Source organism: Gossypium arboreum, chromosome 3 (genome assembly GCF_025698485.1).
Source record: "Gossypium arboreum isolate Shixiya-1 chromosome 3, ASM2569848v2, whole genome shotgun sequence".
NCBI classification, from domain to species: Eukaryota; Viridiplantae; Streptophyta; class Magnoliopsida; order Malvales; family Malvaceae; genus Gossypium; species Gossypium arboreum.
In genome coordinates this window covers 49,833,321-49,905,409 of record NC_069072.1, presented here as the reverse complement: position 1 = coordinate 49,905,409, position 72,089 = coordinate 49,833,321, and the positions used below count along the sequence as shown (strand labels likewise).

At 33.2% G+C, this 72,089-nt stretch overlaps 3 protein-coding genes across 3 annotated transcripts; 1 reads left to right on the top strand and 2 right to left on the bottom strand.

The window, feature by feature from the left end:
• The first annotated feature begins 15,494 nt into the window (after window positions 1-15,494).
• LOC108485839 (transcription factor PRE6-like) lies at window positions 15,495-16,675 on the top strand. The gene is made up of 2 exons (XM_017789687.2): window positions 15,495-15,977; window positions 16,290-16,675. The coding sequence occupies exons 1-2, from the start codon at window positions 15,852-15,854 to the stop codon at window positions 16,443-16,445; spliced, it is 282 nt and encodes a 93-aa protein (XP_017645176.1). The 5' UTR covers window positions 15,495-15,851; the 3' UTR covers window positions 16,446-16,675.
• Window positions 16,676-30,550: 13,875 nt separating this feature from the next.
• LOC128290561 (uncharacterized) lies at window positions 30,551-34,287 on the bottom strand. The gene is made up of 7 exons (XM_053026264.1): window positions 34,131-34,287; window positions 32,259-32,503; window positions 31,948-32,166; window positions 31,754-31,789; window positions 31,489-31,596; window positions 30,902-31,388; window positions 30,551-30,609 (listed from the first exon to the last, which is right to left on the bottom strand). Exons 1-7 carry the CDS (start codon window positions 34,285-34,287, stop codon window positions 30,551-30,553), a joined length of 1,311 nt encoding a protein of 436 aa, XP_052882224.1.
• Window positions 34,288-35,552: 1,265 nt separating this feature from the next.
• Window positions 35,553-42,582, bottom strand: LOC128290119 (uncharacterized). Its single transcript, XM_053025311.1, has 7 exons — window positions 42,439-42,582; window positions 40,197-40,275; window positions 39,669-39,768; window positions 36,958-39,365; window positions 36,567-36,860; window positions 36,336-36,441; window positions 35,553-36,226 (listed from the first exon to the last, which is right to left on the bottom strand). Exons 4-7 carry the CDS (start codon window positions 39,363-39,365, stop codon window positions 35,717-35,719), a joined length of 3,318 nt encoding a protein of 1,105 aa, XP_052881271.1. The 5' UTR covers window positions 39,669-39,768; window positions 40,197-40,275; window positions 42,439-42,582; the 3' UTR covers window positions 35,553-35,716.
• Between the last annotated feature and the right edge of the window lie 29,507 nt (window positions 42,583-72,089).

Sequence of the window (72,089 nt, the reverse complement as noted above, 5' to 3'; positions counted from 1 at the left end):
ATGAGAGCTTGATTTAGCTAGCCTATGTATCAATTTGATTAAATATTTTGTTTTTAGCAAGTTCATTGTAGATAAATTGATGAATTAGGCTTGAATTTGATAGTTAATAAGCTTAGATCATGATAATGACTAAATTGTAAAGTTAATTAAACTTGTTAGATAACTGTGTAACATTAGGGACTAAATTGAATAAATAGAAAACTTGTGATGAAATTATGTTAGGTTGGAAGTATAAGGTCCCTAATGAAAGAATGTGAAATAAAATTTTAATCAAATGCTAGATATGGAAAAATATGCATATCTTGAGTATTGGGATTAGATGAATAAAATGAAATATATGTTTGGCTTGGTATTTAAATGCTAGTCAGATTTGAACTAATGTTGTTTCTATTATTGAATTATAGAACGTAGCTAAAGACGATGTCGGGCCATCGCAAGAGTAAGGAAAAAAGAGTCATTAACGAGTGACGAGAGAAATTCGATTTGTATATCTATGATACAAGATCATTGAAAATATATATAGCTTATATGTTTATTGTATGATTACTATTGAGGTAAGATGATTTGATTTGTGATTGGTGATACTGGATTTAAAAAATTGGATTGAATTGAATATAATAGAAATATGCATGATATAACTGATAATGATTTATGTGATGAATTGAGTAGATATGAAATGGTGATATATGATCTATGATATAGTTGATGATGGAAATTAGTATAGAATTACGTTTTTGAATATGAATCGATATGTAATTGGACATTCACTACTATTAATTGTTGGGATAGAGTCAGATATAGTTGCCATGCCATAGGATACATTGTGTATGGGTTACTTCGGTTAAAACGATGAGCATTGGGTGCATATGACTTCAGACGTTTTAAAGAGTGTTGAGCACACCTTTTACTTTGGTTATACCGATGAGTGCTAAGCGTAATTTATATATTTCAGATGTTTCGATAAGGCATTGAGTGCCAGATTGGTGTGTTGGTTGGAATCCATGTATTCATCCAGAGCTTGAATTAGTGGGAATGAAATTTATATATTAACTAAATGACACGATATGTGTAATTAATTATTATTGATGATAGTCAAATTAATTGGTTCATATGTTATGAATTGGTGGGAATGAAATTTTTGAAACTTAGCATGCTTGTTGTATATAACATGTTCTTATCTTGTGTATATGACCTGAATTATGAAAGTACCACTGAGCTATACCACTCAACGTATGGTTTGTTTATTCTGTGCATAGGTATAGGTGGATCTCGAAGTCTTAAGAAGTAACTCAACATCCAATCTGTAATCCTTGACTCAGCAATGTTTGTATAATCCTTTTTACATTTTGATAAATGGCACGTACTTAAGGTTCAGAGCCGATTTTAATCAAAACAGTAATTTTGAATTTCGAATGGGTAATGTGTTTTGAGTTGGTGTTTATAACTTGTCAATTGTACATAATTGAAAATGACACAAATAGTTGAAATCTAAGAAATTGTCAAATGTATTGAAGTTGAAATGATGATTTGTGTAATGTATATATATAAATGTGATGCTAAACGTTAGAAATGAGCATATGGGAATGGTATATTTGCTAAAATGGTTGAATTGAGATATTGGATTTGTTTGTTCAGGTGTTACAAAATGGTACCATTTGGACCCTTTGAAAATAGACGGTGACGTCACCACATCAAGTTCTCAACATCATGACGAGGACAAGTTAGTGAGTTGCATCTTGACTTGGAACATTAAAGTCGCAACGTCAACCCGATGGTTTGAAAATTTTATAGTTTTGTCCTTTTTTGACCTTAAGTTATCTTAAAAGCTTTCGTAAGCTCGTATAAGATCCGTTAATGATTATATAACATGTTGCAACCATGTTTTGAACTTAATAATATGTCTTATCGATTAAAAGGAATTGTATTTGATCGTAGTTTCTTTGACAACGAATGTGGCATCTCGTAGCTTGGACTCGAAGATCGGGTCAAGTATGTTGGAAAAAATCAAGTTTGAAAATCATTTTCTTGCACAATGGAAAATTAAAATTTTAAAAATTGACCCAGTTTGTGATATCTATAGCAATAAACCCTAGATCGAAATTGTACATGTGCTTTCAAATTGATGAATTCTTGTTGTTCCCTACTTTCAACCAAACGATCTTCTCTACTATTCTCGTACCATGAGTTGCTTCGAGTGTGGACTCAAACAAAACAAATAAAAAATTAGAAAGAGTTTTCTTTTCTTTTTGGGTGAAAACAAAAATTTCTCTTACCAAATAGAAACCAACAAACGTGTTATTCTGAAAATTTTAGTTAATTCTTAGAGAATAAAAGTCTCTCTATTTTTAGGCAGAATAATGATATCCTAAAGTTATGTAAATAGCCGTACTGATGTCATCTATTTATAGGGAGATAAGGTAGAACCCTTGTTCAATTAGAGAAGTTTATTTCTAATAGAAAAATACACCTTACTTAGAGTAGGATTAGGGTGGGCGACACATCCCTATTATTCCTGCTAAGGATGCCACCCTTCATATACCATGAGGGGATTTTGGGCCTCTTTCACATTGAGTCCAATTACGAGTACTTCCTAGACTTCTTGACCTAATACTTTGTAATCTGATCCAACCCAATTATGTTTTTCTATTCACCAAAATAAACTTCAATATTTATATTAAATAATTTTCTCATCCCAATTTTACCCCGATAAAATTATGACAATTACCCCAGTAAAATTATGACAATTTTACCCCTGATAAAATTTTTAGGAAAATATATTTAGTATTTCACCATTCAACTTGTTCATTATGATCATATAGTTTAATTTCATCTTCGGGCTTTAAAATAGCTTAAATACATAAACTCAATCTTTCGATCAACTTTTAGAACTCCTTGTTCATTTCTAAATGAATTCATTTCTCGTTTTCATTTTCAGTTCCATTTTGAGAAAATCATATTCATTTTCTATTGATTTCATTTTCTCTATTTTCATTTTCATTTTGGAGAAACACATAATCATTTCTTGAATGTTTTCCATTTCTCTTTTTTTATTCATTTTGTTTAATGTAATTCAACATGCAATTCACTCCTGGTTTCAACAAGCTAGCAGAAGGACCGATTGGACATATGCAACTGTGACTCAAATGAATTATAATTAATTTTTCAGCTTTTTTCCTATTAATTATAAACTCATTTAGTCAGAAAGTCATTCCACTATCGTATCATGACTAAGCTCTCCCCAATGGCATACCACTATGAAAGTAACATGATTAGTGCTCATCCAATGACCTTGCCATAAATGTGTTACCCTCAGAGGATATCCTTAATCTCTTTAAGATAATATTTGTTCTCCCAACATGATCCTATTTTATCTCATGGTAACCATTACATCTTCCTTCATGAAAAGTCAATTACTATCAAATAGTAATCAAGTTATCCATCGCAAAAATGAAAAACTCCTGGCCATGTTTACTTTTCATTAACCATGTAATTCTAATAAGATGATATCATTTACCCATGTCTTAGGCTATGAATTTCACTATTGTGAATGACGCTACATACTACAGAAGTTATACATCCAACACACTAGCTTTCGGTTCCTTATCTATTCGACTTCAAGTGTTTACTTATATTAATGTGTACGAGTCAAACACACATAGTTCATCATCTACTCAGGATTTAGGTATTCCAGACTATGAACGCCACAAGTGAATAAATCCATAAACTAGTTCGTGATCTATTCTTCTTGGGTCCAGTCTAATGTACTGTCAGTCCAGTCAATCACATTTATGTCTCTATCTTTTAGGAGTCATCCACTATGATACCTAAGACAAAGCATCTCCAGAATTGGACTTGATAGATGACATATTAGTCTTCCAATCGATTTGATCATTTTTTATTAGACTAAGGACATGTTTAGATTCGTCTACTAATATAAGTTGTCTTTTTGTATTACGATCTGATCACGTAATACCACTTAGTATTAGGTAAACAATAGACAACCAATTAGCAACATTTGCTTCCATTTTGCTTTACATGCAAAAACCATATAAGAAAAATCATACAAAATATATTAATGTAATGTATGAATAGTTTTATTAACCAATCTATTCAAAAAAATTATAAGTGTACATTGACAAAAATACTAAACTTAGGGCACCATATCCAATAAGGTATGGGGTGTTACAATTAGGCTTTGGTAAACTAATATTTTTTTAATTATTTATATTATTAGTTGTAAAGGATCTATGCCTAAGTGTAGAGGAACCAAGCTCCTTATCCAGCACCTCAAGCTCAACATTGTTAATAACCAAATTGGACTCTAAGTTTTCCTTATCCCTAGCCTAAACCAACCTAATATTTTTAGTTTTAACAACAAAACTAGAGTCAAAATCCTTCACAATTCTTTTACCTTCAACCTTCTTGATAGCCTCCCCCATCAGCATGAAATTTTTCTCAATTAAAGCCTCATTGTCCTTATCCCCTAAGAACTTAAATCTTGATCTTGATGAATTACCAATATCTCTAACGATTTCCTTTCCTTTAATGGACTCTTTACCAACTTTACCTTGTCTTCTTCTCCGATTGGACACCTGCATCCATGGACCAAACAACAATTGCACAAATTGATTCCCCAAGTCTTGTTCGCCTGTAATCATATCCCCAGAGTTGTTCTTTATAGATTTTTCCTCAACGAATGCTTTCTAGGACACCCAACCTTCTTTAGAATGTCCACAGCAACCACATTAATAACAAATAACTAGGAGTCTTTTATAAAGGATATGCAAGGCTTACTAAGATCAACTACAACTCTTAATCAAGCATAGAAACCTCATTTCCTCATTGTAAAATTATAACTGATTTTAACAACCCATCATGAAACGTAAAAAATAGAAGACATAAAACTCTTAATGTAATTCCTATAAAGTAAACCAGTCAATCTCATACACACAACAACCTTTGAATAATGGTTCTCCTTTATTGAAAAGTTCAAACTCTAGGGTTGAACAGCCAAATAGTTTCCATAGATAACCCAAAGACCCTCTATAAAGACATTATCAAAGTCAGTCTTGTTTCTAAACTTGACAAGAAAGTGATCACTATCCAAACTGGCTAATTGAAAATCTCATGAAGGCTTCCACGGTAATTGAATTCTATTCATCAAATCCTTGTAGTGAATGTTTCTCCCTAAGAGTCGAGTAACCATCGATTTTTGCATACTCTGATCAATTAGTTGGTGCATATGATTAGAAAAAGAAATCTTTAGATACTATAACACCCTTCACTCGGCTTGATTACTGGATCCGAGTTACGGGATGCTACTTCTATTGTCGAAATGATTTATATTCAAAATGCAATAGAAATTTATCCATTCATCAATCCTTAATATAAATGCATGCACCACATATTAAACAAGTAAAATCGAACCTCAATCGAGTTTACAAAAGATCCAAATTTGACCCGAGCATGAATAAGGACCAAGCTGAAAATTTTTCGACCTTTGTGCATAGGTATCGATACCCAAATCAAGTACGGATACCATTTTTAGGTTTGATGCTTCAAAAATCAAGTTAAAATCCACAAGTATTGATACCAAGTTAGGTATCGATACCGATTTTTGGCATTTTTTCATTTTGAAATTTTTTACACAAGTCAATTTGTACCGATACCTTTATAGAGCATCGATGTTTAAAGATAAGTATCTGTAACACCCCCTACCCGTATCCGACGTCAGAACAGGGTACGAGGCGTTACCGAACTTAAACGTAAACAAGCATACAAAATCGAGCCATAAAATTTTGGTCAAATTTAAAACTTTTCAATTGTATGCAATTTGTCCCTTATAAGGGCCTCCGAGGGCCAAAACGTACATCGGAAGCGGTTCGGGACTAAACCGGGAACCTTTGGAATCTTTTTGACACTTAGAAAATTTTCTTGTTTTGGAGAGTCACACACTCGTGTGGGTAGGCCATGTGGTCACAAACGCCCGTGTGACTTGGGACACGCATGTGTCCTTAACCCGTGTAACTCTCTAACTATTAAGTCATCATACAATTAGAGCCACACGACCAAGTCACACGCCTGTGTGCTTAGGCTGTGTGGCAAATTAAGTGCAGACTTCACATGGCTTTGGCACACCCCCATGCTCTAAGGCCGTGTCCTTCACATGGCAGAGACACACGATCGTGTCTCTACCCGTGTGTTTACTACTAGGCATTCTATATATCATTAATTAGGGTGCAGCGACACACGGCCAGCTCACACGCCTTTGGGGCAAGTCGTGTGTCACACACGGTCTAGACACATGCCCATGTGTCTACCCGTGTGGACAAATTTGAGGCTATTTTCAAGCCAATTGCCCCCTTATTTGCACAACACATTCATGGTTCCAAAAGTACTTAAACATTCATGAACCTAGCTCATGCATGACAACTTCTCATCACATTATACTAAATTAAGACACCATATCATGTCAAGCCCCATTTTACCAACACACACATAGTAGCCATAATCATTCAACCATCAATAACCAATAGCCATATCATAATGGAATTGGCACATACATGCATAGATGAATAGGTTTACAACCCAATAATCATTGTGAGCCATATCTCATGGCATTATACAAAATGAATTATAACACCATCAAAAGCCAACACATTAGCTAAGCAAATATGACATATAACAAAATAACGAAGTTCCTATACATGTCATACTAAAAATAATGAAACTAGCTATACCCAAAAGATTCCTATTGATAGTGTGACCGGGCCTCCGACATCCTTTGATCCCCAAGCTAACTTGACGACACTATAAGAAAATGGAAAAGAGAGGGAGTAAGCATAGAGTTTAGTATGCTTGCATGTAAATAATAAGCATTAAAAATATGCATTTTCATACACATACATAAGATAATTTAATTCATCTTATTCTCAACAATCATTGTAATCATATACTATCTCATTCAATTTATATAATGTTTAATAGACCTCAAGATCATAATTCCTTCATTCTCATCTTACCAAGGTTTAACCATTTCGTAATCTCAATAACTACGAGCTTGGCGTACATACCTGTACTCTTTCAATATGATCATACCTTGTTATTCCTTTGAAAAATCCTTGAACTACCCATTGAACCACTTGGAATACTAAGGGATACATAGGAATTCAAATTCACATAGTAGGATGCCAATGCCATATCCTGGATATGGTCTTATATGGGACCACTTATCGATGCCAATGCCATATCCCAGACATGGTCTTACATGGGACCACACATATCGAAGTCGATAGCCCAACTATGGTCTTACACGATGTTCTCATATCGATGCCAATGCCATGTCCCAAACATGGTCTTACATAGGATCACATAACGATGCCAATGCCATGTCCCAGACATGGTCTTACATGGGATCACATATCGATGTCGATGCCATTCCCAGATGTGGTCTTACACGGGATCTCATCAACCTAAAGGTCATGATATTTATACCCTAAGTATTCTTAAGATTCAACCGGCTTTCTTCGCTTCAAATATTTGTTGGACAACATCAATAATACTCACAAAAGAAAATATGCATTTCATGCAACATTAAGTGTTAAATGTATAATAAAATGCTATATCAACTACACACAAACTTACCTCGGTACAAAAATGTAGCTAACTATTCGATTTAGTCCACAACCTTGTTCTTCCCTCAGTTTAGGTCCGGACTTCATTTTTCTTGATCTATAATAGCAAATTTTACTCATTTAATTATCACATTATTCAAATCAGTCCATAATTCATACTTTGGTAAAATTAAAATTTTACCCCTAAACTTTCACATATTTACACCTTGGTCCCTAAGCTCGTGAAATGAAATGTGTCCAATTTCTTTGTTACCCAAGCCTAGCCAATTCGTATTCCCTCTTATAATAGCCCATATTTTCATCAAATCATATTTTAAACACATATTTTTACATGTTTTAAAAACAAGTCATTTTAGGTGTTTTCATGAAAAGCACTAAGAAAAAGATGTTCACTTAACACCAAACTTCTTTATTCCTCCATTAATCATCAAAATACATGCATGACATACATGGGTAAATTTTTGAATATAAACCCTAGTTCAAATAAAGGGTAGAAATAGCTAAATCATGCTTCAAGGGTCTTAAAAATTAAAAATGGGGTTAGGATTGACTTACTATTAACCTTGAAAAGTTGAAAAACCCTAACTATGGTGCTCCTCCATGTTTCGGCTATTGCATGAGAAAGATGATAAAATTTTTCTTGATTTTCCCTTTTTATTCTTTTATTTACCAAATGATAAAAATGCCCTTTTAACCTTTCTTTCTAATTTTTCCTATTCATGCCCATTTTTGTCCAAAATTATAGAAATTGGTCAAATTACTATTGAAGACCTTCTAATTTATAGTCCAATGCAATTTCATGCTTAAAGCTTCTAGAACACATATTTTGCTACTTATTCAATTTAGCCCCTAACTTCAAATTGGACACTTTAAGCATAGAATTTCTTCTTAAAAATTTCACACAAACATGCAATCATATCATGAACCATCAAATAATCATAAAATAATTATTTCTATTTTGAATTTGTGGTCTCAAAACACTTGTTCTGACTAGACCTTAATTAAAGATGTTACAGTATCGATATTGTATACTGGAATCAATACTAAATTGGCATTCTGTCGTATTAAAATATTGTTCATTTGGTAAAGTATCAATACCTTAATCCCTGATATAAATACTTTTACCCAGATGGTTAAAATTTTTTACACTTTGGTACTTTTACCTGCTCAAACCAAAATCAAACACAAATGGTGCCCTAAGCAAACTTCCAACCTGCATAAAACCAATCCCAAGCCATACTAATATGCCCCAATTCATCCATTTTCAATCCACTAACCAACAATTCACAATTAACATTCAACATGACACCTATTCATGTATAACTTAAAACAAAAAAGCTTCCATTGAATCAAATATCAATTACCATATCAACTTATCTCATTTAGCCTTCAATCATGGAAATTTGCACATATATCCTATAACAAGTCAACTACGCACATATATAAATTTATACCAAAATCATATTATGCCTCATTTGATCTAAAAACACCATTCATCGTATACAAAAATTAACCATTAACCATGCCAACCTTATCACAATAGCTTAAGCATTCACATACAAATTTGGCCATTAAGAAGCTTCAACTATGGCTTATCACAATGCCATCATACACACTTTTAAATATAACATGTAAGTATCCAAAAATCAAACATAATTTATGGTTCAAACTCCTTAACATTCATAATAAGCTGATTTTCCAAAATTCGGTGTAGTAGATTAAACTAGTTTTCACACTTAAGGAGCCTAAAAACGAGCATTTTCATTACATTTTAGTTAGGTTTCTTTAGTTTTACTTACATTCAATAAAATGTGCAAATTGAATCTTTTATTAACCTTAAGGGCCAAATGAGGCCTAAAGGAGAGTTAATGTGCTTTGTAAGTGTGCAAAAGACCATTAGAAGGCATTTTAGGATGATACTAGACGCTATGTCACAACATGGAAGGACTGATGTCGCAACATAGGGAACAGAATGAAGAAAACTCAAGTCTACCTTCAATGTCATAACACAGATTGAAGGTATCGCGACATACCCCTAAAGATTGCTATAGAGAAGCATACTGGTTACTATGTCGCGACACAGGTCCTAGTGTGTAGCGACATCGACTTTGGGATAGAAATTAAACACAAAGAGAGGGTGTTTTGGTCCGCACAATCAAACTTTAAGCTTGAGAACATCAGCTGACCTAGGGTTAAGGACGAAGACTACCTGAAGGCTATAAATAGTCTCCTTTGGCACATGTTAAAGACATCTTTGAATTAACCTAGTTTTTTCCTTTATATTTCGTTTCATTTTCTTTCTTAGGTTTCTATAGTTTAGTTTATTTGTTCGTTGTTTTCTTTCAAGAGATTTGAATTGTGGAATCATTCAACTCTATGGTTTTATGCTTAATATCAATACAATCAGGCTTTTTCATTTACTCTATCTTCTCGACTTAATTAACATGCTTTCTTTTTACATCGATTATATATTGTTTATAAATGCCATGAGGAACTAATCCTTCTATGGGGATTAGCGAGTGGAGGAATGATCTATTAACTATTTTGTAGGGTTACTCAATGGATCAGTTGTTTGGGAAAGAGAGAACCTAGAACAAACCTTAGGTCTGACAACCCCGGGAAGTCATCAATGGGGGAATTAACCCTAGGTCTGGACTGTGAGGTTGAAAGATAAATAGTTCTTGCTAACTAATTATGTTATATGAAGATCGGAAGATCTTGCAAGGGTAGCGACTAGTTGATTAACGAGGAACCCGAAGCGACAGTTGATGGAAATTACCGAAGCGAGCTAATCACTCATAATTAGATTTGATTTATTCTTCCTTTTTAATCTCTTGAATTTTATTTTTTATATTGTTTTACTTTTATCATTATAAAAATCCTTTATTTTATATTCTTCATACTATAACTAAATCTAAAGTAATAGTTAGATCTTTTATTGCTTAGGTTAAAATTGATCTAGCACTTTCCTCCCTTGGGTACGATCCTCAGAGTACTCGCCCACTATGTTGTAAAACTATACTACAACTAGACTCGTATACTACTGGATACCACCTCGTAATTCTATATTTTATTGTAGTATTCACTCTCTAGACGCCAGTACATCCGGAGGTGGTCAAGTTGTTGGCGCTGTTGCCGGGGAGGCAACATCACTAGGTTCATTTTAATTTTTGCATGTAAAAGAATAATTAGGAAATTTCCCTCTTACGGATATGATTTTACTTTATTTCATTTATTGTTACCAATATTTTCTTTCTGGGTTAGTGTATGACTCGTATTAGGGGCACGCCTATTGTAGCAACCACAAATCCAAAGAGAATAATCCAAAGAGATCGCCGACAACAATAGTAGCAACAGTAAATGCAAAATCTAGCACCACCAGCTGTAGGTAACATACCACATGAAAATCCACTATTTAACATTGCTGACGATAATGCCCTAGGAAACTTTCCAGCACCACAACTTCCTACAAACATTCAGATGGCTTGGAATGAAAGAACTTTAAGGAATTATGCCTTACCAAGTATGGATATGGTCCAAGAAAGTATAGCAATGCTTGCAATTACAACTAATAATTTCGAGATAAAACCAGCTATGATTCAAATGATCCAGAACAATCTGCAATTTAGGGGCACTATGATAGAAGACCCTAATCAACATTTAAAATGGTTCCTTCAACTTTGTAATACTTTTAAGTATAACGGGGTCACTGATGACGCTATTCATCTTCGATTGTTCCCCTTCTTCTTGACTAATAATGCCTTTTCTTGGCTAGACTCGCAGACACCAAGGTTTATCACGGTATGGGATGAACTCGTTGGAAAGTTCTTATAGAAGTTTTTCCCAATCAGCAAAGTAGTACAACTAAGAAGAGAGATTGTCATTTTTAGACAGATGGAGAAAGACACTTTCTATGAGGCATAGAACGATTCAAAATGTTGATTCAAAAATGCTTGCACCATAGATTTCCTGAGTAGATGTGACTGTAGATGTTTTACAATGGGTTGGATGCAAATGAATGATCGGAATTAGACGGAACAGTAAGAGGAGCCCTTATGAACAGAACGTACGAGGATGTGTCTGAAATCATCGAGAATATGGCGCTAAACTCCTGCCAGTAGCCAATTGCACAATTCATATATGGCCAGAAACTCGTTATAGTAAAAGCTATCCAAGAGAATGATAAGTATTAACAGTTAATGGATAGACTCAACCATATAGAATCGGCTTCTACACTGTCTATGCATGGGAGAGATAAACCGCTCTTCCACTATATCAACAACCCGACTGAGGACGTGAACTAATCAGACACAGGGGTGGAAACCTTTATTCGAATCCATATAATCCCGACTGGAGAGATCACCCGAATCTAAGATGGGGAGGAAACCAAGGACCATGTAATAATTTAAATCAAGTTAAAGCACTAATTACCGACCTTATTCTTAAAAACCCCAGGACAAGGTTAACCCAAATGACCATACTGCATGTGGTCAACGGTTGGACATAATTAAGGGAGAAATGCAGTCAATGGGAATTGATGTCAAACAGGTGAATTCTGAGTGCACCAATTCAAGAAGAACATTGACTAAACTTGAGGATCAAATACGCCAATTGATGAGCGTGATGGTTGACATCAAAAGAAATATTGGCACAAGTCACAAGTATTCCCAGCAACACAGAAGATAATCTACGGAGAGAAGGTAAGGAGCATGTGAAAGCAATTACACTCCACTCGGGCAAAGTACTGAGTAGCCCAGAAACCATTACTCCGGAGATAATCGTGGAGAATAATGACAATCCTCAAGAGGTATCCCTAGAAGCAGAAAATGAGCTAGAATCAAAAGAGGTAATCACACTGGCAATAGAGATAGAGAAGGAATTAACTAAAGATTCTACCAGGACAAAAATCTCATTCCTTTCAAGACTAGAAGAAAAGAAAAGGTAGGATGAGGATGAATTTGTAAGTTTCCTAAACATGTTTAAAACATTGAATGTTAACCCTACCTTTAATTGAGTTAATTGAAAGAGTTCTAAAGCACACCAATTTTTTTAAGGAAATGATGGCTAGGCGTAAGAAAATTAAGGGAGGAGAGCAAGCTACTTTAAATGCTTCCTGTAGCGTGACTATTTCAAGACAGGTACTTCAAAAATTGAAAGAACCGAGGAGTTTTACTATTCTCATAGAAATAGGAAGTATTCACTTTAATAAAGCTCTATGCGATCTAGGAGCTAGTTTTAATTTAATGCCTCTATCAACTTTTGAAAAACACAGGTTATGTAACACCCCTAACCTGTATCCGTCACCAAACCCGGGTAAAAAGTGTTACCAAACATTTTGGAACATTTTACGAACAATTCAAATACATCATTCACAATCATAGTCAAACATTACCATGGAGTCCCTTATCGAGACCTTAAGCATGCATTAGAAAGGGGTTAGGACTAAACCGAGCTCATACAAAATTTTTCAAAACTTAAACATTTTTCATAGTTGTACAGGTCACACGCCCGTGTGTCTAAGCTATGTCAAAACAGGGCATACATACTGACTTGTCCACACGACCACAAGACATGCTTGTGTGCCAGGCCATGTGAAATTTAGGGAGGCTACTAACTTAGCCACATGGCTGACCACACTCCTGTGTGTCTAGCCTGTGGTCGAAACTAACTTGGCCACATGGCTTAACACACGCCCTTGTGTGCTCTATTTCTTTTGGGCAATTCATTCTGCTATACTGCATTAAAAATGTCAATTACACTAAATATTTGCACTTCAAAACATTATTCTTGTTGAAATTAAAACTAAAATTATTAAGCTACAATATGATGATCACACTGCGGATATTCATCATCTTCTCTGTGGGTTTCAACGCTTAGATTGAACAAATCTCTTGGCTTTATTCCGATAACATGGAGCCATCCTTCACTCTTGCCATCCTCGACATAAAATACTTGTTTCGCTTGAGAAGCCAGTATGTATGGATCGTCCGAATCACGATTCCCTGTATGGATAAGCTCAGAAAATTTCACCATAATAAAACCATTTGCATCCTTCTTCATACTCCTAGGAGATTTAATATTCACCCAATCACATCTAAGCATGATAACCCAAAACCTTTCATAATAGTTTAGCTCGATAATTTCAATGCAATTGCCATAATAGTTTCTCCCGACAGCAAAAACCATCACACCACTATTTTGAGTTTTACGATGTTGCTCAAGTTTTTTAGTATGGACCCTAAAACCATTAATTATAAGCCCATCATATGTGGAAACCACCTTATGCGGTCCTCGAGCAAGAGCAATTACATCAAGATCAACTTGTTCAACTTCCATCTTTGGAATCTAACCATATAGTAGGAAATCAATTAGATCTTATTCTATGAACAAATTACTACAATGTTCCCTCATTACATAAATAATATGATAAATTATTTTAATAGTGACAATTTACCTGTTTCGCAAGCCATCTTGGGAACTTTTCAACCAACCATTTGTCCTCTGTGCGTTTACTAATTTGAATGCCACCATAAACAGCTCGGTAATCCGCAACAAATATTGGATTCCGATTTAAATAATGAATTCTCGGTACGTCAGTATCATCTCATACCATATCCCGCACAACACGCAAATAAACCTATTGGCATGCCAATTGTATGCATACGTTCCTTTAGGCACATTTAACACATTAATTCATTTCTTTACAATTCAATCCATTTCTCGCCTTTTTGTACCATTTTGTAACCAATTCAAAATGCAATCACAAGATTTAATTTCATAATTTAAACATATCCAATATATTTACAAACATAACTACACCATATGAACTTACCAAACCAAAACGACTATAAGTGCAATATTGAGGACTAATCCGTAATTTTTTGCTCGATTATCTACTAGCTAGTCCAAATTTTGATCTATACGGTAATTCATTTCAAATTATCAGTTTCAATTACCTTATAACATCTTATTCTATGCATATGACATTTTAATTTCACTTTTCACAAATTCACTAAAGTTTCATATTTTATTCAATTTAATCCCTAAAACCTAAACAATAATATCTTTCACATTTAAGCTCTGATTCCAATCTCATCCCTCTACAGCCCTCTAATACCTATATTTATAGAAATTTCATTCTAATTTTGAAATATTTACACTTTAGTTCTTTTTTACTAAAATAACAATATCAGTTTACAAATTAGTCATTGTACCTTAATTAACTCTCCAGTCGAAAAAATGAAAAGACCAAACTTTAATTAAACTTTATACTAACATCGTAAATATTATTACTCACTCGTCGGAAATGAAGTTCCGAAACCACTATTTCTGACACTACTGAAAAATAGATTGTTACAGGTACAATCTTTCTCGAGAAATCATGGCATCATCATCATTTAGCACAAATTCATTATTGTCAAAACTGAAACTCACACCACCCTTCTCGATCTTTGGTATCCAAAAGGATGTATCTGAATGATGCTTTATTCTCATCTTCTTGAGTCGCCTCTATTTCTAAAACGACCATGTCTTTATTCTTCTCCTTCTTCGTTGCTTTCTCTAGTTACATTAAAATAGGAGAACTTGGTCTTTGAAACTGGGAGACAGAGGATACATGTTGTGCCGTCCATTTCTTTTTATGTTCAATTTAAGATTTTAATAATTATTTATAGTTAATTATTGTTTAATTATATTTAAATAAAATTATTTATATTTATTTATAAATTATTTATTTTTATTCAATCATAATATATTATTTTATTATTAATTGATGGTAGATAAAACTCCAATAATAATCTTCCCTTTTCTTGAATCAAATGAATTCTTAAAACTTGTTTCCTCTTCTTCGGTGCATGCACACGAGAATGAGCGCACTTTTACATATATATATAAATAAATAAAAATTAAGATTTGGGAGTAGACTCGAACCCTATATAAAAAGCAGCATATCCCACTTCTGTCTTCAAAGCAAAGCATCATAACCTCTCTTCTCTTTGTTCTTGGTTAACTCATCTCTTTGCTCTTTTCTCAGCTTAAGTTCCAGGTCCTTTATGCATATATTATCGTATTCCCTTTTTTCTTAGGTTTTCTTCGGTGACAAATCCACACCCCATTTGTCAATTTAATCAAGAGTTTCAGATATCCTCACTTTCCTTAAGCCTTCATTCATTTAGTTTCTTGACACAAAAAATATAGTAGAAGTTATTTTAAAACACAATGTCAGGCAGAAGATCACGTTCCAAGCAGTCAAGTGTTTCCAGTATCACTGACAATCAGATCACCGATCTTGTTTCCAAGCTGCAACACCTTATCCCTGAACTTCGTCGAAGGCGATTCGACAAGGTATACCGACTACCACACCACTCTTTCTACTTTTTTCTAAATAAAATAAATAAATAAAAACACCCTTTCTTTTGTGAGGACTCCGTTCACTTTCGTAGATAAGTCATGCGCCTCATTTATTTTGATGTGGTGCCTTCTAGCAACAAGTTGAAGGTGTGGGACTCCATCTGTTCCTCATTTTTAGCACCTCATGTTTAGTTTACACATCACGCTCAAATATTATATCATCAAAACTTAATTTAATTTTATATTCCAACTTCAATAGAAAAAGAAAAGATCCATAATATATTTTTCTCTCTAATATCTCTTCAGGTATCAACTTCCAAGGTATTACAGGAGACTTGCAACTATATCAGAAGCTTACATAGAGAAGTGGAGGACCTAAGCGACCGGTTATCCCAGCTATTAGCTTCCACAGACGGCGATAGCGACCAAGCAGCCATTATAAGGAGTTTACTTATGCAATAAACACCCATTTTCATTCACCTTTGGTTTTACTATATTAAGTACTACACACCTTTTCCATATCTTAGGATTTCCGGTAGTAATGCAGAAGAGATAGGAAAAGGGTGAAACATGGAGTACCATGCATGTTTTATGATTCTTGTCATCAACAGACTCTGTAAATCATTCAAGTCTATCATTATATATTTTATAAAATAAAATATTTAAAAAAAAAGAGTTGAGAGTTGTGAAAATTGGGTCTTAAATTTTATGAGTTGATTTACAGCTGCAATTAAAAGCAAATATTATATTGTTGTATTAGAAGAAAATATTGGTTTACCGATGGTGGCGCTTCTCATGATTATGGGAATTGGCCAAGTTTCAAAGCATAAATGAAGGCTATGTAATGTTAGATTTGAGAAGTGGACCCCGAAAGGTCAGCCTCAAAGGCTGATGACAGTCGCTGACACGTGATTTGCCGCACACCAAATTCTGTTTGGATCCTATAACATTATTAGTAGTATTTTGCGATAGGTTCGGAGTTTGAACCCGTGAATTCGTCATACTTGTTTTTAAATTTGGGAACCATTTTTCTTTTTCTTTTTTTTTTTTATATTATGTAGGTTGATTTTAGTGTTTATATTTGAGCTATTCGTCATACTTGTTTATTTTTTAAACAAGAAAAAGAGAGTTTAAGCCTAGTGTGACGGCGTTCAATTCATTTGATATGCATTTGCAACCGTTAATTTATATAGGGTCATTGTTGACGGGAATTCATGGCACAGCGAGATAAAGGAATATGGCGTGTTGCACGAGCATTTACCAGGGTTAATCGCTAGACTACAAAGAATATGGTTAAGGAACATTTTTTTTTTCTGTCTTAAAACACCCCGTTATCATTTTCAGCTAAATCAAATTCCTTATCGAGTAGGCAAGTTTTTGGGTAATTTTTAAAGTTAAAATATGTAATAATTCTTTATTTTTTTATAATTTTAGAATTTAATTTTTATATTTTTACTTTAAAGAATTTACTCATTTAGTTTTTAGATTTCCAAATAAAATTCTAACTGTTAACTGTTAATGTCATTTTTTAACTACATTACAATCAATTGAGTCTTTTTTTATTTCAATAAATTTAACAAAAATATTTAACAATATTAACAATTAAACTTAAATTTTAAAATATAAATAATAAAGGGCCAAATTCCTACAAATAAAAATACAAGAACTAAATTTTAAATTTATAAAAATACAAAAACCTATGATATATTTTAATTTTTTTAATCCATAATACTCTAACCCAAAACTTTGTTTAAGAGGTACTAAATTTTTATCATTGGACATAACATGAGGTTGGTAATAAAAACATTATCCATACTATATATAAAACTATTTAGTAAGTTGATACCATTCATTGGATGTAAATCCATTTGAAAAATTATTAATTGTTTTTAAAAGTTCTTTTATCATATTAGTGTTTGAGTTTTTCTTTTATAAAGGAATAAAAATTATCCTAAGATTAAGAGTATCAAGCACATCAAATCTTAAATTTTACCATTACCATCAATACATCATTTAATTTTTATACGATTTTTAATAAATAAATCCGATATATAGGTGGTGTACCATAAATCTAATTTACTTTTATGAGTCTATAGTCTTTTGTTTATAGACAAAATAAACGAGTATGTGGTAAGATATTAATTTAATTTATGCTGTTATTGGGTCTTAATGTCATAAATTAACTTAATATAAAAAATTTAAAAATAATAATAAATATTACTATAAATGGTATTTCTTTATATTTTATATAAAAGTTAAAATTTAATAAAATTAAATTAATTCAAAGAATAAATCTAAAAATACTAATTTTCTAAAACCTCAATTTTGTCATTTCAACTAAAACTTTATGTGTTAGTATTTAGTACATTAACAATATACTCTCTTTTTTTATTCCACCAATAATCTTAAAAATTATTGTGTCTCTTTTTTAAATATTTATGTTTTTTAACAGTTTACTATAATCCTATAAGACATTTAAAACATTAATCTTACTTGTAAAATCTAATTAAAACCCCACTATTTTAATAATCTACTGAATATTTTCTCAAACTTTATTATCTTTTCATATAAATTCTTTTTATAAATATAATATTTGAATATAAATATATTATTAAATTAATAATACAACACGTGACGATAAATAAATTTATACTTTTAATTTTTTTCTAACCAAACCTCCCATGTTCAACGATATATTAATTTAAGAAAAATAATTTTTACAATTACTGTCACTTTTGAAAAAGGGTTAAATTATTTTTTAGAGTTTGAATTTGATAATTTTTACATATTAGGGCTTGAATTTTGTTTTTAGTCTAAGTTAAGTCTTAAACTTGGTAATTATTTTCACATTGAGACCTGAACACTTTTTTATTCAAATTAAGCCCTGAACTTAGCAATTGTTCTAATACTGGGGTTTGAAAAAAAAATTCCAAGTTGTGCTTGATCTTCCATTGAAAATCCTAAAACTTAGGTCCGAATGTGCAAACGATTGTTAAATTCAAGTCCCAATGAAGGAACAATTTTAAGTTGAATATTTAACTTAAAGAAAAAAAAATTTAAATTCTAATATGAAAATAATTATCAAATTCAGGTCCTATTTAACCCTTTTAAAAATACATAACGAGGAACTAAATCGTATTTTAAGAATTTAAGATCATAAAATATGGTTTGTTTGTTTTTTTTTTTTCCTTTGCTTAAGTAGTATTTATACTATATTATTATATATGTAAAGAGGGCAGCTATGAATTCCAAAACGGATATGAAGAGTAAAAAAATTCAAGGCCTTCCCTTTGTGAAAAGTGTCCATTACTTCCTTTTTCTTACAATTAATATAAAGGTTAAATTTCAAATCTAATCCCTTTATCTGTTTACTATATATGAAAATGGTCAAATTTCAATTCCGATCCTTATTATGCGCTCAAATTCAAGATTTAATTGTTATACTTTAACTTTTTACGTAATTTGGTACCTCAACATGTATACTATCATTTGTTAGTCTAAATATTTAATTCTAATTAAAACGTCAATGTGAAATTTAAGAATTGTTAACTCCGTTTAAATTCTTTATTAAATTCAAGTCTATTACAACGCCATTTTTATCACATTGCTACCAAATGAGGTTTTTTTTTTTAATTTTAGAATACCACATTGATAATTTTAATAGGAGAATTTTAATGGTTTTAGCAACTAAACCCAAATTATTAAATTGAAAAGGTAATGGACTAAATTCTTAAAAATTAATTATGAAGACTAAATTCTAAATATGCAAAGAGTATGTATAAAACTTAAAACATGTTGCGACATTTAAATTTTACTAAAAATAATTAAAGATACTCTTTTTTTTTAATTTGTATGGAGCACTCTCTATATATGGTTATTTGTTTTTCAAGTTCTCTCCTTTATATAGTAATTTTACTTTTATTATTTATTCTATAACAGCTCGCTGTGGATGAAGAAAAACAAGTATATATATATATATATATATATATATATATATATATATATATATATATATATATATAAAATAAACCCTAAGAATTAAACTCCCAATTAAAGAATTTTAAATTCCTCTACTTTTCTACTCATCCATTTTGAGATTTATTTTAACTTTGTATGTTTACCTATTTAATTTTTAAACTATGAAAGTATTGATAATATTTTTTGTTTTTAAAAAATTAATTTTTTAGTCTTTAATATATATATATATATATATATATATATATATATATGAGTTGTAAAGTATTTTAAATCTTGAATACAACATTATTGGGAGAGGCAAGGACGGAGCCAAGGGTTGGTAGTGGCCCTGCCCCTAAAATAAAAATTTTCACTTTTAGCCCTTTTATAATTTTAAAAATTTAAATTAATATATAGTATAATTACACTTTAACCCTCTAAGAATAAGAAAAAATTAATTTAATTCTTTAAAATTATAAATATGTAGACTATTAAAATAGTAAAATTTCACTTTTAATATTATAAAATATACAACTTTACTCTGGTACCCACTGAATAAATTTTTTGGTTCCGAGGAGAGGTAACCATAAATTTCAAAATGATTAATTTTTATAGACCGTAAAATGAAGATAGAGGGATACTTGAATAAAAAAGAGTTGAGACAACATGATAGGTGTACAATTCGACACAATTAATATAGTTTGATTTCTTCTGTGCAAATTGGATTGCAATCGAAGCAAACAACAAGTTTGATAGATCAGTTTTTGTCTCCAAAATATGACGACGTGTTTGTACTGTTTTGGCTTTAGGGATTTTTTTTTTTTTTAACCATGCATGCCATGCAATCAGTTAATCAAATCCTCTCTAGTTAGTTTATTTACCCACTTTAAAAGCAAAAAAACAAAACTTGATGGCTAACCCTAGCTTGTCCCCACTAATTCAAAAACCAAACTTGGGGTATGATTTCATCATTTCCTTTATTATTACGATCAATTTGATTAAAATATAATGAAATTTGTTTGAGCCTTGAAGCTTGCTAACTTTGAACACATTTGCAATATATATTGATATTCAGTAGCTAATATTTGTGTCGGTATCTTAGCAAAGGTGTTTGTCTTAATTTGCTTTACGTTCTGCTAATCACTTGATTCTTTTCTAATTTTAATACTAATGTCATTTTGACTGAGGAAATACGAGAGCTTTTTGGCAGTAATTTTGTTGGTTTGGCTGAAACTCCTATTTCTTACTTGTTGTAACATGGTGTTTAGTCTTTACCTGAAAGGTCGAAATTGATTTGGTATTTAGCGAAAGAGCGTTTGTATGGTGGCAGTCTTTTGGGCTCGGTCTGACTGCACGCTATTGGTTTAGATGTGGAACTCAAACATTGGTTTTGGTTGTTGCAGTAACAAATTTCTTCTTTCTGTGTATCCAAAGTCCAAACATATATCTTAATTCAGTCCACATTTACTTAACTTACCTGTCGAATTAGTCCCACCATAGTTAGGCTGAAAAAGCAAATACTAGAAAGAGACAACTTCACGATAACAAAATATTGTATATAAGTTTAATTCCTCTATTACTTTATCTATTTTGTGAAAGTTATAGATTTAACTTTAATTTTATTAATTTTAGTCTTTATACTTTTTGAATCTTGACCTAAATAATAACAATAAAATTCGTTTGATTATATTCAATTATTACATGTATAGTTATAGATTTTATGTGTTTTGGATTTAAAAGCAATATATGAAAATAAAAAACACCATTAAGGACAATAATTTTATGTGTTTTGGATTTAAAAGCAATATATGAAAATAAAAAGACCATTAAGGACAACAATATATGTCTTATTAAATTATATATTTAATTAAATTTTAATTAATTATAAGATATTTATTAGATAATTTATTTAAATATTTTAATTAACTAAATAACTTATAAATTTATTAAATAAATAGTTTTAAAAATTTTAAATATATATTTTAAAATAACTAAATGAATAAATTTAAAATATATTTATTTAAAAATGAAAAATAATCTTTTTTTTGTTCCAATTTCAACATCTATAAAAAGATTGTGCTATTTCTTAAGGGATAACATTCGATTTTTACGGTTGATTTGAACAGTTTTTTTTATTAAACCGACTTAACCGGAAAAAATCTACAAAATCCAACCCGATCGAATTAAAGCTTAAGAATCGGCATAACTGAATTGACTTTAAGTCAGTGGATTAACCGACATAACTTGACCAACTTTAGTTATTGTGCTAGATTGTTGGGCTAATATCTATTTATATTATAAATTATAAATATATTTTAAATAATTGAAAATAAATTAAGTTGGTTTTTTCAATTAGGTTGGCTTGAAAATTCAAAAATCGATAATAGGCCGAAATAACAAAAAAAATTTGAACCAATAATTGAAAAAACACCCAATTCTCCCAAATAGAAACCTACTATGTAACACCTCAAAATTTTTTATAAGACACATGGTACTATTCTAGGATCAAATAAAGTGAATTTGCGAGAAATTTTGAAAAAAAAAATAGTCTAGTAAAGAGAATTATGAAAGAGAAATTGATATTGGACATGAAAACCAAAGAAAAGTATTGTGAATGTGAGAATATGATGAAAAGGTTTAAATTGCAATTTTGAACAAGTTGAAGGATTAAAATGCAATTTAACCAAAAAGAGAAATAATAATTTTTATTGACTATTTAACACGAGAACAAATTGGAATATATATTAATAAGATGAAAATCATTTTTGGGATCAAATTGGAAAGATTTGATAGTACAAGGACTAAATTGTATTTTTCTTTTGTTTTTGCCATAAAAGGGGCAAAAGTGTAATTTTCATTAACTAAGTATGTTTATTAAGAATTAAATGAGAATTATGAAATTTGGGTTGGTTAATAACCAAATTATTGTGAAGAAGTTGTGCTTAGAGGCATAAAAGGGTAAAAAGGTAATTTGACTAGGTAAAAGTTTTTGTCATTTTTCAAAAATTTTATGATTAAAATGTTATTTTAATAATACATTTGATTTTTAAAATTTGCTTGAACCATTTGATCATGCCTTAAGGAAGTGGACCACAAATTATAAATTTTAGACTTGAAATTTTTGTATATGGGCTTTGGCCCGATTTTAAATGGGAGAAAGGATGAGTGGAGACCCCCCACTACCCGCCCCCATCAGCTCTCTTTCGTGCTCCAACCGGCCATGCCTCCCTCGTGAAGTTCTCTCTCCCTTTTTATTCCTTTCTTGCTTTTCTTTTAATTTTTTTAAAAAAATCTCAACACCCACCTTGAGTTTTTGTTGAAATTACTTGGAAAACTATTTCCTGCACTCATTTCCACCTTCGAATCTCCATTTTTTAGCAAGGAATTTTATAGTTCTTGAGAGAGAAAATATAAGCCAGTGAGAGAAAGCTTCAAAAAGATAATAAATGGTGTTTTTTCATTTCTCTTGATTATTGAGATTGGTTACATGCGAAAAGCTTGCAAAGTTTTTATGTTAATTTTTTTTATATTTTTCGAGTACGAAAAATGTGTGAATGATGATGGATGGTATTATAAGCTATTCTGAAGTTGGATTCAAGTGGTTGGGAGCTTGGATTTGAGTAGAAAAACATCTAAGAAGTAAGTACCCTTGAATTTGTTATCTTCCGCATTAAAAAAGTGATTTTGGAATGTCACAAATAGTGAAACAAATGGTTGAATGATTATGTGTTAAATGTGGGAAAACATGATTTAATGTATTTTGATAAATGGAAAAGTAAATGGTAACTTCAATGACATTGGCTTAATTTTTTTGAAAATGAAATGGGTATTATATTTTGAGAAAATAAGTGTCATGGCATAAGTTTGATAGTTGGAATGAACATACAAACGTGTTAATATGTTTAGTAAAGCAAAATGATGACAATGTAACATTGAGATACGGCTAAGAGAGTAGTTTTGGTCTAATGTGATAACTAAGAACTGTGAAAATGAGAATTCACTTGCTATGAAAACGATGAGACAATGAATTGTTCAATAAGCACTTATATGTAGAATAACCTCTTGGTAATTCGGTAATACATGTCATATTGGAAAAAAATCTTGTTTGAAAATTATTTTCTTGCACAACTAAAAATAAAAATTTTAAAAAGTAAGCTAGTTTGTGATATTTATAGCAATAAATCTTTTACCGAAATCGCACCTATGTTTCCAGCTAGACGGATGCTTCTCATTCTTGACTTTTAACTGAAAGACATTTTCCGCTATTTTCGTATCACGAATTTCCTCAAGTATTGGCTTGAATGATTCGAATCAAACATAAAACTAGAAATAGTTTTCTTTACTTTCAATGTGAAAGCAAAATTTCTCTCAATAGAAATCAACAGAATTGTTATTCTGAAAATAGAATTAATACTTAAAGAATAAACTCTCACTATTTTCAAACAGAATAAAAATATCTTTAAGTTTTGTATTTAGCCTTACAGGTGCCATCAATTTATGAGAAGAGGTGAAATCCTTGTTGAATTGTATAAGTTTATTTCAATTGAAAAACGAACTCCTACTCTAACTAGGATTAGGTAGGGCGGCAACCCTAGTTAAACAAACAAGGATTTGTCGTCCCTCTCTTTAAACATGAAGGCTTTTGGGCCTCTCCCATATCTAGTCTAATTATGAGTACTTCCTAGACTTTTAACCCAGTACTTTATAATTCAACTTGACTCGATATTTGTTTTACTATTTCTCAAAATAAACATCTTAAATTAATTTAAATAAATTAACATTTCCAATTAAATAATTTTCACAATCCAATTCTAATTCTGTTAAAATCATGATTACTTTACCTTAAAGGAATCTATGAGAAAACATATTTAATATTTCTACATTCAACATGTAACACCCCAAAATTGGGCCTAGAAGTTTCGAGAGTATCTTAGGAATTTTAGCGTATATGTGTTTGAAATTTCGTAAGGTTGGTAATCAATAATGCTTTTGACAATGGCTATTGGGAAATTAAGTCAATTTCTGAAATTGAGTTTTAAATACCTTTAATTTTGAAAGTAGGACTAATTTATAAAAGAGTCAAAACTGAGAGTTTTTATGAAGTAAATTTGTAATAGCCCAAATTTCAGCGATGTCGAAAATAGTGGTTCGAGACCACCAAATCCGACAAATGAACTCGTAGATTATATTATTTAATATTTATGAGCCAAATGTATCTTTTAAAAGATTTTTGAAATAATAAATTGTGTTTTATAAAGATTTATTTGCTCAAGAAATTGAGAAAAAAAAGTATCGAGATCTCAGTATTATAAACTGAGCCATAAATATTTTTTATACATATTTACGAAGTGTTGATAAGGTAGGATTAAAATTTCGTTAGAAAATTTTGACATTTGGGTGATTAATTAAATAAAAAGACTAAATTGAAAAAGGTGTAAAAGTTGCTAGAAGAATTAAATAACTCAATTGTCAAATGAGGAAGGACCTAAAGTATAAATAAGCCCAAAGAAGATATTTTGGGCGGCAATAGCTGAGAAAAATCAGGAAATGAGTGAAATAAGGACAAAATTAGAAAATTGTCTAAATTAGCTAAATAAAAGTGGGACCAAATTGGAATATCTAGAATTCTCTTCATTTTCTCTTCATTTTCATCAGCTGAAAAATAGCCATGGAAGAGGGCTCAATCTAATTTTCATATTCTAGCTTCATGTAAGTTTAATTCTTACTTTCTCTTTGAAATTTCTAAGATTTTGGACTTTTACAATTAGGTCCAACTTACTATGTCATTAGTTTTTGATTCCATGGCTAATTTTTAAAGTTGCTAAGGATGAGTGCTGGAAGCATATCATTAATAAATATAGAATTTAAGCTTTAATTTTGATATATGATGATTTTATCAAGTAAAATTGATGGAAATTTATTTTAGGACCTAATTATGAAAGAGTTTGTAATTAAGGTCTAGTGCTAAAGTTCTAATTTTTAGGGGTTATGAAGTAGTTTAAAATGATATACTAAAGTATTAATTGAGAAAAATTAGCTCAGTTGAGGAGTTAATTGAGCAAGGATTGAATTGTATGAACTGTGAAATTTGGGGTAAAATAGAAATCAACATTTTGCATTAAAACTGTTTTGGACAGCAGCAGTAGTCTAACTTTGAAAAATCACCAAAAATTGTAGAAATCTAATGAGAGGATGAATAAAATATGAAATTAAATCTTATTGATTCTAGTTTCTTATAGAAGAAACGATGTAAGCAATGGAATTGTCAATTAGGAGATATAATAAATTTTGTGAGACAAGGTCAGAATGATTTCGGATTCCCTTGTTCTGACTTTGGAAAATCATCAAAAATTGAAAAAAATAATTAGGGGCTTAAATTTATATTTTTAGAATTTTGAATGAGTCTATTTTTGAGAAAAACAAAACAGAAACATTATTCGAATCCCGTACGAGAAGATAATTATTTTTTAGTGAAGAAGAGTCAAAACTGTCAGACAGCAGAATAGAGATGACTTTAAAGAATAAACTGTACTTATTGGCTGAACCAAAAATTCTTAAAATTTTATGGTAAGAAGATATGTAAGTCTAGTTTTAGGAAAAATTAGAGGATTTTAATTTGAAGCTCCATAGCTCAAGTTAAAAATAATTTAGTGACTATGACACAGATGGACAACTTTGGACTATAAATATAAGTAAATAGTGAAATTATAGATAATGTTACTTATAAGCGTGTTATATACATTAAGGATATGGAATGGAGAGGAGGAGGAAAATATGTGAGTGACTTATGCATAAATTGATCACATGCTCGATTATATTTGGTAAATGTTAAAGTTTGTTAAAATGAAAAATGTTATAAATTAATGTTTGAATTAAATGTTATATATGTTAAAGAATAATTTGAATATTTGATATTGCCTACTAAATGAATATCCAATATTACTTAGTAAATGTCAAGCCAAATATAAAAAAAAATGTTATTAGTGGAACACATGTGACAGAATGTGGTAAGTATTTTCATTGTTATTATTGAGCTCATTCACATGAATCTGTCATTTGAAATTGTGATAGACAAGAAGAAATAGTGAATGACATGCTTATGTATGGTTATATGTATTTATCTAAAACACAAGAAAATGATGGATATATATTTGTGATAATACTCTAGAACGACATATTTTTATGTGCTAATTGCATGTTTATTTTGAGTATGACCCTACTAATTTGAGCTATTTATGGTCTTTTATTTTTTTAGGGACTAAATTGGAGGAAAAAGGAAATTTAAGAGTAAAAACTGCAAATTTGAAGATACAATGGGCCAACATGCAACATAGGGGAAAAGGTGGTGTCAAAAATGCAAGTATGGAAGACATGCGGGCAAAAGTGCAAAAGATGAGATTTTATAGCACAAGACTCTATTTAATGTTTAATTATATTAGGATAATTATTAAGGATTATTATTTAGATTTAATTTTAGGATTTATTTTTATTTACCTTTAATTATATTTATTTATTTGTATTTATCTTCTAGAATTTAATTAGGAATAGGCTAGGTTTCTTAGTACTATAAATAGGGGATGAAGTGACACAAATTTCGTCGATCTTTTGCTGTGACACTTTCTCCCTCATAAATTTATTCTTTTTGTTCTTTTCATATTGCAATAAAAAAATTCCCTTTCCATTATTTGTATTTGTTTTTCCCTAAAAATCATGAGCCATTAAATCTATCTAGCCGAAGGTTGTCAAAATACCCCAAAAAGGGTTTATGAGGCTTAGGATCCGTACTTAACCTCCTCGATGAATATTCATCGCTTCTTCGTATTACGGGGCTGACGCTTCCGTCCATGTCCCTTCAAAGGTGATCTTTTCAACGTGTGGAAAGGCAACCGCTTTGTATGTTTTGGGAAGGTTGCACAGTCGATTCGTTAGCTTACTGTGTCAAAGGTTGGCGAGCCCAAGAGACAAAATGACGTGGGATTCGCCATTGAGAAGTGATGATCTAGCATAAGATAATCCCACAGAAGCGATTGTTGGCTAGAGTTAGATTCCGCTAAATTGTAAGTCTAAATTCTTGGAGCTGGTGGTCGTAGGCGTCCTCTTCCACTATAATTGGCTTATTCTATTTGAGAAGGATCACCTAAAAGCCGAGGATTGAACCCAAGGCAGATCGAGACAACCGGAGGCTAGAATCTCTCTATAAGAACACCTTTTCCTCAACTTTATTTTTTTCTATTATTTTTAATTTTCGAAATCCCAATCAAAACTTTTAATTCTGTTTTTATTTTATTTTTTTAGATCAAAACTTTTAATTCTGTTTTTTTTCTTTTCGAGGTACACAGGTTTTCTTAGGCACGATTCTGACCAGGATTCTGAGGAACAAGCAATTGTGCAAATTCGGTCCCTGAGGATTTGACCCTACTTCCCTTATACTATTATTTTTTATTTTCAGTATTTTATAGGGATAGAATATTTTTGGTGCTTTCAACGACCGCATCAATTTGATATATGGAGACATGAGACTATGATATATGAATATGGAATATATTTTATAAATGTGTTATAATTATAGAATTGTGCAACTCAAGTGTACTATTTGTATAAAGATAGTATTTCAAATGATTTGATGAGTAAAGCTCCAATGTGAGATAGTTTGAAATCAAGACAATTTGTTATGAAAGCGTATTTAAAATACATAGATATGATTGTTATAAGTTATGTGAATAAATGATGTGTAAAAGTATATGCATATGAGAAATTTAATGAAAGTTGAGCCCGTACATGTTTCTGGATATTTATATGAATTATATGACTAACAATGTGATAAGAATAAGTATTAGGGCTCATGATCAATTCGAATAATTATGCTTTGCATAATTATGTTGAATATAGAGAAGCGGTAAGTTAATTACCATATTATACGAATTTATTAAATATTACATGTTTACTTTGTTTTACTTTTTCCCCTAATTAATAATGATTCAATAAGCTCCGATAATGCCTTATACCCTGTTCCGATGACGGATACGGGTAGGGGGTGTTACATTTATTGGTATTAGAGCTACGATTTAGTTGGTTCTCGGGCCGGACATAGCATATGTGAAGTCTAGAAATACATGCCATTATATAACCTGTGATAATCTGATATCTTCTGACTCTGATGAGATTTGTTTTACTTAAAGATAGAGATGCTTTCCCAACCGAGCTAATTCCGATAATGTTGAAAGCAATACTCAAATATATGAGTCACTACAACAAAACAACCCTACCGCGACACTTTTTTTAACCTAAGACGACGCAAAAAAGGCTGGCATAGGCTTCGCGACGCTTCTCCCGACGCTTCCAAAAAGGTTGTCTATAGTACAGTTGGCGTAGGCTCGGCGACGCTTTTGAAAAAGCGTTGCCATAAGTCAACATAAGCCGACCTTTATTGAAGGGTTGCGAAAGGCTTAGTCAATGCCGACCTTTAAAAAAGGTTGCGATAGACCTAGTCAAGGCCAACCTTTGAAAAAGGTTGTGATAGACCTGTCTAAGGCAACCTTAAAAAGGTTGGGATAGACCAGCCTAAGATAACCTTTAAAAAAAGTTGGGATAGACCATATCTAAGGCAACATTTAAAAAAAGTTGCGATAAACCTTATCTAAGGCAACCTTTAAAAAAGATTGGGATAGAATCGTCTAAAGCAACCTTAAATAGGTTGGTGTAGACCTTGTCTAGGGCAACCTTTAAAAAAGGTTGGGATAGACCTTATCTAAGGCAACCTTTTAAAAATGTTGGGATAGACCTTGTCTAAGGCAACATTTAAAAAAGGTTGGGATAGATCTTGTTTAAGACAACCTTAAAAAAGGGTTGGGATAGACTTGTTTAAGGCAACCTTAAAAAATGGTTACGATAGACTTGTCTAAAGCAACCTTAAAAAGGTTGGGATAGATTCGTCTAAGGTAACCTCCAAAAGGTTGGAATAGATCTTGTCTAAAGCAACTTTTAGAAAAGGTTGGGATTGACCTATCTAAGACAACGTTAAAAATGTTGGGATAGACCCATTTACAACAACCTTAAAAAAGTTGAGATAGACCTTTTCTAAGGCAACTTAAAAAAAGTTGGGATAAACTCGTCTAAGGCAACCTTAAAAAAGTTAGGATAAACCCGTCTAAGGCAAACTTAAAAAGGTCAGGATAAATATTTGTCTCATGTCCAATGTTTTTTTACGACATTTTCCCCTATTTTTAAGAGCCTAATATGAGAAAATTTGTATGTATTGGGTTTAGAAAAGTTTGAGACAATATTAATTGTACAATTAATTAACATAAAATGATCATATAAATACAAAATTATCATTGAATAATACAGTTAGTAATTTATATACAAAATCCTAATAGAAGTAGTCAACAAGTTGCGAACATGTTGTCAACCTATTTCACATGACATCAAAAAATTATACAAAATCCTAATAGAAGCAGTCAACATGTTGTCGTCAACTTGATTCCCATGATATCCAAAAATTATACAAAATCCTAATAGAAGCAGTTTCCCATGACACCAAAAAATTATGGGACAACTGCATTCATCAACCACTATAACATAAATATATAATACATAATATGCAGTAAGCCTTATTCATCATCATCTGAACTGAAGGCTTTATCATCAAGTCCGCTACTCTGAAATTCAACTGCAAAAATAGCAATGTACATTTTCTATTTATACAAGTTAGATGAGAAACAACGTGAACACATGGGAAGAATATTTTAATATTAACCAAAAAACCATAAATTGAAGTTAAATAAAGAATTTTCATCAGTATATCCACTAATTATTAGTTGAGCAAGCAATGAAGAAATCAAATAAAAATGTAGCATTCGGTTACAACAATCAATGTCTATTAAACCATTAACAAACCTATTGACAATCTAGTTATAAAATAGTCACCTTACTATGCTTACTATGAAAAATCTTGTACTTACTTGACATTCCCTTTGCCATACACTCATTTATGAGAGCCTTATACTTTTTCTCACGAGCATTCATCATTTCCATGAACTTTGCCTCTCGAATTTTAGTTAATTTCATAAATCTTTCTTTTGCTTCAGCTATCAAACGAGTTTCTCGCTCCGCGGCCTCCGTACGAAATCGAGATTCTGCTTCCTCGAGTAGAGTTTTCTCTCGAACTGCTTGTTCGGCTTGAATTGTCTGTATTTGCTCGACATGTTTAGCACTCATCTCTTCAATCAATGTACTGATAGCCGATGTAGATTGGCTTCCTCGGGTGACTGACCCATAGCCAAACAACCTGGATTTGGTCATCCTACGTCCATATCCCAACATTTTTCCATTCTTGTCAGGGCCGAACACTTGTGTATAGATCTCATTTTCTAATACAATATTATCTTGAGGCGCGAAAGAACTCTCAGGTGTTGGCATAGAGTCTTTAACCATTTTGCATGCTTCATCCTACAGTTCTCTTCAATTAGAAAAATCTATTTTGAAAAAAAAAGTAAAATAGATGTCAAAATAAATATAAATAAATAAATAATACCCATTTGTTTCTTACATAAACTTGTTCTGCTGCCTCACTGCTCAATTTGTCACTTCCATCTTTCCGCAAATGTTGAAATCTAAACTGCTCCAAACGCGAGGGTTCACGGCCTTCCTTCTCAGCCTATTATAGAACAAAACAATAGTTGTTAACAATATTCACCAATGAGTGCAGAATAATTAATATAAGTTACGTATTGATTAATATGTAGGTAATACTTACAAATTGTGCATTGAGGGTCGATATCCTATATTACAAAGCAGGTGTAAATGTAACGCACCTTTGTTCGGGATTCTTTCGCCTTTTCTGATTGTGCCTATTGTTTTAATTAATAAGAAAAAAATATGAGAGTAATAGGAAAGCTAAGTTTATTATGCCTCATTCAAAAATCATGCATTTATGCACCCCCTACTTTGATCATACCGTAAGTGGAAGCAGGAAAAATGAGACATTTAGTCTAATAAAAGTGCATACCGCAGCTTGCGGTGTTCCCCATCGCTCCACTAGCCACTTCCATTGATCATCATGCACACCAGGAGGATTGTTTTCATATATTTCTTCAATCGGTCGACCTTCTTGGACCATCTCTTTGTAGTATCTAGTTTTCAAAGTCGATTTAAACTCCTTCCAGAGTTTTCCAACATGTGAGAGGATGTCAGAGTCCTCCACCTTACCTTGGAGATCAAACTTTTCCTATAATGTAACAAGTACTCATTACATACAATTTCAAACAATGAATAATTATTGCAATACATTAAATTAGAAAACTATTATGTACTACATACATGAACGATTCTCAATATGTTTTCCAACACATATTTAGAAAGATGTTTCCAATGTTTTGTATTCAAAGGACAGATAGAACCAGTCCTTGCAATTGTACCGAGAAATTCAGCCAATTTGGACGCTTCCTTCCCAATAGGCTGGCCGTATTGGTTGGCATCTACTACTATACGAATTCTAGGTTGAAGATTCCATATATCTTTCATGTTTGTAGGCCCTCGCTTTCTCTTAGTACCTTTAGTAACCTCTGTCAAAAGTAACAATTATATTTCAATAGTTGAAATAACAAGATTCTTTTTAAGGCAACTTAATTTTGAAATCTTGCTGAAATTTTTAATCGAAAACTGAATTTTTTAAACAATAACAAAAATTCTTTCATTTGTTCAAATAACAAAAATTTTCATAGCTAAATAAAAGTGAACTCTAATTAATAAAAATTGAGTTAAATTTTAATTTTAAGATTTATTGTTTGATTTAATAAAAGAGTTAACTTTTATAATGCGAACTCTATGCTGGCCGTTTGATAAAAAACTAAAAAGGCAATAAAAGGTAACCTTTGAGGATGCCATATAAAAAAATTGGAAAATCTGTAATTAAACTTCTACAAGCTCAATCGGTTACCACTTTAAAGAGGACAGAGAAAACTCACCCAACTCTATGTTTAATGCAATTTTTTTTTTATATTTGAGAAATGTTTAAAGCATACTCTGTTTTGATTTCTCTCAATTTATCAACTATTTGAGATAAAATCTTTTATTTTTTTAAAACAAACTTCTCAAGTTATCAACTATTTGACATAAAATCTATTTTATTTCTCTCAAGTCAATCAATTGTTAAACAGTCAAACAGCAGACAATCAAAACCAGCCCTATTCCAACTGAGATGAAATAAAAACCCATCATATTTAACAAAGCAAAGAAATAGTCCAGCCGGAGTTAAAAACTAATAAATCTTTCCATTACAATATTTGCATTATATTTTTTCATTGCAAAGAAATGCAAAACATGCTTAAACACCTGCAAAGTAGAATTAAACCACTACAATGCAGAAACGAACAAAAAACCAAAATAACTTGAACAAATTCCATCTATTAGACTAAATCCACGTATAACAATTATGCATAACAATACTCGATAATAATTTGGCATAAACTGCATATTTCCAATTACATGATGAATTTTAGATTCCAACCAAATATTTGCATTTGATTTTGACTTAGGAGCAGCCTATTTAAAACCAGTTACCTAAAATCCAGGGTCCAATATGTTGAGATATAGCCCCCATCGATACCCTTTAACCAACATTATTCTACAGTGAAAAAATCCCCAAAATAGGCTGAATATTCCTTAGAAGCATTTTCTCAAACATCTTATGAGCATTGTCAAGAAAAAAAACACAACTAAGCGGGCATGAAGCTATATAATCTAAAATTCCTCCTTCCAGTATCAGCTCTCGCGACAAGTTTACAATCACGAAAGAAAAAAAAATATTAAATTCGAGAAGAAGATCAAAAGAGCTTACGATCTGAAATTCACAACTGAGATGAAAGTGATGGAAAGATGGAGACATGACTTTGGTGATAAAGTGGGCAATAAGGTTACAAATCAAAAATAGGTTTCCGGGTTTATTGGTCTAGAGCTTCATCAAGGCAGTAATTATCTTTCCAGCTAGTAGAAAAGTTTGGGAGTCCTATTTCATTTAGAAGTTGAAGTTTTTTCTTTCCTAAATGGCTTGGACAAGAGGAGAAAGCGTAAGTTTCATTAAATCTTTCTTGAGTATTTTCATAGATTTTTCAGCTTCTTTGATTGGAGAGTATACAATTTTCTATTGCAATTTTCGCTAAAAACTAATAAGTGGGAAGGAAATGGAGGTACCAGCCGGAGTTGCAGGTACTTCTTCTGCTGATTGAGTTGGAGTTTCATCTCCTGTGCTTTGACTATCTGTAGCAGCACTTCCCAAGGTGTTCGAACCTGTTGAAGAACCCCTCGAAGAGAATCGTACACCTTTTAATGTTCGCGTTCTCCCAATCATTTTCCTAGAAAACAAAGTAGTAATGGTTAACGATGAAGCACCTAGTACAGCACCGAAAAAGTCATGGGTTTTGAGGAGGAGGAAAAACCGGGAAAAATATGAATTTTCAACCTTGTTGCGGGAAACTTGAAACTGACTGTAAAATTGGAGCAAAGTTTGCTTCTTTATTTACTTACCTTTTATTTTAGCTTTTAGGGTTTGACCGACTGTAAATATGTCCATTCCATTGGCTTTTATGTATTTTTCAAAATAATCACTGGATTTTATTAAAAGCTGGGCCAAAACAAACCCAATAAACCAAAAAATAAGCAAAATAAACAAAAAGACCAAATCAAGCCCCAAAAAAAAACAGCATAAGCAAATATCCAGCAAAACGACAAAGGGGAAGCAAATATTTGAATATTTGCATAAATTTATATTCTATTCAATTTTCAAAATAATAACCTAAAAAATTGATTTTTATAAATAAATTAAAATTAACAAATAACACATCAAACCTAAAAAAATAATATATTACGAGCTTTTGTAAAACATGTGATTCCAAATATACCTGGATAATTAACTACACATCATTGATATCTAATCTCGTTGCCGCCACATTGGTAGCCACTAATGTCATGAACTTGCCTGACCGAAACCCATTTAAGTCACCTGCAAGCATATATAATTGAGATTGGTAAAACAACAGAATTCATTTTGCTTTAAGGAAAGCATGAAAAATGATATATTCTACATAACACTTCATCTTCTCTTTATCAACAAGATCAACAGTCTTCTTACTTGTTCTAAGAAATCTTCTTTAATCGGCAATGAAAAGAATAAAATTCATGATAAAAAATGAAGAGGAAGAAATCCAAGATAACATTTTTATTTCGGATAATAAAATACTACAACACATGAACAGTTAAGAAACATACACCCTTTACCCAGTCTGACAAGGTGGCACTAAAAAGAAGTGTTTGAACCTTACTTGCATCATTTACCTTGCCTAGAAAATTAAATCATTACCATAAGTAAATCACAGTACAGTGATGCACACTAGGATAAGTGGTATCAATAATTGAAATAAAGGTACAAGCCTGTGAAAAAATTAAAACATCATTCACTCAAACGCACTGGGATAAGTGGTACCAATAATTGGAATAATTGGAATGAAGCCAATAACTTGAATAAGACTATATTCTTGGCTTCCAACAGTATATAATTTCATAATTTCTATAACCCAAAATGTCTTCAAATATAAAAAAGAATTAACTTAGATATTAATATAATATGAATGTCATATTCATCTAAGTGCTCTATTTCTTTTGGGCAATTCATTCTGCTATACTGCATTAAAAATGTCAATTACACTAAATATTTGCACTTCAAAACATTATTCTTGTTGAAATTAAAACTAAAATTATTAAGCTACAATATGATGATCACATCATGGATATTCATCATCTTCTACAGGGGTTTCAACGCTTAGATTGAACAAATCTCTTGGCTTTATTCCGATAACATGGAGCCATCCTTCACTCTTGCCATCCTCGACATAAAATACTTGTTTCGCTTGAGAAGCCAGTATGTATGGATCGTCCGAATCACGATTCCCTGTATGGATAAGCTCAGAAAATTTCACCATAATAAAACCATTTGCATCCTTCTTCATACTCCTAGGAGATTTAATATTCACCCAATCACATCTAAGCATGATAACCCAAAACCTTTCATAATAGTTTAGCTCGATAATTTCAATGCAATTGCCATAATAGTTTCTCCCGTCAGCAAAAACCATCACACCACTATTTTGAGTTTTACGATGTTGCTCAAGTTTTTTAGTATGGACCCTAAAACCATTAATTATAAGCCCATCATATGTGGAAACCACCTTATGCGGTCCTCGAGCAAGAGCAATTACATCAGCATCAACTTGTTCAACTTCCATCTTTGGAATCTAACCATATAGTAGGAAATCAATTAGATCTTATTCTATGAACAAATTACTACAATGTTCCCTCATTACATAAATAATATGATAAATTATTTTAATAGTGACAATTTACCTGTTTCGCAAGCCATCTTGGGAACTTTTCAACCAACCATTTGTCCTCTGTGCGTTTACTAATTTGAATGCCACCATAAACAGCTCGCTCAGACTCCAAAAATTCTCTATAATATATTCAGTATTTTACGTAAAATGTTGTGAAAATGTATACAAATTAAGAAATATTACTTTATTTGTCTATTGGTTAAGAAAAAGAATCGAATGAAAAGATTTTCATCAAGAAACTCACTGACGGTATGGTGATAACTTATCGCTATGCAATAAAACATAGCGGTTTGCTTGTGCAAGAGATCGCATGTCCAATATCTTCGTGTTAATGGTGCCAATTGGACGTCCTCCAGAAGAGAAAATGTACCGTTTTTGAATATTCCCATCATTCCTCGGAGGACGGGAAAATATAGTCTCCACATCAGAAAAATAACGGGAGCAAAATGTAAGACATTCTGAAACTATGTACCCTTCAGCAATGGAACCTTCGGGATAAGCTCTATTTCGCACCGAAGCCTTCAATCTCATAAGATACCTACATCACATACATTTATTTTTACATACTTATTATATTCTAAATTAAAATAATAAAAATAAAATATTGTGAAATATTATTGATATATTTCATATACCTTTCGATCGGGTACATCCACCTGTATTGAACAGGTCCACCAAGCTTAGCCTCCATCGGCAAATGAATAATCAAATGAATCATGATTGTGAAGAAACTTGGAGGAAATATTTTCTCCATTTCACAAAGTGTTAACATGACTTGTATTTGAAGTTGATCAACTTCTTGTGGATCAAGACTTTTTGCACATAATCTCTTGAAGAAATCTGATAGATTTGTAATAACACTTAGCACCTTCTTTTCTACAACTCCTCTTAAGCATATAGGAAGCAAATCTTGCATGAGAATGTGACAATCATGACTTTTAAGGTTGCTCAACTTGTGCTCTTTCAAATTTACGCATCGAGATATGTTTGATGCATAACCATCAGGTACCTTCAAGTTCTTTACAATGGAAAGAAAAATATCTCTTTCTCTTGATGCAAGAGTGCAACACGCTTGCGGTAGATACTCTTTCCCGTTTCTCATTTTTGGATGAAGATAACTTCGGATGCCGATATCTTGTAGGTCCTTGCGTGCCTTGATATTATCTTTACCACCGCGTGAGAGATTAAGAAGGGTGCCAATGACATTGTCACATACATTCTTCTCGATGTGCATGACATCCAAGTTATGTCGAAGTAGATTGTAACGCCAATAAGGCAAGTCGAAAAATATGCTCATCTTCTTCCATAAAGTCTCGTCTTGATTTATGAGATTTGCTTTATCTCCCTCTGCCACCAATTCTTCAAAGTTGTTAAACAAATCACACCCCTCGTCTACATCAAGTTCTACCGACCCTTCATCTAGTTCTTCTCTATCCCTCTTTCGGGCTTTTCCATAAATGAAATTGACACCTTCAACTTCTCTTAAGATATCTTCCCTGGACCGTGGTATAGGAGCTACACCATACTCTATAGTGCCATCAAATTCACGACTCTGTTTTCGAAATGGGTGTTCAGCTGATAACCATCGACGATGACCCATATAACAGAACTTCCTACCATATCGTAGCCATAGAGATTTAGTTTTTTCAGCACATACTGGGCAAACAACCCGACCTTTTGTACTCCACCCTGAAAGATTAGCGTAAGCTGGGAAATCATTGATTGTCCAAAGAAGACAAGCCCGTAAAGTGAAAGATTCAGAAGCTGATGAATCAAAAGCATCAACTCCTGTCCACAATTGCTTCAACTCTTTAATTAAAGGCTGCATGTAGACATCAATGTCGTTGCCAGGTCCTTTTTCACCAGGGATAACCATTGAGAGTATCATTGATGATTGTTTCATGCATGCCCAAGGTTCCAAATTATAAGGAATAAGAAGTACGGGCCATGTACTGTGACTTGTACTCATTGTTCGGAATGGATTGAATCCATCGCTAGCCAAACCTAGCCTAACATTGTGAGGATCAGATGCAAAATCAGGAAACCTCTTATCAAACGCATCCCAGGCAGAACCATCGGCTGGATGTCTCAAGATACCATCTTTGGTTCGTCCTTCTTTATGCCATCTCATGGATTTTGATGTTTTGGAGGATTGAAATAATCTTTTAAGTCTAGGAATCAAAGGAAAGTACCGTAATACCTTGGCAGGCTTAGGACGGCGACAACTACCATCAACTTGTTCATCTGCATCCAACTCACTAGAAGATTGCCACCTTGAGCTTTTACAGACATCACAACTGATCTTTTTACTAGCATCGCCCCAATATAACATACAATCATTCGGGCATGCATCAATCTTCACATACCCAAGATTTAGTGCAGAAATCTTTTTCTTCGCTTCATAGTATGTAGTCGGGATTGTATTTCCATCTGGAAATGCCTCATTTAAAAACTCTAATAAGCATGTCAAAGATTTTGCTGACCATCCAAAAAGTGCTTTGAAGTGGTAAAGCCGAAGTAGGAATGAGACACATGAGAACTTGACACAACCGGGATAGAGCGAAATATCACAATCATCTTGAAGAGTAGCTGCTCTCTCCGTAGTCCTTTGAGCCTCATTAACATCATACTCCTGACCATTATTCTGAAACTCGCTTGAAACTCCATCAAAACTCTCATTAAGAGTTGGGATGTTGATACCTAGAGCATCCGTTATGAGATCTCTTAAATCAGCTTCATTGTCTTGTGACAACATACAAATTGACGGAGAAGTTCTCACTGTTTGGTCGGTTTGCACCGATGTTCTTTCAATGGATTCTCCATGAAAAATCCAATGCTTGTATTCTTTTATTATACCATGAAGACGAAGATGCTCGCCCACAATATATGGTTCGTGCAATATCCTATTATTGCAACGATGGCACGGACAATATATTTTTCCGTTAAAAAGTGATTTTCCAGTTGCAAATGATAGAAATCTTTCTATTCCAGCTAGGTGATTGGTGCTAAATCTTGGAGCATCCATCCAACTTTTATCAACCATCTGTTAAAGTAATTAATATTAAAATAGAGTATCTATTAATGCCTAATCCTAAGGTTCATGTGTGAAAAGAGATGAGCTTTCTAGTGAACTAACAGCAACCAAAACTACCTAATCCAGAAATAAAATAACAAATTTAAATATTAAAATAAATCAAATTTATCATTATGACAATTAAATAATATTAAAATTTATGATAAATAATATCTAAATTCCTAAATAAAATAGTCCAAACTACAAAGATAGAAAAATTTAAACCTAAATTTAAAAAACGAAAAATAAAAGGAAAAGAAAAGGTTAACTAACCTTCTGGTTATATCAAACTGATAAAGCCAATATAACATATATCTCAATTATAGTAAAAAGGTATATGCCATTATTCATGCTTCGGGATCTTTAATTTAGCCTGAAAAGTTCACAAAAAATGATACCATCAACAACAGAGCTCAAAAAAGCTTCATATGAGGCAAGCTCAATACCAATTAAGAAGAGGAAATAGACATTTTTTAAAAGACCAATTATTTTAAAAAATTGACATTTTTTTCCCTTGAGAAAATGAATCTTTCTTTTTTCTTTTTCTTCAAAAAAGGGTAGGATAGCAAAAACATGAAGCAGACGTATTACAGTTTAAGGTATCCAATCTCCAAAGTAAATGCAGAACATTAAAAAAATTGCTTTTGAAACCACATTGATTTAAAAACCTGCCTTCGTGTACCATATGTTTTAAAATTTTAAGCAAAATTTTTAAGACACAATCTATCAAACAGTTTATGAACATAGCAAACAATGAAATCCAGCCAACTAATACAACAAAATTTATAGCCAAAATAACACCTCAAGCTCCTTGGCTGGCTTGCTAACTTCCACTGCACCATGACTGCATTTCTGGTATCTATCAAGTGTTTTGAGCATGCTGAAAGGAAAAGCAAAAAGTGAGAATAAATTCATCACTCATGATGTTGAATTGTGTACATAAAGCAATTAATATTCGTACTCAAATATACATAGTTTTCTAGTATTTCATCTTGGATAATATTCAATCATGAGAAACTTAAAGTTAAAGGCTTTGCATGAATCTAAATCTAACATGATGAAATCTAAAACATACCCTCAAATCTTCTATTTAACTACTAATATAATACAAAAAACCTAAAAGCAAAAACAAAGGAGTTCAAGTCATTTTTATCATAAAATCAACTTTACATCATATACAGCTATGCATCCAATGCTACACTCAAACTTGAGCTATCAAATTTCTGGGTTATTAAAGGATTTAAAAGAAATAAATAATGAATAATACATATATCCATTGAGAAATGATCATGTGGGCATTTCATGACATGACACCCTAGTGACCAATGGTAAGCTAACCCTACCAAAGGAAAGGACATTTTTTATTTGCCACTATTCAAAATCTTCTTTTGAAACTAGTGCTTGTAAAACAAATTTAACTCAATTAACCAAGGATTACCTGATTTCTTAAACTATGCATGCATATGTATAATATTATTGTTTTTTTCTTTTTTTATTCAGAAAAGCAATGAAGATCTTTTCTTAAACTACTGCTTGACTCATAAGCCAAACTAGTGGTCTTTCAACATCTTGCCTTCGAACAGCATTGAGCAACAGGGGTTCTGCTAAAGTTTTTGGTTCTACTACAGCCCCTAAATGAGAATTTCACAAATAAAACTATTAAATCAGCCATTTTAAGAATGATGGAATTATAATAGATGTTTTAAACTTAATAGAAAATGTAAATTTACTGAAAAGACATGATAACTTTTTATAAAATTTGACCGTGCATTATTGATTGACAAAACTTGACGTTATGTGTAAATGTGTAAATAAATAAAGAAACTTTAGATGCCTATGACCAAGCTTGGCCATAGTCCATACGCCTTCCATTAAATGCCTTAATACCTGGGAATTGCTGAATGATCCCAAATTCTTTCCAATTTGCAGAAATCGATTTTAAAAGCAATTTTAATTATATAAATATTTAGGGTTTTTCTCATTTTTTAGGTGAAAATGTTTATTCAAATCTTCTTTTAATTGTGAAATATATATTATATGGAGTAAGATTTTAACGTATAAAATTGACAATGATAATATAGAACTAATTAGTAAAGTAAAATTCACACGTAATTCCATCATTTTTCATTAATTTTTCATTTTCTTTCACAACCTTTTAATAGCCATAAGCTTACAAAAAATTCCACAACCATCTTTAGTTAGCCACGGATAAAATTTTAACTTCTAATCCCTTCTTAGCACCTTTTATCAAGCCACATGCCTTGATTTACATAGCACATGCACACCAATATATACACACACAAAATTCCACCCAAAATTCAATATCAAATGGATAAATTTAAAAATAATCTCAAACATTTTTTTAATAGAATTAGAATAGAAACATATAGTTAATTATTATATTTATTTTTATGCTAAGAATAGAGATAAATATAACAACAAAAATATTCTTGTAAAAAAAATTGTAAATCAGGCCAGATAAAAGAGATTAGTAAAAGAAAAGAATGGTGGAGAATCAATGGTGTGAATGATTCAGCTAACTTAAATATGCTATGCTTGCATATAAGGGGATGCAAATGTATGGAAACTATATATCATGCTGAAATCAGACAGAACAAAGGTAATTTCAATCAGATTATTACTGTTTATAATTTTCAATCAATCATCAACACAAACATGCCACAATAGAACTAAATTGCATGATCATGATCATGCATTAGTATCAAGCATGCTATTGTTATATAACCAGTAAAAATTATGAACAATGGCAGACACGAAGATAGAAGAAAATCAATTCCAGTTTTTCCTTTGATTTTTCCCAAGAAAAATACAAAAAAAAAAAGAGAAAAGAAAAGCCCCCAATGCCTTTCAATGCTATGGTTGTTCTCATTTGTAACAGATCTTTAGATGAACCCAAATTCATGAAAAGTAACTATCTTTAGATGAATTTTTACTCATGATAAACAAAAAGACAGCAATACAAAAAAAAACTCAGCTAGTGAACAGAAGACAAAGAAGGTATCGTGAAGGTACCGTGACATACCAGTGGCTGGAGCAGGTGGTGGACGGCAGATGCACCAGGTGGTGGACGGCAGATGCACCAGTGGCTGGAGCAGATGGTCGACGGCAGATGCACCAGTGGCTGGAATAGGGCAGATGCAATTGGTTTTCTTTGGCCAACAGAGTTTGGAGTGAGAGAGAATAAGTGGTTTTTTGTGGGTAAGAATCAATGTAAGTTTACCGGTTGGCCACTAATCCCATGCCATGTCACCATTATTTCAGTTTTTTTTACTAATTATTTATTATTCAAAAATATTTTACTTTCTTTAATTAAACTCTTTATTATTTAATATTATCATAATAATAATTTAGTATTCCAACGTTGGAAATTTTTAATAATTTAGCTTTTATTTTTTAGTTAAATTTGATTCTCAATTTTTAAAAAGAGTAAATTTATTTTTTAACCGAAAATGTTAACTAAAACAATAAATTGTTAATAATATTAGGGTGATAACCGCTAATCAACACGTACTTTATCTTGACATGGTACCATTTATTATATATGTCATATTAGTAAATAATTTAAAATTTTATTCATACAATAAAAATTAAAATTCAAAAATTATACAAATAGTTCTTAAAAATAAAAATATTAATAACATGAATTACCATGCATATTGCATTTTTAAATTTTCCACATTTTAATTAGTTTTTCATTAAAATAATATTGATTTAACTTTTTTAAGAGGATAATAATTAAATTTCACTCTTTTAAAAGATTAAGAATTAGATTTAATTAAAATAAATAAATAAAAGCCAATTTGATAAAAAAATTAAACATTAAGAACTAAAATTTTCATTATGACTTTAATATTTAACTCTTAATCTTGAAGTAAATACACAGAAATACAAGGATTCCATAAATATTATGACTTTTTTGTTAGAACTATCTATAATCCCTCCCCAGCCTATAAATACGAGGATAATGAGCTTCAGCGCATTTGAACCCACGTCCTCCTACATTGGCAACAATACTTATACCGATTAAGCAAATACTCAATCGACAAATTCGATCCTTTTTACAAAAACTTAAACCCTAAACCTTAAACTATAAACCCTAAACCTTAAACCCCAAACCCTAAACCCCAAACCCCAAATCTTAAACCCTAAAACCAAAGAAATAGAATAATGACAATAATATATATTTTCTCAAAATAAATACTATACATTAGATGGATAACATCTATCAACACGATTATTTTACAAAATAACAAATTCTTTGTAGCCTATATATTAACAAATTATAATAAGATTCGCGAACTTAATATATCTATAATCTTTAATATTTTAATTTAAATATTTCAATCAAAACATTTTTTAGTGTCAATCATTTATGAATATATTTGTTACATAAATTAATTTGTCAATTTAAATGTTGCCTTAGACATACTATTGGACAAAGTTAACTCTTATTTAAGTGTTGCCTTAGGCATGCATATACCATCTCTTATACAAAGACTTGGCCAAAGCATATGTTGACAAGTCTATCCCAACACTTAGGAAAGTGTTGGCATAGTCTTGGACAAAACCGACTCTTATTTAAAAGTTGCCTTAGGCATGCATATCCCAACCCTTATACAAAGAGTTGGCCAAAGTGTATGTTGGCAAGTCTATCCCAACACTTAGGAAAGTGTTGACCCAAATGTGTAGGCATAGTATTCGACAAAGCCGACTCTTATTTAAGCGTTGCCTTAAGCATGCATATCCCAACCCTTATACAAAAAGTTGACCAAAAATTATGTCGACAAGTCTATCCCAACACTTAGGAAAATGTCGTCTTAGGACTGGACAAAGCCAACTCTTATTTAAGCGTTGTCTTAGGCATACATATCGCAACCCTTATGCAAAGAGTTGGCCAAAGCATATGTTGGCAAGTCTATCCCAACACTTAGGAAAGTGTCGCCCCAAAAATGTCATCTTAGGACTGGACAAAGCCAACTCTTATTTAAGCGTTGTCTTAGGCATACATATCGCAACCCTTATGCAAAGAGTTGGCCAAAGCATTTGTTGGCAAGTCTATCCCAACACTTAGGAAAGTGTCGCCCCAAAAATGTCGTCTTAGGACTAGACAAAAGCCAACTCTTATTTAAGCGTTGTCTTAGGCATACATATCGCAACCCTTATGCAAAGAGTTGGCCAAAGCATATGTTGGCAAGTCTATCCCAACACTTAGGAAAGTGTCGCCCCAAAAGTGTCGTCTTAGGACTACACAAAAGCCAACTCTTATTCAAGCGTTGCCTTAGGCATACATATCCCAACCCTCATTTAAAGAGTTGGCGAAAGCGTATGTTGGCAAGTCTATCCCAACACTTAGGAAAGTGTCACCCCAAAAGTGTCGCCTTAGGACTAGACAAAGCCAACTCTTATTTAAGCGTTGCCTTAGGCATGCATATCCCAACCCTTATACAAATGGTTGGCTAAAACGTATATTGGCCAGTCTATCCCAACACTTAAGAAAGTGTCGCCACAAAAGTGTCGTCTTAGGACTATTTTGTTGTAGTCAGTAAAAGTTGATTATGATGAGTCGAAACTCATAAATGTATGAATAAATGTTATATTTAAATTTATGTGTATAGTAAGTAAAATTTTAAGGGAAGTATCAATTTTGTATTGAATTTTGGGCGGCAATAGCTGAGAAAAATCAGGAAGTGGGTGAAATAAGGGCAAAATTGGAAAATTGCCAAAATTAGCTAAATAAAAATAGGACCAAATTGGAATGTCTAGAATTCTCTTCATTTTCTCTTCATTTTCATCAGCTGAAAAATAGCCATGGAAGAGGGTTCAAGCTGGTTTTCATACTCTAGCTTCATGTAAGTTTAATTCTTGCTTTCTCCTTGAAAGTTCTAAGATTTTGGACTTTTACAATTGGGTCCAACTTACTATGTCATTAGTTTTTGATTCCATGGCTAACTTTTAAAGTTGTTATGGATGAGTGCTGGAAGCATATGATGAATAAATATAGAATTGAAGCTTTAATTTGATATATGATGATTTTATCAAGTAAAATTGATGGAAATTGATTTTAAGCCTAGTTATGAAAGAGTTTGGAATTAAGGTCTAGTGCTAAAGTTTTGATTTTCAGGGGTTATGAAGTAGTTTAAAATGATAGACTAAAGTATTAATTGAGAAAAATTATCTCAATTGAGGTGTTAATTGAGCAAGGACTGAATTGTATGAACTGTGAAATTTGGGGTAAAATGGAAATCAATATTTTGCATTAAATCTGTTTTGGACAGCAGTAGTAGTTTAAATTTGAAAAATCACCAAAAATTGTCAAAATTGAATGAGAGGATGAATAAAATATTAAATTAAATCTTATTGATTGTAGTTCCGTATAGAAGAAACGATGTAAGCACTAGAATTGTAAATCATGAGATATAATAAATTTTGTGAGACAAGGTCAGAATGATTTTGGGTTCCCTTGTTCTGACTTTGGAAAATCATCAAAAACTAAAAAAAAATAATTAGGGGCTTAAATTTACATGTTTAGAATCCTGAATGAGTTTATTTTCAAGATAAATAAACGAGAAAATTATTAGAATCCCATACGAGGAGATAATTACTTTTTAGTGAAAAAGGGTCGGAACTGTCAGACAGCAGAACAGGGGTGACTTTAAAGAATAAATTGTACTTATTGACTACACAAAAAATTCTAAAAATTTTATGGTAAGAAGATATGTAAGTCTAGTTTTAGGGAAAATTAGAGGATTTTAATTTGAAGCTCCATAGCTCAAGTTAAAACTAATTTAGTGACTATGACACAGATGGACAACTTTGGACAATAAATATAAGTAAATAGTGAAATTATACATAATGTTACTTATAAGTGTGTTATATACATTAAGGATATGGAATGGAGAGGAAGAGGAAAATATGTGAGTGACTTATGCATAAATTGATCACATGCTCGATTATATTTGGTAAATGTTTAACTTTGTTAAAATGAAAAATATTATAAATTCATGTTTGAATTAAATGTTATATATGTTAAAGAATAATTTGCATATTTGATATTGCCTAATAAATGAATGTCTGATGTTGCTTCGTAAATGTCAAGCCAAATATAAAAAAAATTATGTTATAAGTGGAACATGTGTGAAGGAATGTGGTAAGTATTTTCATGATTATTATTGAGCTCATTCACATGAATCTGTCATTTGAAATTGTGATAGACAAGAAGAAATAGTGAATGACATGCTTATGTATGGTTATATGTATTTATCTGAAACACAAGAAAATGATGGTTATATACTTGATATATGGAGACATGAGACTATGATATATAAACATGAAATATTTTATAAATGTGTTCGTTCTTAGTTATAGAATTGTGCAACTCAAGTGTACTATTTGTATAAAGATAGTATTTCAAATGATTTGATGAGTAAAGCTCCAATGTGAGATAGTTTGAAATCAAGACAAATTGTTATGAAAGTGTATTTAAAATACATATGTAACACCCCGAACCTGAGACCGTTGCCGGTGTCGGACACGAGGGGTTAACAAGCCAAAACCACTTATGGCACCGACCAATTTGACATTTCCAGGCAAGCTGGAAAACTGCGTCGCTGTCGCCTTAAAAAGCGTATCTCGAGTTTCACAACTCGGAAACTGATTCCGTAAATTTTTCCTTAATTTAGACTCATATATCCATCCATGGATTTATTTCTATAATTTTTGGTCGGGCCAATTGGTACAGTTTATTAGTTAAAGTCACCCATGTTACAGGGGTCGACTACACTGACCTTCGCGCGTTACAACTTCAATATCTCTCTGTACAGGGTTACAATACTGATGCCGTTTGTTTCTAATGAAACTAGACTCAAAAAGGAATCTGCACATATAAGGCATGACTTCTAATTCATTCTGGATAATTTATGGTAAATTTTCAAAGTCACGACAGGGGACCCAGAAACCGTTCTGGCCCTGTCTCACGAGAACTTTAATATCTCTTGGTATACTGTTCATATGATCGTTTTGTTACTTTCATATGAAAATAGACTCGTCAAGGTTCGATTGAATAATTTATTCACTAATTAACACCATTCCTACAAATTTTGGTGATTTTCCACATCCACGTCACTGCAGCTGGCAGCATCTGTTTTTAAGGTAGGCTTTACCTATATTGTAGTTCCCATGGACCAACTATAGTCTAGTCATACTTAGGTCCAACATATGATCATATTTAGCCATTCCAATGGCTGATCATGTGACCAACTCTCTCATTCCAAACCATAATCACATCATGAAACCAAATATAATTACAAACCACATATGGTCAAATTCCATACTCCACTTTTATGAACCATTTTCGCATGGCGCACACATATACATCACAAGTACTTAAAACAACCGAGAGTAGTCCTATACATGCCATATCCAAAACTCAACTAAAGGAGTACCAAAAGGGCTTTGATAGTGTGGTTGACTTCAACTTCTATGATCCCGAATCCGATCGCTAACGAGCAAAATCTATAAACAGAGAAACAAAGAAACGGAGTAAGCAATTTATGCTTAGTAAGTTTTGAGCCATAATATACACACAACCAAAGCATAGCATTCAAGTAGCTAAACAATAATTCATATGCACAATTTCTCAAAGACATGCTTACTTCAAAATCCCAACTCTTATATTCATACACAAATAACGGCCTAGTTAATGCCGATAGCTCATTTATCATTAGAGCGAATATTCATACGCACTTACTCATAGTGTGCGGAACACACAAAACATACCTTGTTGTTGGGAATTTCACAAGTGCATTAACTGAAAATTTTCCAGCAAGTTCAAAGTTCTCGAATCACATACCTTCGGAGTTTATCCGGATATAGCTACTCGTTCAAACGCCGGGACATAGCCGGTTATGGTAACCCGCACAAAGGCCTTGGGACTTAACCCGGATATCACAATTTGCACAATTGCCTTGGGCTTAGCCCGAATATCATAACTCGCACAATTGCCTTGGGCTTAGCCCGGTATCACAATTTGCACAATTGCCTTCGGCTTAGCCGGATATCACTCGAACATTCATACACATCTTTGTTTCAATTTCATAACACAACTTTTATGCACAATTCCCTTAGCAAAAATATCATTTCGGCTCAATGGCCACATACAAAGGCACAAATTTGATTGCTCATTACTTCATTCAATCGAATCAAAATCTAAGTTTCGATACTCGAAAACTTACCTCGGACGTGGTCGAACGATTTCGACGGCTATTCGACGACTTTTTCCTTCCCCTTATCGGATTTAGCTCCCCTTTGCTCTTGAGCTTAATTTAACAAATAAATTGGTTTTATCATTTGAGCATCGAAAGAGGAATTCAAGATACCTAGCCAATATATATGCTCATTAGGCATCAAAGTCACATATGTACGAAATCACGAATCGAACTCAACACATTAGTTAATATTCCTCTTAGCCGAATTTTCTAAGCCAAGAATAGGCATCAATATGCTTGCCTCTAACCGAATGCATGCACACCAATTTCCCCTCATGTGGCCGAATATGCATGTCCATGTTGAGGCCAATTATGCACTTAATACCACACAAAAACAGCATGCATTTTACTAACTAACGCATTACATATTGTAGCTCAATACACATCTCTCATGTACTTCATAACCGAAACATCATCACAAGCAAATATATACCTTGAAATAGTATATATGTCATGCCAATACATCATGTGCAAACATGTATACACATATAGGTGCAAGGTCGAATCTCAAGGGGTTCATACCCATCCAAACACAAATTTTACCAATCAAGTAACAAGCATAAATCATGCTCATGAATGCACCATGGCGAATACATCACAACCATACTCTTTCAACTTCGGTCATGGTTAAACAAAGAATTCAATGTCTTACTCAAGATTGCTACAAAGAAATTTCAAGAGTAGTCAATCCATCATTGCATGCATCATTAGCAAGCTTCACATTTAGCATGCAATGGCTTCAACACAATAACAACCTTGGCCAAATACCATTTCCATGGCATAACAAGGATTTGAACCATGGCTAACATGAACATCAAGTTAGCAACTAAAACATGCATGAATCTCATGACACAACCTCATACATACCTTAATCTTGATGCAAGTATAGCCAAAATCTCCTTCTAGATCTCTTCCAAACAAAAAAATGGAGCAAAAATCCCTCCTTCTTCCTTAGTTTTGGCTCAAAGAAAGGATGAACAAAATTTTCTTTCTTTCTCTACAACTCACGGCAATGGGGGGAATACCACACTCACACACATTTTTTTTCATTCTTTTCTTACCCATACACCTTTGTTTATTATTTCTCCCTAATGCACCAACAAAACATGTTTCATGACATGTTTTGCCCATCCTCTCTTGCCATGGCCGGCCACTTCATGTTAGGGGAATTTGACATGCAAATCCTTATTTTTGCATGCATGAGCAACTAGTCATCACACATTTCCGATCATACTTTCAAAGTTCACTACTAGGTCCTTTCTAGTGAAATTCACATTTATAACACTAAATCGAAACATCAAAAATGTCACACACAAATTAACACATATCATAGGCATCAAAATAAATTTTAAATTATTTTTATGCCTCGGTTTTGTGGTCCCGAAACCACATCCCGACTAGGGTCAATTTTGGGCTGTCACAACATAGGTATGATTGTTATAAGTTATGTGAATAAATGATGTGTAAAAGTATATGCATATGAGAAATTTAATGAAAGTTGAACCCATACATGTTTTTGGATATTTATATGAATTATATGAATAACAATGTGATAAGAATATGTATTAGGGTTCATGATCAATTAGAATAATTATGCTTTGTATAATTATGTATGTTGAATATAGAGAAGCGGTAAGTTAATTACCATATTATACGAATTTATTAAATATTACATGCTTACTTTGTTTTACTTTTTTCCCTAATTAATAATGTTTCGATAAGCTCCGGCAAAAATTGCCCATAATTTTAAATTCAACTTAAAAACCCCTTTCTTCAGTTTGTTTTCACGATAGATTGTCGTCCTTTCCATTCTCCCAACTCTCCAAATCGATTTTTTCTTCCAAATCCTAATCCCTCTTAATTTCCAACATTCTTTGAACCATAAATCTCCATTGAAACCAAGAAAAACACCCAAAAACCTCACTAATCTCATCATCCTCTTCAAGAGTGGGTTTTCCAGAATTTGCGTCAAAGCTTATTTTTCTTCCATCGAAGGTAATCAGTTGTCTTTCTAATAGTTTTAAATGATATTTAGTCTCTTGAATTGAATTTTTAGCCATTAAAATGCATGTTTTAAATAAAAGTCAAAAATTTGGTTGTTAATGGTGAATTTCGGGATTGTGGATTAAAATATGGTTTCAAAGTGTTTTTCAACTGGTTTTAACATGACTAGGAGGTTTCTAAAGCTATTTTGAAGGTTATATATTTATATCATGTTTAGCTTATATGTATGTGGTTTGGTTAAATTGAATTAAGGTAAAATCTAAATCATTACAAAAAGGTAAGTTTGATCATATGAATATGTGATACTATTTCATACATGTTAATGATGTTTGCTTGATATATATGACTTGAATTGGTTGGAAAATGTATGCAAATGTTATTGTAGGTTGAAGGTTAAATTTGGGTGAGAAATAATGCTGAGAAATGACCCTATTTTGTCCACACGGATAGACACATGGGCATGTGTCTTGACCATGTGTGACACACGGTCTGGCACAAGGGCATGTGATTTGGCCGTTTGTCCCCTTCATCTTAAAATTTAGAAACAAAATACTTAGAATTGGGCACACAAGCAGAGACACAGTGTAACACCCCTTACCCTAGTCCGAGGCCGGGACTGGGTACGAGGCATTACCATACTTAACCACATGAATATAATCATTTTCGAGTCACCAAGACTTGATCAACTTTAAAACTTAACCACATGAATATAATCATTTTCAAGTCACCAAGACTTGATCAACATTAAAACTTTTCTGACCTTGTTTAAAACTCTTCAATGTGGGCCTACGAGGCCTCAAACTCTCATTGGAAACCATTCGGAACCAACTCGGGTTCTTAAACTGACTTAATAAAAATTAACCTTGAAATAAGGCACACGCCTATATGAAAAGGTAGCACGCCCGTGTGTTCATTATAACACGGTCGTGCTGATGACCCATGTGATACACACGGCCTAAGCCTCTAAGGATACGCCCATGTCCCACGCCCGTGTGAATTAAATTCTAGATTCGAACCTACAAGGGTTTTCACATGGCCTGACACGTGCCAGTGTCCATGGCCCGTGTCCTTCACACGGCCATGACACACCCTTGTCTTAGCCCATGTCTAAAAACCTAGACATTCTATTTCTAACGTCAGCAATTCTTAAGGGTCACACGGCCAAGGCACACGCCCGTTTGCTAGGTCATGTCCTTCATACGGCTGAGACACACGGCCGTGTCTCTGCCCTTGTGTTTACTATCATGCATACTGACTTGCAAATTTTATGTACAGGGGACACACGTTCGGATCACACGCCGGTGGGGCATACCTTGTGTCACGCACGACCTAGACACACGCCCGTGTGTCTACCCGTGTGGGCAAAAATAAAGCTATCTACCAAGCCTCTTTGCCACCCTTACTCATATAACCTACACAAACCAATCAATACTAATACAAGAATGATCCACATAACTAAAACAACCACAATAGACAACATTTCTCATATGCAATATACTCATCCCTGAAAATAACATCTTTTATGTATATATAACAAAATTAATATTAGCCCTCATTCAAGGCTTTATACAAAATAAAGGGTTTTAGCCCAAGCCAACACATTTGGTCAATTCTCAATGACACGAAACATTAAAGCCTATGCCCTATACATGTCATACTCAAAACAAGTAATCTAACTATACTGAGTGCTTTGGCTGATAGTGTGATCATTAGCTCCAACGTCCGTTGGTTCTCGAGCTATTTAGGCGGCACTATAAGAAAACGAAAAGGAAATGGGATAAGAATAAAGCTTCGTAAGTTGCGTGAAAATAAACATCAACTAATTATCATAGAACAATATGCTCATAACCCTTCCTAGCTTGTTCATGAGTACCATAAATGGATATAAGCACAACTTACTCATCACCATCCAATACAATTCATAATGCATATATTGAACCCACTTCTCATACATTTCAAATAGGTACCTATACCACTCACCACATGGTCATAAATTTTCTTATTTCGTTATAGAACATAAATCTTTCGATAAACCATTGATACTCAATAGCCCCGAACATTGGATCAAATGCCGACGTCATGTCCCAAACATGGTCTTATGCTGGCTAGCACATTAAAGTTGATGCCGTGTCCCAGAAAAGTCTTACACTAACTTTCATATATCAAGGTCGATGCCATGTCCCAGACAGCCTTATACTGGCTCTCATTTATCGGTGCCGATGCCATGTCCCAGACAGTTCTTACACTGACACACAACAAGCTGATGCCATGTCCCAGACAGGTTTTACACTAGCTTGTATGTCCCGAGGCCAATGCATGTCCCAGACATGTCTTACACTATCTCTCGTCTCAATGCCGATGCATGTCCCAGACATGTCTTACACTAGCTCACATACCACGCAATGTCATGGTATGAATATCTAAATCTATTCCAAATGTTCAATCGGAATTCCTTACTACATTAATTTCTCAACATGCATTCTCATAATTCACAATTATAACAATTTATGGAATATTGATTCAATCGTACATTATAACAATATAGTTGCATTATTGACATACAACTTACCTCGGTATACAAAAGTAGGCGGCTAGTTGAATTACTCTACTAGTTTAGTTTTCCCCAAATCTAGGTCCAGATTCCGTCTTTCTTGGTCTAAAATGATAATATTTCACTCATTTAGCCACCATATCAATAAAACAACAACAATACATAATTTGGAAAAATTGACCATTTTGCCCTTAGATTTTCACAAAATTATGATTTTGCCCTTGGGCTCGTAAATCGATTTTTATCAATTTTTCACGTTAACCAAGCCTATCTGAACCTATTTCATACTTATGGCAACTCACAAATTCAAACATTTCACACATTTATCCTCTATTTTTCTACTTCACAAAACAATCCATATTAGGTGTTTTTCATGAAAACCAATTCACAAAAGTTGTTTATCTAAGAACTAGGATTCATTTTCTTCCATAAAAACTCAGCAAATATTACAACTCCTTTCATGTTAAATCCCTAGTCTATCAACCATTTTGCATAATAGTCCCCTCAATAGCTAGATTAAGCTTTAGGGGTTCCAAAAACACAAAAATTATCAAGTAAGGCTATCTAAATCACTTATTTTCAAAGATGGAGAGTGGCTGCAAATTTTAAGCTTCCAAAACCCTCAATTTTCTGGTATTTTTGATGGAGAAGGAAATGAGAAGAATATGATATCTTTTTCTCTTTCCTTTATTTTTATTTTATTCATTTAAGTCACCAAACACACCTAATACTTGACTTTTGACCTCTCTTGTCCCCCTATGGCCGGCCACTCCTCTAAAAAGGGTCTATTTGCCCTTTAAAGACTCCCCATTAAGGTTCCTTGGCAATTTAACACCTTTAGCTATCAAAATAGGACTTTTGCACTTTATGTGATTTAGTCTTTTTTCCTAATTAAGCATGAAATCGATAAAATTAATTCACCAAAATTTTCATACTCTCATATTATTATGCCACAACACATAAAATAATGCCAAAAATAATTTCTTTGACCTCGGGCTAGTGGTCCCGAAACCACTGTTTCGATTAAGCCTAAAATCGGGCTATTACACACGGACGTGTGTCTTGGCCGTGTGAAACCTGCACTTAATTTGTGAAAATTAAATTGACCACATAGCCTAGCACACGAGCATGTGGCAGGCCATGTGGCACAAGTTAGAGAGTTACACGGGTAAGGACACAGGCTGGGACACGACTGTGTGCCTCACATCAAATGCCAACATGGCCTGAGACATGGGCATGTCACTTAGCCGTGTGAACCACACGTCTTACTCACATGGGAGTGTGACCCCTATATTAAATAAAAAATTTTAAATTTCATGAAAAATTCTCTGAGATTCCAATTTAGTCCCAATTTGATTCTAATGTTTAAATTGGGCCTCGAGGGTCCATTCAAGGGACAGTATGATTATTTTCTGATATGAATAGTAAATGATATGAATTATTTGTATTTGTTCTGTAAACTCTAGTAATGATCTATAACCCTATTTCGGTGATGGTTATGGGTTAGGGGTGTTACAGTTTCAGTGGCTAAGTGTTCTTGTTGTGTGTATGAGCTCTTTGGTTCAAGTCCTACTTTTGGCAAATTCTATTATTTTTTATCCAAGCCTTAACCCTTTTGGGTTGGGTTATAATTTCTTGGTAGTAAACTCATGTCAGAATGAGTCTGCTGGTTCAGGTGGTAAGGTGTTAGCTTATTCTGAGGTCTTATGTTCTGTAACAGCCCATTTTTCAGTGAAATTGGAACAGTGGTTCGGGACCACAAATTCGATTCGAAAATAAATTTTATTGTTATTTTTATTATATGGTTCGTATTATGATAAATATGTCGTGTGAATATTTTGATACTAAAATTTTATCGATTAAGTGTTTAATTATGAGAAGGACTAAATCGCATAAAATGAAAAATTTTAATTCTAGTAGTTATAAGGATTAAATAGCTATTGAATTCAAAACTTGAGGTCTTTATATGGTAATTAGACCATTAAAGAAAAGTATGTAGATTTTTGATGACTCAGCCATGGAAATTTAGAAAAAGGGTAAGGATTAAATTGGAATTAAAATAATTTAATTAATTGAAAGATGATAAAAAGAAATATCATCTTATTTTTGTCATCTTCAACCCCAAAATTATATGGAAACCCTAGGAGAGAGAAAAGAAACTTTCAAGGCTTAATTGGGTAAGTTTCTTTATCCAGTTTTTAGTAATTTTGATATTTTTAAAATAGGGATAGCTTAAACTATCTATTTGGGGGATCAATTTGAAAAGTTATCAAAGTATGAAAAATGGGTCATGGATGTATATGCTGAAAATTAGAAATTTATGGTAGAAAATAAAAGGCTGTTGATATATAAACAACTTTTACAAAGTGATTTTTGATGAAAACATGATGTAGAGACTAAAATGTAAACTTGTGAAATTGAAGAAAAATTATGAATTTTTATGAATACATGTGCTGTAAATTTTGTAATGGGATTTTGGTTAGAATAGGGAATAAATTGCACAAGTTTCATTTTTCGAGCCTAGGGAGGAAATTGGAATTTATGGAAAAGTTAGGGGCAAAATGGTGATTTTGCCTAGGATGTAAATTGAGTCCAAATAAATATGAAATATGTGAAATTGATGATTAAAGCTATTTATATAGATTCGGAAAATACAAATTCAAGGTTAGACCGAGGAAAAGAAAAGGTTTCGGGTTAGTAGATTTTATATGCAAACAAGTGTCGAGGTAAGCTCGTGTAACTTAATGGGACATGTAAATATGTTTAATTGAATGTTGTGTTGTATGGAATGTGACTTATATTGATGTACATTACTTGAATGCTATAATGAGAAATTTAGTACATGCTTGATATGGTGAAAAAGGGTTAAGTCCTGATTGAATATTTAATTCCGATGAATATATGCCCTTTTCCCAAAACAAATAAGGTCTTGCATTTGTTGCGGACGGGATTTAGCTTAGACGAGTAATCCTATTGACCTTGTTATAGAAAGGATTTAGCCTGGACGGGTAATCTAACTATAATACTTCTCGAGTATATGTTATGATTAGGGTTTAGCCTGGACTGGTAATCCTAATTGAACTCTTTTAAGCATACGTTATATAAAGTATTTTGTACCAGCCCATTTTTCAGTGAAATTGGAACAGTGGTTTTGGGACCACAAATTCGATCCGAAAATAAGGTTTACTTTTATTTCATTAAATGGTTCATATTATAATAAGTATGTCATGTAAAAATGTTGATACGAAAATTTTATCGATTAAGTGTTTAATTACGAGAAGGACTAAATCGTATAAAATGTAAAAGTTGAATTCTAGTAGCTATAAGGATTAAATAGCTATGGAATTCAAATCTAGAGGTCCTTATGTAATTAGACCATTAAAGAAGTATGTAGATTTTCTTTGATGACTCTATTAAACTATGAAAAGAATGAATCTTAAAAAGACAACAATGATCAAGAAGAATACATTTTTCATATCTTGAACTCAGAGAACATATACTATTTAATAGAGAGAAAGACTAACAGCCAACTAACAATTAGACTTAACAGCCTAACAGACTTAACAGTCTAACTAACTTATTAGCTACTCTAACATTCTCCTGGTTTCTTTAAAAAATCTTTTGCTTGTAAAACCTCTTCATCATTGGGTAAAACTCTAAGATCACGTCGAAAGGAGGCAAACTGCTTGGGTGTGATAGGCTTGGTGAGGACATCTGTAATTTGTTTGTTAGAAGGGACAAAGTTGACCTACAATGTTCCATCAAGAACTTTCTCTCGAACAAACTGATGATCAATCTCCACGTGCTTAACCCTGGCATGATGTATGTGGTTTGCAGCCATTGAAACAGTAGAGGTCTTGTCACACCAGACCATTAGAGGTTGACAAAGAGGTAAGCAGAGTTCATCTAACAACTGTTTGACCTACAGTAACTCAGACACACAATTGGCTAAGCTTCGGTATTCTGCTTCAGATGAAGATTTGGATACAATGGGTTGCTTGTTGGAGCACCGTGCGACAGGATTAGCCCCTAAGTAAACAACAGAACTAGTGGTGGAACGACAATCTTCAACCGAGGATGCCTAGTCAGCATCAGAATAACAGATTAATGCAAAAGGACTATTGGAGAGATATAGTCCGTGATCTAAAGTTCCAAGAAGATACCTTAACACGCGTTTGACAGCCTTCCAATGAGACTCACTTGGAGAATTCATATACTGGCTAAGTTTATTAACACAAAAGGACAAGTCAGGACATGCAATGCAAACATATTGAAGCATACCAACACCACTACGATACAGATGTCTATCAGCAAATGGAGGACTGCCATCAGAAGCAACTAGCTTTGAAAGGCTCACCATAGGGGGATGCTCCTGTCATCCCAGTCTTATGTAGTATCTCATTGAAGTATTTTTTCTGATTCAAGAACAACCCCTAAAAATCATGGCGAACAGTGATACCCAAGAAAAAATTAAGTTGACCCATGTCTTTAAGAGCAAACTTGAGATGAAGTTGATGGACAATACTATCAATCTCCTTACTAGAATTGCCTATAATGACAATATCATCGACATATGCCATAAGTAACAAATAACTCTCTAAAGTGGCTCAAATGAATAGTGAAGGGTCAACTTTGGACGCACAAAAGCCAAGTTGTCCAACCAAATACTGTTTAAGCATTTGAAACCATGCCCGAGAGCTTGTCTTAAGCCATAGAGAGCCTTGTTGAGCTTATTGACCAACTTCTGACCATTTGGACCTGTCTCCTCAAACCAGGTGGCTGGTTCATGTATATCTCCTCAGTCAGCTCCCCATTGAGGAAAGCATTGTTGACATCTACTTGTCTTAATGGCCACCCTTTCATGACTGCAATAGCAAGAATAGTTTGAATAGTTGTCGCTCGAACCACTGGAATGAAAGTATCTCGAAAATCAACCCCAACATGCTGAGAGAAACCTTGTGCAACTAAACGAGCTTTGTATCTATCCATAGAGCAATCAGCCTTCTTCTTCACTTTAAAAAACCATTTATAGCCGATTGCTCATCGATTTTCAGGCAGTGAACAGAGGCTCCATATGTGATTTTGAAGCAGTGCATGTAGCTCATTATGCACAGAAACTTTCCAAGATTCATGAGTCATTGCTTCATGGATATCAACCGGAGTGTAGTCAGAGATGCTGGTTGATGTACTCATGTATGCTTTAGGTTTAAAAATCCCTGCTTTGCTACGAGTGACTATAGGATGGGAATTAGTAGGGGCACATACTGGTGGAGGTGGTTGAAGGAGGTGATTGTTGCAGGACGTGCTATGAATAGAGGTTATTGGAGAAGGGCACATTTGAATATATGGAGGAGACTGTGATATAGTTGGCAACGAAGTGACTTGAGTTGTAGGGTTACGTATAGACGGTGGATGAATAGTGGATGGTGATGTTGAAGATAAGACAAGCAACCGAGAACTAGTTTGGGATGTAGGTGGATGAGAGGCAGACTTGGAGGTGATGGTTTTAAAAAGAAAGACAGTCTCACTAAAGGTGACCTGACGGAAGACATACACATGGCCACTACCATCTTGACATCTGTAGCCCTTGTGCAATGGAGAGTACCCTAGAAATGTACATGGTGTTGACCGAAATTGTAGCTTATGAGAGTTATAGGGTCGAAGGTTAGGAAAACACATGCACCCAAAGACACGTAGGAATGAGTAGGTTGATGGAACTTGAAATAGTTTTTCATATAGTGAGACATTGTCAAGAGGATATGAAGGTAACCTGTTTATCAAATAGACAGCACTGCTGAAAGCATCATTCTAGTACGTTAATGGCATTGTTGCATGAGCCAGCATAGAGAGACCAGCTTCAACAATTTGACTGTGTTTGCGTTCAACGATACCATTTTGTGCAGATGTATAGGGACAAGCAAACCGATGCACAATTCCTTCTTGAGCCAAGGTCAACTTCAACACCTTGAACTCTCCGCCCCCATTCGTTTGCAAAGTTTTAAGTTTACAACCCAAAGTTCGTTCAACTTGCCTATAAAGCTGAGGAAATACATGTGACATCCCTAATTTAACCCTAGTCGGGAAGTGGTTTCGGGACCATGAAACCGGGTCACAAAAACATTTAAATACCTTATTCCATGCCAAATATATGTGAAAATGCATGTGTGAATTTTCAATTCTTTGATTTTGTTAATTTGAATGTGAATTGAAAGAAAAAGGACTCATGTGAAAGGATTTAAATATATGTGGCTAATTTTAAGAGGCTAATAAAAGAATGAAGTAAAATAAGTGGAGTTGCATGTCAAATAATCCATTTATTAAGGATAAGTGGCCGGCCATGACAAGATTATGGGCAAGGGAACATGTTTCCAACATGTTTTGCTAATGGTTGATGTTAGAATTGTTATTATATTGGTGTTAGTAGGAAGAGAAACAAAAAAAAATGTGTGTGTGTGGTTACCCCTCCCCATTGCCGTGTATTGAACAAGGAAAACAAAAAAAAAAAAAAAAGAGAAAGGCTCATTCTATTCTCCATTGCCGTGGCTTGAATGAGGAAGAAGAAGGGAATTCTTTTGTGCATGATTTGGCTTGGTTGATGCTTAGGAAGAGGTAAGCACTTTGAAACCCTTGGAAATTTAGATGTAAATGAGGTGATTAGTTCAAGTTCTATTCATTCCATGGATTAAATTTGGTTGTTTGGAGGTTTGGTATTTGGCCAAGTAGTTGAAGCTCTTGGTACATATATTTTTCATGACAGTTGAAATTGGTTTGTTCTTAAGGGGAGAGGGTGCCGAATGTGGCCAATGAAAGGCCTTGATGAACTATATGTGGCTTGGGTTTATGACATTCGGTTAAGGGATATTGTGTGCTAGCAATGTTGGATAAATTTTTAGTAGAGTTGTGCTTAGGCATTCGGTCATTGATGAGCATTGTTGTAACCTAGTTGTAGTTGCAACTCTTAATTTTGAGATGGAATTTGTACACATAAGTTAAGTGAGTGGTTAGGGCCGAATGGGGTGTATAGAATATTAAAGACAATGTGTTTGAAAGAATAAAAACGATACTACATTGATAGTATAGGTATTCGGCCATTTTATCAAGGGTATAGGTGATGTTAGATCAATCTTAGCACATTCGGCCATATAAGTATACCCATTTATGATATTGCCTTTGATTGTATAAAATCAACTAAAATGGGTGGTTAGTAAGGGTGGTTATCTAATATACGAATATGTATATGTGTATGTGTGATCGGATTATTGATAGTATAGTTGATGTCATGTATATATGTATAAATATTTGGTAAGACGGTTAAACTAGTTAATTGATTGATTTAGCTCAAGAAGCTAGAGGTGGAGAATCAAGCAAAGGCAAAGGAAAGATAATCGAGTAGTCGATTGAAAATCGTTTCATCCAATATAAGGTAAGTCATTAAGCATGTATTTGGTATTGATTTAAATGGTCATAATATCCATGCAAATTGTGTTTAATGAGATGGTGTGTATATAAAATGTATGTGTATGGAATGGTGACATTGCTGAATGTATAAAAGTAGTAACTTGCGTAGAGCGTTTGGTCTCGGCACTAAGTGTGCGGGCAATAAATGGGCACGGTGACAAGGTTGGCACTAAGTGTGCGAACTTAAATTATATGGCACTAAGTGTGCGAACTTAATTATATGGCACTAAGTGTGCGAACTTAAATTATATGGCACTAAGTGTGCAAACTTAAATTGTATGGCACTATGTGTGCGAGCTTAAATCTCATGGCACTAAGTGTGCGAGATCGTTTATTAAGCACTATGTGTGCGAATTTAATATGTATGTCCTATCGATTGAATATTTATATGGAGGTGTGATTTTATCGAGCTGAGTATGGACAGCGGAAAGAGTAAGCACCTTGAGTTCATGGCTAATAGATGCCATGTTCATGCTCGGGGTTGAGTTGGTCTCTTGGACTCGTCTCCTTTTGGGTGCTCAGAACCGTCAACGAAGTCATCACACCGGCGAGCAAACTTTTGGTATTGTCTTCTTAGTTGAACTAGGAGAACATTTGGCATGTATAGGCTATTTTGTTTTGTTGAATTGTGGGTTGTAAACTTTAAGCCATGTGAAAATGGCATATGTGGTCGATTGAGTGGGATGCTAGAACCTATAGCCACGAGTCTTAGAAACCTTAATTTTGATAAGGTGGCCATAATTTGTGTCATGTATGATGGACGATTAGTAAGGCCAAGGAAAGATTCATGAAATTGGCATAGTCTCTCGATGGCATTGCGGATAGCAGCAGTGATATGAGATCGAAAAATCACTAAAAATAGTAGGAGTGGAATTAATTGCAAAAAAATTATGTACTCGAAGCTTGATGGGTCTATTTTCATATGGACGAAACGAAACAACCATATGAGCTGTATTTTAAGAGATATTCAAGATTTCGTGAGACAGGGCCAGAACGGTTTCTGGATCCTCTGTTTCGACTTTGAAAATTTACCATAAATTATCCAGAAACAATTAGAAGTCATGCCTTATATGCATAGATTCCCTTTTGAGTCTAGTTTCATTAGAAACAAACAGCATGAGCATTGGAGCTCTGTACGAGATGATATCCAGGTCGTAATGCGGAAAGGTCAGTGTAGCCGAACCCTGAAACAGGGGTGACTTTAACTAATAAACTGTACCAATTGGCCCTACCAAAAATTCTAGAAATAAATCCATGGATGGATATATGAGTCTAAATTCGGGAAATTTACGGAACTGGTTTTCGAGTTCTAGAACTCGAGTTATGACTTTAAGGTGATAGGACGCAGATTGCCATTTGGATGGGCTGTGAAAAATAGTCTATGTGACACATGAGAGTTGGTCTGAGAACCCCTCGTGTCCGACTCCGGCGGCGGTATCGGGAACGGGGTGTTACAATACAGTTAGCACTTCAAACTTATTTTTTAGAAAATAGACCAATGTGTAACGTGTATATGCATCAAAGAATGCAACATAATAGTAAAAACCATTAGAGGAGACTGGTGCTGGTCCCCAAACGTCAGCAACTATCAATTGAAGAGGGGCAGTATATTCAGTGAAAGACTTCTGAAATGGAAACTCATGCTCTTTGCCCAGATGATAAGCAAAATAATGAGACATTTCATTATTTTAACCAAGAGGTATATTACAATTTCTCAGAGCCTTTGCAAGTGTAGTTTTGCATGGATGGTGTAACATCCCGAAATAGAGCCTAAACAGAATAGTGGTTGCGAAACCACGAATTTGAGGTCAAAAAAATTTTATTTCGATTAATTTTTAAGGTTTATTCATTGATTGAATAATTGTATGAAAATTTCGTGAAGAAATTTTATGTATAAGTGCCTAATTTGATAATTAGGACTAAATTGTAAAATTAGCAAAATGTGTGTTCTAGATAATAAAGGGGATTTAATTGAAATGGGTTTTTAAAGTGGAGGTCCTTATTTAGCAATTAGACCATTATATTTAAATTTGGACAAAAATGGGCAAGAATAGGACAAATTTGAAAGAAAAGCCTTTAAGGGCATTTTGGTCATTTAGTAATTAAAAAAATTAAAAAGGGAAAATAAAGCCAAAATTGGTCTACCTTCTTCATGGAGGCCGAATATAGCATGGGGGAAGCCATGGTTAGGGTTTCCAAGCTTTCCAAGCTCAATAGTAAGTCCGTTCTAGCCTCATTTTTAATGTTCTTTACGTTTTTGGAGTCTCGGTAACTTGATTTAGCTTATTCGAGCAATAATTCATGCTAGGGTTCATATTTGGAAAAATACCCTTACTTTAATTGTGTTTATTTTGATGTTTTATGGTAGAATATAAAGCTTGAAATTATGTTAAACAACTTTTTCTAAGAGATTTTAAGTGAAAACGAGTAAAATGACATAATCGGTAAAAAATACCTAATGTTCATAAGTACATGATAGGGTGGGAATTTGATGTTTCCATAGAAGGGAAAAATGTTCAGCGTGTCATAAAACATTAGAAAAATGGATAAATTTTAATTTCCGAGCTTAGGGGCAAAATCATAATTTTGCAAAGGTTTAGGGGCAAAATTGTAATTTTTCAAAGTTTGAGTTAGGGAATTTTTTGAATAGTACATTAATTAAATAAGTGAAATATGATGTTTTAGATCCAGGAAAGTGAGATTTGGACCTAAAACGGGAGAAAAATTGAAAATTGAGAAAGTTGGTAAAATGGTCGTTTTGGTATCGAGGTAAGTTCATATGTTTAATAAGCATTTAATTATGCATGTTTGAATGATAAATTGATATTTTGGCAATAAATACTTTAGTATTGAGTTTCAGATATAATGATTAATGTTTGATAATAATTCAACATTGGAAAGAGAACTTGTATAATTTATATGTAAGACCATATTTTGTATTATGACTTTGTATGATAACAAGAAAGTATTGACTAACATAGTTTGATGAGAAGAAGTTAAGTTGATGATATGATGAGATTGAGAATGTAAGTATGTAAGTTGAGTAGCATTTTATTATTATGCAATTATTGTTATTAGTATTGTTATTATTGAGTTATGCGACTAACCTTGAGAATTTGAGCAAGTATGTTTCAGCTATGACTTGACAAGGCATTGATATCTCAAAGTCCTTGGTTGTACTATGGCAATTAAGGAAGAATTGACGAAAAAGTCCATGTTCATAACATGACATTTAATAAGGAATTGATGGTTAAGGATACCATGTAAGACCATGTGAAGACATGGCATTGGTAAGGCAAGGATCCCGTGTAAGACCATGTTAAGACATGGCATCGGCATTGATTAAGGACTCCATGTAAGACCACATCAAGATGTGGCATTGGAACAAAGACAAGGATACCATGTAAGATCATGTTTGGAACATGACATGTAACACCCCCTAACCCCAAGCCGTTACCAGAATAGGGCTACGAGGTATTACCAGACTTATACACTAACATTTATACAAAACCGAGTCATAAACTTTACATTCCAGATCCATATTCATCAAACTTCATCATAAAGTCCCTAATATGGGCCTACAGGGCCCAATATATGTTTTAGAAGTGATTCGGGACTAAACTGGCAACTTTAGAAATTTTTTTCCTTGAAGATAAGGTCACACGCCTGTGTGGCCTGGGACATGGCCGTGGGGCCAGGCCATGGGCAGATTCTGACTTATTCACACGACCTGGGCACACGCCTATGTGACTTGGCCATGTGAAAACATGATTTTTGACAATTTTTAAGCTATTTTCACATGCTAAACACATCTATTTCATGCCCAAACATTTACTAATAGTTCCTAAATCAAATATCATTCATTATGCCATTCAAACTAAGCAAATATTCATTCATTCACTTCAATACCTCTTAAGAATTATGTACCACAATTCATATCAAAATTATACAATATTATCATACTAGTCAAACTCATGTAAGTTTAACTTCCAAAATATGCATATTTCATACCATGCTTCAACAACTTTCATGTTTATACACTATCATATACAAAATAACACCTTAACAACCTAGGTACATGCCATTTTACCAAAAGAAAAGTATTCACCACTTTGAGTCTGGCATTAGCTTGAATGCTAAGTCCTTAACTTTCTTTTGTACCTAGACCTGCGCACGAAAACATACCGTACACTGAGTATACACTCAGTGGTATTTCTATAAACTAATACTTCAAACAGTAATAAGCTATGTATATACATTGTAACAAAACTTTTTATTTCATAATCTTATTAGCTTTATCACTTACCTTTAACTTATAGCTCTTAAATGTATTTAAACAATTCTTTTTATACTTTTCATATCACTCAATATCTTTCAATACTTGTATAATAGTCACAGTCACATAATTAATAGCAGTTAGTCTTTGTCTTTAATAGTTTCAATTACCCCTATTAACATAACTCGGACCTGGACGGATACACGGATCCAACCCATACACCAGGGATAATGTATAGTGTTTCATCGGTCGAAACCGGAATACACCTAGGGTAACAGTAACAGTAGTGGTAACAGTCTTAGTCAGGTACAGAGTACCTCTTTGGAACAAATCTAGAATAGTAGTCGACACATTTAGTGTCTCATTGACACACAGTCAGAATATCCCTGAACACTTCCAATCCTATGGCATGCCAATTATATCCGACTAGTCTGACACTTGTTAATAAGGTGTACAAATTGTTACATTTCAATACAAAAGCAGTAATAATTTCTATCATATTATTCATTATACATTCTAACTACTGAGAATAGCAATTACATTGTATTAAATCATTAAGCATAGTTTATAGAAATACAAACCGAAATTCTTGAGTTTACTCGATATCCTCATTCACTTCCTCCTTTCCCTTTTTCGATGATGTTTCCAATGCTATGTTAGCTACATAAAATTTAACATTTAAAAATATCAGTATATATTTTTTAATAACACACTCTTGTATTTCCATGTATCTTTTACTTAAATTTCAATTTAGTCCTTCCACCATAACCATTCTTTTTCTTCAAAATAAATCCTATATTTTCATTCAATTATCATTTTAAACTATTTCAACTCTTAAATTTACAGCATAAAACATTAATTATAACATCTTCTCAATTCAATCCCTATTATTACAAGACCGATATTTTCTTTTACAATTTAATCCTTCTCCCACTTCTAACTTGAATTTCCATCAAATTAACACTTAATTCTTCCATTTATTCAACTTAATCAACATCTAAAAATTCAATAACTTTCTAAATTTCAACATAACCCAAAAAGTATTTCTTCCTAAGATTCCATAGATACCAAAATTGCAAGAAAATGGATCAAATTGACTTACCAATCAAGCTTTAAACCTTAGAACCCAAATTTCCCCTTTTTCTTTTTCTTTCCTTTCTTTTCCCTGCTATTTCGTGCCTTCTATCCTCTTTCTATTTCTTTCTTTTCTTTTATTTCTTTTATTTAATTACTTTATTATAACATATATATTATTATATTATTAAATTATTATAATTATTATTTCTTATTTAATAAGTAAATACTTATTTATACATACATTTGTTCAAATTAAAATAATACAAATGTATTCATACACACCACACACTTGTCTCCTAAGGCTTATTTGCTAATTAGTCCCTTGAATTTTCTATAGTTTATAATTAAACTTTTACACTATATTCAATCTAGTCCTTTCACTAAATTAGCCTTGATTAAGCTAAATTTACTTAATTAAAATCTAATTAACCTCTCACTTAACTTCGTAAATATTTCTAGTAAATATTTACGAATCTAATTTTCAAAATCAAAGACCTAAAAACTCACTTTTTCGATAACCTAAAATTTTGGGTCATTACATAGCATTTAGTAAGACAAGGATACCATGTAAGACCATGTTTGGAACATGGCATTTTGTAAGATAAGGATATCATGTAAGACCATGCCAAGGCATGACATTTATAAGTTCTATAAGGCAAGGAAATCATGTAAGACCATGTCAAGACATGGCATTGATGAGTTACTATAAGGCAAAGGTCCCATGTAAGACTATGCCAAGGCATGGCAATGGTGAGTTCATAAGGCAAGGATACCACGTAAGGCCATGTCAAGACATGGAAATGGTAAGTTTAAAAAGGAAAAGGTTCCCGAGTAATCCAAAGAGTAAGTCAAAGAAGCGACAAGGTGAGAACATGAAGAAAGAGTACAAGTATGCATTTAAGGCTTATTTAATATTGAGATTGTAAGTAATTAAAATTATCAAGTATTAAGTAAGTGATGAGTTTTCACTTATGCTTGTGACACTTTATGACATGATTGACAATATGCCTATATTATGAAAGAGTACTCATGTGTTAAGTGAGATGTTGCAGGTATGTAAGCAAGCTATTAAGTAAGGTGCCTTTTGTATTTTGAGCCTTTGGTAAGGTTACCGATGAGTAAAATGGGAAAGTAAGAACTAAACATTATTTAAGCAAATTATGACAGCAGAGTAGTAAGCTAAATTGATTGCTAATGCTTATTATTTTACATGTGAACTTACTAAGCTTTATAAGCTTACTTCTTTCACTTTCCCATGTTTCAGAGTACTTAAAAGCAAGCTCGGGTTGGAGATCGTCGGAGATCACTTCACACTATCGACTATCAAGTTACCAAATGGGTACCTTCGTTTACAAACGTTCTAGTTTATCACATGTATAGGGACTTAGCCATTTTGTGTGTATGTCCTTATGATATGGCTAAATAATGGTATGTAAATATTTGATAATGATTAGCTATTGAAATGGCTAATGAAGAACATGTTTCGGTGTTATGTATACCTAAATGATAGTTAATACAATGAAATCATGAAAAAGTGAAATTAGCATTAAAACAATATTGAACAGCAGCAGAGATGTGATCTTGAAAAATCACCAAGAATAGTAGAAATGGAATTAGGTGATGAATAAGATATAGAATTAAATATTATTGAGTCTATTTTCATATGAAAGAAACAGTGTAAGCAAAAGAAGTGTATATTAAGAGATATTTGAATCTTAGTGAGACAGGGTTAGAGCAATTTTTGAATCCCCTATTCTGACTTTAGAAATTCACTAAAAATTGTACAAAAATAATTAGGAGTTAAAATTTATATTTATAGATTCCTTAGTGAATCTAATTTCAGGAGAAACAAACAACATAGTTATTTGAATTCTGTACAGGGAGAAAATTGATTCGTAGTAAGGAGAGGTCAGAGTAGTCAAATAGTGCAACAGGGGAAACTTTAACTAATAAACTGTACTAATTGACTAGACAAAAAATTTTGGAAAAAAAATTAGTAAGAAGATATATGAGTCAAGTTTTAGGGAAAATTCTCGAATTTAAATTTTGAGTTTTTTTACTTGAGTTATGATTTATTTAGTGACTATGACGCAGGTGGGTAGTTTTATAAGGAATAATGAAATAAATTGTTTTAATTTGTCTAAGTATTCAGAAAATTTTTAATGTTCCCGGTTTGGTCCCGAACCATTTCAATTGCATGTTTTAGGGCCTCGAAGGCCCTTTTTAGGGACATATTGAATGAATGTAAATAAATTAATTTTAAAAGCAAATTTTATGCCCTGAATTAATAAGTTAAGTCAAGTAACGCCTCGTGCTCGACTCTGGCGACGGTCTCAGGTAAGGGGTGTTACAGATGGCTAATCTAGCATGCCATTTATTCAAAATTAAAGTTGTTGTAAAACAGTGAGCTGCTGCAGAAGATAGGCCATTGTGAGTCGAGTCAGGTAAGTGTAGTTTGTAGAGGCCATGATGCACAGATCCCTGAAGAAGCACCTCCCTAGTGTTTAGATCACGCACCCGACACTGTGTAGGAAGAAATTCAGAGATCACCTGATTGTCTTTTGTGAACTTGGATACAGATAATAGATTCTTTGTTATACCAGGTACAAACAGTAAAGATCACATGTATAACGGTCTAGTACGAGTGAGCAAAGAAGACTGACCAGTAGATAAAACAGGGAGTGCAGCACCATTACCAACATACACTTTACCTGGACCGTTGTAGGAAGTTCTCTCACCCATTAAAGGAGACGAATGAGTAAGATGGTGTGTTGCGCTAGAATCCAAATACCAAGCATTATCATTGATAATCTCAGGAGTTGCAATGAGAGCTTGCAGAGAAGGAGTTGCTGAAGTAGTCACACAACAGGCTGTGATGAATTGACCAGGAACGGGTTAGGCCAAGTAGCCACTGGAGCAGGTGGGAAATACCAACCTGGTTGGGAAGCAGAAGCAGAATTCAAGGTAGGCACAGAGGACGGTATCCAAGGGACCATGTGAGAGCTAGGACTAGACATGCAAACATTTGCTTGTGGTGAAGGAGGGGGTTTATAGCCTGCACTTTTCTAGGAAGCATCGAGTCGATAGTAGCAGTGGTCCAAAAGATTACCTTGCATGCCGCATAACTGACATTGAAACCGCCAGCCTGAGCGACCACGCCCACAACCTCGAGTGTGGGAGGGAGGGCGATAAGCTGGTGAAGAAGCAGTTATATCAGTAGATTGATGGGTCACTATGTTGGCAGAGCTAGGAACCTCAGTCACGAGAACCTGCTGACGAGCTTTAGCATCAAGTATCACAGTGGTTACACCCTGAACATTGTAAGGAATTGGACTGGCGGTAATGATCGTGATGACCGACTCATATTCAGATGGCAAGCCATTGAGAATAGCAGTGACATGCTCAGGATCACTAATGGCCTCTCCACAACTGGCAAGGTTATCGCAGTACCCCTTAATCTTCATCAAGAAATCTTTCATAGACAGATCACCCTTACGCTGGGTGTGTAAGGCGCGTCTATAAAACATTAACCAAGAAGTAGCTTTGCTGCCATACAGACTAACAATAGCATTCCGGATTTGAGCTAAAGTATCCATTCCAATAAGATGAGGAAGAACAGCTTGACTGACAGAGGATAGAAGCCATGAAGCAAGTGCACTGTCCTGCTGCTCAAACCTAGCAAACTCAGGGTTCTCCAAAAGGACACTATCAGTATCCGAAATGAGTGAAGGAGGGGGAATAGTACGAAAATCCAAGAATTGTTGAAGTTTATATGTCTTGATTGCCAAAAGAACTTGCTGACGCCATAAAAAGTAATTAGTGTCATCAAGAAGAACACTTATTTTCTTGGTAAGAAAGAACCTACTATCAACAACGCCATTAACAAGCATATACATCACTGGTGTAGCAGAGTGCGCGACTGACGGCCTAGAAGGAAGAGACATGAAGAAGAAGAAAAAACTCCAAGAATCAATGGACCTCTGATACCATGTTAAACTATGAAAAGAATGAATCTTAAAGAGACAACAATGATCAAGAAGAATACATTTTTCATATCTTGAACTCTGAGTACATCTGCTATTTAATAGAGAGAAAGACTAACAACCAACTAACAACTAGACTTAACAGCCTAATAGACTTAACAGTCTAACTAACTTATTAGCTACTCTAATAGACTCATCCATGGAAATATAGAAAAGGGCAATGACTAAATTGGAAATTGCTAAATACTTAATTAATTAAAAGATGAAAAGAAAATATCATCTTATTTTTGTCATCTTGAACCTAAAATTCTATGGAATCCCTAGGAGAGAGAGGGGGAACTTTCAAGGCTTAATTGGGTAAGTTTCTTGTCCTATTTTTTAGTAATTTTGATATTTTTGAAACCGGGATAACTTAATCTCTCTGTTTGAGGGATTAATTTCAAGAGTTATCAAAGTTTGGAAAATGGGTCAAGGATGTATGTGACAGCCTTAAAACGACCCTAGTCGGAATGTGGTTTCGGGACCACAAAACCGAGGCATAAAAATAATTTAATATTTATTTTATTGCCTATAATGTGTGTTAACTCATGTGTGACATTTTTGATGCTTTGATTTAGAGTTATAAATGTGAATTTCACTAGAAAGGACCTAGTAGTAAACTTTGAAAGTATGATGGGGAAATGTGTGATGACTAATTAAAGTATGCATGCAAAACAATGGACTTGCATGTCAAATTCCCCCAATAGTTAGTGGCCGGCCATGGCAAGAGTGGATGGGCAAAACATGTCATGAAACATGTTTTGTTGGTGCATTAGGGTGAAATAATAAAATAAAGAGCATGGGCAAAGAAAGAAAAAAAAATGGTCTCATCCATGCTTCCCCCCTCCCTTGGCCGTGAGTTGAAAGAAAGGAAAAGAAAAAAATTTGGTTCATCTATTCTCATTTTCTTTGGGCTGAAAATTCTAAGAAGGAAGGAAATTTTGCTCCATTTTTTAGTTTAGAAGAGATCTAGAAGGAGATTTGGCTATACTTGCATCAAGATTAAGGTATGTTGAGGTTGTGTCATGAGATTCATGCTTGTTTTGGTTGCTAACTTGATGTGCATGTTAGCCATGGTTCAAATCCTTGCTATGCCATGAAAAATGGTATTTGGCCAAGGTTGATATTGTGTTAAAGCCATTGCATGCTAAATGTGAAGCTTGTTGATGATGCATGTAATGATGGATTGACTACTCTTGAAATTTCTTTTTAGTATTCTTGAGTAGGACATTGAATTCTTTGTTTAACCATGACCGAAGTTGAAGGGGTATGGTTGTGATGTATTCGGCCATGGTGCATTCATGAGCATGATTTATGCTTGTTACTTGATTGGTAAAATTTGTGTTTGGATGGGTATGAGCCCTTGAGATTGACCTTGCACCTATATGTGTATATATGTTTGCACATGATATTTTGATTATGAAGAAAGTGATAAATATGTTTGTTTAAAGAAGAAATTTGTTGAAGAATGTTGTGAAATTTGCATGTACATTCGGCCTAGTACATGTATAGTGTGAAAAACTTTGAAATTATTTTTGATTTTGTGTATTTATGACCATGTGTAATCGGCCACATGAGTAATTTGAGCACTTGATGTTATGTTAAAATTCTTGAGCTTAAATATATGGATGCATGTATATGTGGCCATATAATGGCGTTTTGGTTCAAAGGTTGAATGATAAATTATAATAAAGTGAGATGATATGAGATGCGAATGTGATTTACTAGTAAACATTATTGATAGAAATATTGAATACTTCTACTTGTATTCGTTAAGCTCAAGAGCAAAAGGAGCTAAATCCGATAAAGGGAAGGAAAAAGTGATCGAATAGCCGTTGAAGCCGTTCGACAACATCCGAGGTAAGTCCTCAAGAAATGACCCTACTCGAATTATGTGAAATGAAATATGGATGTGTAATGATTATTGATTTATGTGTGTATGAGTATTTGAATGATACCGGGCTAAGTCCCAAGGCGATTATGCTAGTGATATGTTTGTGTTTGAGCCTTAGTAACGAAAAT

Coding starts and splice junctions, on each gene's coding strand:
- LOC108485839 (XM_017789687.2), top strand. CDS start 15,852: ATGTCAGGCAGAAGATCACGTTCCAAGCAGTCAAGTGTTTCCAGTATC. Junction 15,978..16,289: donor GTCGAAGGCGATTCGACAAG/GTATACCGACTA, acceptor ATATCTCTTCAG/GTATCAACTTCCAAGGTATT.
- LOC128290561 (XM_053026264.1), bottom strand. CDS start 34,287: ATGATTGGGAGAACGCGAACATTAAAAGGTGTACGATTCTCTTCGAGG. Junction 32,504..34,130: donor AGTACCTGCAACTCCGGCTG/GTACCTCCATTT, acceptor TACTTTTGACAG/AGGTTACTAAAGGTACTAAG. Junction 31,597..31,753: donor CGAAAGAATCCCGAACAAAG/GTGCGTTACATT, acceptor GTTCTATAATAG/GCTGAGAAGGAAGGCCGTGA.
- LOC128290119 (XM_053025311.1), bottom strand. CDS start 39,365: ATGGTTGATAAAAGTTGGATGGATGCTCCAAGATTTAGCACCAATCAC. Junction 36,442..36,566: donor AAGTTATCACCATACCGTCA/GTGAGTTTCTTG, acceptor AATATATTATAG/AGAATTTTTGGAGTCTGAGC. Junction 36,227..36,335: donor CAAGATGGCTTGCGAAACAG/GTAAATTGTCAC, acceptor CTATATGGTTAG/ATTCCAAAGATGGAAGTTGA.